The 72,089-nt window shown below is 35.0% G+C and overlaps 3 protein-coding genes across 6 annotated transcripts; 2 read left to right on the top strand and 1 right to left on the bottom strand.

Annotated features, from left to right (window-relative positions):
- Window positions 1–16,410: 16,410 nt before the first annotated feature.
- Window positions 16,411–42,188, bottom strand: LOC125674338 (mitogen-activated protein kinase kinase kinase 7-like). 3 transcript variants are annotated; one of them, XM_048911470.2, is made up of 18 exons: window positions 41,978–42,188; window positions 41,693–41,875; window positions 40,375–40,420; window positions 38,635–38,773; window positions 38,271–38,395; window positions 37,562–37,690; window positions 36,530–36,660; window positions 36,058–36,127; window positions 35,674–35,843; window positions 34,092–34,296; window positions 32,871–32,948; window positions 30,396–30,743; window positions 29,012–29,082; window positions 27,335–27,394; window positions 23,388–23,443; window positions 19,736–19,829; window positions 17,304–17,374; window positions 16,411–17,152 (listed from the first exon to the last, which is right to left on the bottom strand). In XM_048911470.2, the coding sequence occupies exons 1-18, from the start codon at window positions 42,041–42,043 to the stop codon at window positions 17,146–17,148; spliced, it is 2,049 nt and encodes a 682-aa protein (XP_048767427.2). In that variant the 5' UTR covers window positions 42,044–42,188; the 3' UTR covers window positions 16,411–17,145. The 3 variants fall into 3 exon arrangements, with proteins under 3 accessions (XP_048767427.2, XP_048767428.2, XP_048767429.1); XM_048911471.2 differs by lacking the exon at window positions 32,871–32,948; XM_048911472.2 differs by lacking the exons at window positions 30,396–30,743; window positions 32,871–32,948 and having other exon boundaries at window positions 41,978–42,170.
- Window positions 42,189–42,526: 338 nt separating this feature from the next.
- Window positions 42,527–61,710, top strand: LOC125674740 (PAX3- and PAX7-binding protein 1-like). Of its 2 annotated transcripts, none has more exons than XM_056160627.1 (19): window positions 42,527–42,803; window positions 44,997–45,178; window positions 45,386–45,488; window positions 45,569–45,698; window positions 45,798–45,913; window positions 48,243–48,322; window positions 48,715–48,893; window positions 52,390–52,579; window positions 54,099–54,216; window positions 54,654–54,729; window positions 54,837–54,949; window positions 55,414–55,613; window positions 56,271–56,418; window positions 56,605–56,723; window positions 57,219–57,295; window positions 57,806–57,872; window positions 57,979–58,125; window positions 60,032–60,186; window positions 60,931–61,710. In XM_056160627.1, exons 1-19 carry the CDS (start codon window positions 42,566–42,568, stop codon window positions 61,004–61,006), a joined length of 2,514 nt encoding a protein of 837 aa, XP_056016602.1. In that variant the 5' UTR covers window positions 42,527–42,565; the 3' UTR covers window positions 61,007–61,710. The 2 variants fall into 2 exon arrangements, with proteins under 2 accessions (XP_056016602.1, XP_056016601.1); XM_056160626.1 differs by having other exon boundaries at window positions 48,712–48,893.
- An 8,342-nt stretch (window positions 61,711–70,052) lies between these two features.
- Window positions 70,053–71,045, top strand: LOC125676850 (uncharacterized). The gene has a single exon (XM_048914712.2). It carries the CDS (start codon window positions 70,053–70,055, stop codon window positions 71,040–71,042), a length of 990 nt encoding a protein of 329 aa, XP_048770669.1. The 3' UTR covers window positions 71,043–71,045.
- The last annotated feature ends 1,044 nt before the right edge of the window (window positions 71,046–72,089 follow it).

Genomic DNA, 72,089 nt, shown 5'->3' with positions numbered 1-72,089 from the left:
ATAACTCTTCTTCTCAATAACAGCAGGACATAAGTAGTATGCAATTAATATCACCTGCATATGGTGTTTATATCTCTCAACTGATTCGATACGCAAAAGCATGTTCTGCGTATAGTCAGTTTTTAAATCGAGGCAAACTACTGACAAACAAGTTGATGGTACAGGGGTTTCAACAGTCTCGATTAAAGTCAGCATTTTGCAAATTCTATGGTCGTTATAACGATCTAGTTCGTCAATACAACCTATCATTGGGTCAAATGCTGTCTGACGTGTTTCATACCGATTGTTAGGATGTTCTTGGCACACTGATTTTGACTACTGATAACTCCGTTTACCTGATCAGGATATAGGGCACACGGCGGGTGTGACCGGTCGACAGGGGATGCTTACTCCCCCTAGGTACCTGATTCCACCTCTGGTGTGTCCAGGGGTTCGTGTTAGCCCAACTATCTATTTTGTATTGCTTATAGGAGTTATGAGATTGATCACTGTTCGTTATCTTCACCTTTCATCAGGTAGTGCAGATGCAAGTTTGTTTGAAGTGAGGTTCCGAGAGATAGGGTTGTGCCACTATACGGATGAAACTTTTACTTAGGAATATTTACTGTATAAAAACAAAGCATTTTTTTCTCTCAACAACCACAGGTCACGATTAGTCATATCAATATGCAAGCATTCCTGTCTGGTGCAGATTCATATCTTACCAAATCATGATCCCTAAGGGAGTTTTGCATAAAGTAGATTCAGGAAATTTGAATTTTAAAAAATATTTTCAAGAGTCGCAGAGTCACACTAAATCATATTAATATACAAACAATCCCAAACTGTGTGGATTCATTATTTTTCAAATTATGGACCCTGAAGTCAGGGTGGGACTAGAATTAGGGATCAAATTGTACATACTGCATGGATATAGACAAAAAGAAACTTTTAAAGATCCTTGTTCTCCTGAACAGCAAGACCATGTTGCATCCCTATGTTGTGTGTATTCAAGTTCAAATAACACTCAGGTGAGTGTTACCGTTACAAAGAAAATGAGTATGACGCCACCTTTTTAAGATGTCAGACATACCAAAACATAAGTATAGGTCAACATCAGAAAATTGCACATTCTAGTAAAACAGAATGATAAAAATAGATATTGCCACATTTTTAATGTCAGCAGTTTAGAAAAACTGCTTATTTATAGCTTTTTATAAATCAATTGTGGGTATTAGGGAAAAGTTTGTGTAATAGATATACAATGGTGGAAACACCAGCATAGTAACTGCCCTGGCATCATTTTCTTAAATTATAGATAATTGATTATCTATGGAAAATGTTAACTTTTCCACCATCAATAGTTTACCAAATTTTTATTCTATCCAGTGAATATAATTCCTCTTGAAGATATATTGCTATCATGCGCAAAGTTTAATTTAATAAAGTTTTTTTGCAAAATCCTATGACGTCACACGATGATCGATCCACCTTAATGTGAAATTTTTGTTTTTTCTCTCTAGGAAACAGCAATTTTACAGATATAAGGCTTATGGGTTAGCGTATACGATTTCTACTTCATCAATCATCATTTGAGTTCATTTCCCATTTAACATACAATGAAAAACAAATTCCAAAGTGTACATATATTGTCTAGTTTATAATTGATCCGAAGAGAACTGATTTACATGCTGAAATAAACCTGTGGAGATGTGAAATAATCGCTTATATCATGCTTTTAAAATTACATCTCTATGCATACCCATTTGATGTCGACGATTCAAAATTCTCTAGCCAGTGTGATGCTTTTAAAACATTAACATTAGTCATCACTCAGTATGGATTACATTCAACAGTGGTGCATTACATCTGTCTGATAAATAACAGATCCGAAGGTAGGACTTAATACAACACAAAATCGTCACCGTTTGAGATTTTGATATAACATATTGTATATACATGTATTGTCATTATCTGATTTCATAACACGCTGATTAAATCACGATTCCATATCATACAAATGTTCAATTTCTACTAAGGTAATGTCAATTGCTTTTTGTGCTATTGCAAACACTTTGTCCAATTTTCAACCTTAACTTCCTTGCTTACAAGATTATTTAATTTCCGAATTACGTTATAGGTGGTTCCCGTTATAGAACTCTTCTGCACAGTGAGACGCAGACAAAGCTATTTCTGCACACACGCTGTTGGTATAATGGTTATCGCGACATTCACTCAATCACGTGTTTTGTCTAAAGGAAGATGTGTTCAATAGAATTGTGTAGAAAGACAAATTTAGGAAGTTTATGAGTTTTAGGGGATAAAATATATCAGAAAAATATCCTTTAAAAATATCTTGACAATCATGTCAATGTGGAAATAAAATGATAATTGCAAAAATGATTATTGTTTTATTTCATCAATATATTTTTGGTGTATTCATAAACAGAAATCACTTTGCCTTAACTTTTATCGTCTTTATCCAGTCAACACACAAATAAGTATGCAATGTGCTCCCACACGCAAGCGTTCAAGGTTATACTAAACGTTCCTCCACTACAAAAGAGCTGATATCGCGGAAATTGCTATTCGATTTTTTTTCTGTTCAGAAATTGATGGGACCATCCCTAACCACGAGGGACGTCTTAGAACTGATTGATTTTAGTGTAAAAATTAAGAATTCTTATCTAATACATACCAAAAACGGATTCTCTTCTACTGAGTAACTCAATGGGGTATTCTTTTTTTCACTATCTCACGAATTTTGGCAGGGCTCGGTAACACGCATAATATTTTATCATAACGTGGAGATTTCTCAACAAATTGCCGTAAATCGCGAATTTGTATCAAAACAGACACATGTCCTTAGGGAATTCCTACAGTACATGTAGCAATTAGGGAATGCTACAGAGAAAATATATTATCTGGATAAATGAAACACGTTGTTCTCCGTCACACAATTGTACTATCAATACGACAAGGAGCATCGACGATGGTATGATGGAGAAATGACAAAAATATGCTATGTTGATGCTATAATGCGATGACAATACTACGATTCTCCATCGTAAGTACGTGTAGTGAGACATCGCTTATTACATAATCGTCAATACGCCTTGGCGTCGTCATCCCACCATTTTGCCATCGTCATCGCGCTATCTCGTCATCCTGCTGGAATGGACTTGTTGTTCGCTATCGCATTGTCGTATACACATATACAAAGTCATTTTTTCAATGACGATTAAACTAAGACGCGATAAACATGGCGATGGATCATCGCTGGCACACTGCCGTGATCCATTGTCGCATGCATCATTGGATCATCTATGGAGCGCCAAATTAACATAAATTCAAATTATTGAATACATCTTTAATTATATGAAGATATCATCAATCCAGTTATAGCGCGCAATAATTGAAGTAATGTGCGCATCACTTCAATTGATGCAAACGATAATTGATTTAATGCGCGCATTAATTCAATTGATGAGAGCAGTAATTGATTTGTTGTGCGCATTGCTCTCCTCAATTCAATTGATGTGCGCATTAATGTTGGGGTATTTTTGCTCGCACAATTTAAATTTGAAGCTCGGTATAATTGATTTGATGATCTTTTAAATTCAAGTGAAGATATCATTAGTTATTTACAACGCTTTTGTATAAGGAATTAATGCACGCATCAATTTTTTAAAGGCAACAATTCAATCAAAGATATCATTAAATCAGTTGTGGTTATGTTCAATTGAAGATATCTGTAATTATATACATGTAGTTGTTCTCTCTAAAAGAATTATTGCGCTCATCAGTTGAATTAATGATATCATTAATTCAATTAAAGAGAGCAATATTTCAATCATTGCGTGTATTAATTTAATTGTTGCGCGCTACAATTCAATTGAAGAGAGCATTAATTCAATCATTGCAAACATTATAATTGCATTGATGCACGCATCAATTGAATCATTGCTCCCTTCAACTGAATTGTTGCGCGCATCAATTCAATTGTTGATATCAACTTCCTCTGAAGAGAGCAACAATTCAATTATAGAGCGCATCAATTCACCAGGATAATTAATGCTATCAATAATTCAATTAATGTGCGCAATAATTCAATTAATGCTATCAATAATTCAATTAATGCTATCAATAATTCAATTAATGCGCGCAATAATTCAATTAATGCGCGCAATAATTCAGAATTGAAGATATCATTGTTTGAAAAGCTCATTCGTTGAATTGTTGCGCGCATCAAATGAATTGATGATATCTTCAAATAATTAAAGGTATCTTAAATTTACATTAATTTGGCGCTCCATAATCATCGTACCATTGTTCCATCGTATCACCGCATAATTGCCATTCCTTCATGGTGTCTTGGCTTCATCGTCATCGCGTCCTCATTATCGCGCCATCAACTTAGAAATCGATGATACGCTAGTAATAGTAAACTAATAGACCATATCTGAATTGCATGATAACCCAGAGTTAACTGGGGGTTATCGTTGTCCATAGTCACCAAATCCAACATACCTACTTTATTCATTTCCGAATGATTAAGAAACACACAATGCATATCATAAGACAATATTTTCAAAGTGTAACGAACTTAGAAGGACCTTCCTCAAACATTTGGCCTTCAGGATGTACACAACTTTCAACGTCAATGTGGAATTTACAAGACATTTTCAACTTTCATAGCAGCAAGATCGATATGAATATCTGTACAAAGTAATGAGAAAAGGTTAATTCCAATGAACATTTGAGATCTTTATTTCTAATATCAAGATACCCATAGTTCTATTTGTAAGATATGAAATTTGATATATGTTTTCTTCAGAGAAAACATTTACAACTTTACAACTTGACTTCAAGGATTTTAAAAAAAGAAACGTGGCAAATTTCTGGACTTTTTATCAACTTGTGAAAACTACGAATTGATAAGGTCCTTAAATGGGCATTAGAAATGTGAGAAAAACTTGATCAAATATGTAAGACGACGAACGAAAGGAGAGAACATCGAATCCAGTGTACGAGTACATGTATTATTGACTGTGTTGATGAATAAGTGTCTTACAAAAACAAAATAGATACCGATAAGAAAATATTTTAATGGCACTAATAGCTAGGTGTTATAAATCATAACAGTTGAGATGTTACTTTTATAAGTACAGTGGGGCTACATTAAGAAATCTTGTTTTCAATCGTTTTCTGCAAATACCCATAGAATTGAGTGAATATTAGGTTCATTATTGGTATATATTAGATTTCCATTGACGAGTCATGAGAATTTTTCTTCTCATCTCCGATTACTCACGGGGATATTAGTTCATTGACAGTCTACTCACTGGGAGCATCAATGACCGCTTGATCACGTGATGGCTTACAGAAATACACGTTTTTAATTCAAACGTGTTTGCCAGAAATTGCCATTAGGGATTCGGAAGTTAGAGAGTCACTGTATAATGCAGTTTACACCTACGATCTGTAGTTTATCTATTGAATCATTTGCACTAAAGACGGAAGAACACAGAATGAGACATAACAGTTTCTGAATAAGGTTTGTTTTTAGATATGGTATTTACGAGATCGCATCGTTGTAAATTCAATATAACCCTGTTGATTTCATATGCATGCAAATAACACGAGATGATCAACTGCAGCATGGTGTTTCATTGACATGCGAACTGGAACCTTTTCATCATTCTTTCTTACGATACTAATATCAGATAGGTGATTGGTAGAATACTGGTATTTGTTACGACTGTCATAGTGTTATCCATCATAGGCTATTTAAACTCCAATGGAAATAAAATAATCTACTACACAATTGATGAGTCCGTGTCTCTATCACGAAAGTGTTGCATTTATTTCTTCCTCGGAAGTTGTTCTATGGTGTGACTGCAATAATGGAGGTAATTTACCAGCGTGGTAATTTGTCCAGTAATTTCTAAACATTGCATCATTATCTCGGACGCTTGTTGTGACGGCGTATCAGGGGCCTAATCAACCTTCCGTTACAAAGAATAAGAACGCCCATCTGTTGTCGGGATATAGCGACGTCTTACAGGAAACTGTCATCTGTAGAAAGAAACATGGAAACTATTTCAAGATTACAACCTTTTTAAGATCCCGATTTCTGAGAAAGTATTCATTTTAAGTATTTTTTCTTAGCAAATGATTATTTAGGGGAGAAAATGTTAAACTTGCCTTGTTCATAGCGTGTTTGTATGTGTGTGCGTGCGTGTTTGTGTGCGTATGTGTTGGCACGTGCGCGCGTGTGTGTGTGTCTGTGTGTGCTTAAAACATATTACTGACGCTGATTATCTCTCCTTGGTCCTAAAGCTACGTATAATTCCCATCTTCGTCGTGTTCAAAACATTCATATAGCTTCATTTCCTGGTCGCAAGATATGGCATTTGAAACGTTGCAATATTTGATCTTTTGTATTGTATAATTTTTATTTACATTGTATAATTTTTCATTTGTATTGTATATTTTCAATTTTTATTGTATCCCCCCCCCCCTCATTTTTATTGGGTTTTTTTTTTCATTTGTACTGTATAATCTTTCATTCGTATTGCATAATTTTTCATTTGTATTGCATTAAATCAAATTAATTAATTATACAATAAATTCTCACAGATGAAACTTCACTAAATCAATTGATTGGCAACATTTTCCTCTTCGATATAGTATCTGTGACATTTATGGTGTGTAATTATTTGTTAGGGTAGTGTGTTAATCATTAGTAAGACAATGTCGCCTTCATTTCCCTCGAACGTTACACTACGTCCTATTGGTGTCTAATCAACGTTTGGCAAAATTTACATTTGATGGGTTTTCCTTGGTAGACTAACTGATTTTCTTTATTAACACAGTCTGTCAGATCTTAATTCTAAGTGTGTACAATGTTGTATAGATTTGTACAAACAATAATTATTCATGAATCAAAAAAGTACATAGGTACATAGATTTTATCCTTTTTCGTTGAATAATTTATTGAGTAATTTTACTGATATTTGTTATTTTCGTAGTTGCGTCAGATTAAAAAAAAAAACAATTATGACTGATAATGGAAGAAAATAAAGCAGCATCCCATTATAATGCATTTCAGGGAACTGTGTTTCTTGAAAAATCTGCGAAATTTGATGCCTTTGAACATTGGAAATACTTTCCTGAATTCAAACATCATACTTGTGTTTTCATTTCATTTGTTACATTGGCGTAAATGGCTTAATTACTAACTGTAATTACATGCCTATGATATTTAAAATTCTGTGCTGTTTATCTTAAAGTTTTTGGCTAATCCAGTCAAATTTGGTTACTAAGGGAACATTCGATAATTGCCGAGGCACTGTTGATACAATTAGTCTTCACTCTGTCGGGATAGGCGATTGAAATTCTGTCAATTTTGATATATAAATTATCAATGCCGATGGGATTCAATGGTGTTTTTCATTCTTCGCTTAACGTTGTTCTTATCAAGTTGCCAAACTTTGTTTTAGAAGGAAATCGATTTTGGTTAGTGCAGAAAGTTCGAGAGTTACGTTTTGAGAATCATCGCTACATTAAGGACACATATGAAAGGTGAAGATAACGAACAGTGATCAATCTCTTAACTCCTACAAGCAATGCAAAATAGAGAGTTGGGCAAACACGGACCCCTGGACATATCCTTTGCTGCTTATTAGTCTCAATTTATTTTTTGTTGGGGGGTTGGGGGTTAAGAAAACAGTCAGGTGGCTTAAGATCTCACAAATGCAAGTTTCTATATTTCTACTTTGCATACAATGTATAAATATTTTGATTGACGATATTTACTGTAAAGTTTTATTACTAACTCCTTTTTCTAAATATTGAGATCCGAAATATATACAAGAAGATAAATTTTTGATTAATTTGCGTTTGACTATCAGAGAGTTCAAACAGTGAATAAATTGCATGTGACAATCGCAAAAGCGTGGCCTTTTTACCGAAAATACAGTCCCAAATTAACTTGAATCCTTCATACTTCGCAATAGTAGGTCATAAATCCTTAAGTAATAATATGATGTATTTCCTATATCCTACTTATCTTTATAAAATGATTTTATATTAGAAACTCGCAGCTTTTTAAGTACATTAGAACACGCAAAAGGTATTCATAAAGTAAACCTGGAGTTCTATACATTGCATTATTAAGTTTAATTCTACTCGCTTATATGATTCTTCCACATGCAACCCTAAAATTCAAATTCCTTATTTCTTGAGCCTCATTAGGTCTAAAAGCCCTTGGAGACCTGCCTAGTCTACAATATTATGAATCGTCGGGGCAACCCAATAAGACATCATCAATTCTCCTAGGTGTTTTTATCCGGTATGGTTTCATCACATAATAAACTGAACGTAATTTGGAGCGGAAACAACTATCAGAGAGAGCTTAACTTCATTGCTAGCGTTGGTATTAAAAGGAATAATACAAAAACAAAGCTTGACCAAATGGCATTCAACAATCCTAATCTAAACAGTGAACAAGTAAGTAGACATTAGTTATAAATCATTAGTGTTGCTCCATGTATCTACAAAGTGTGGATTGTTGGGGATGTGTAGTTTGTAACACCTAGCAATAGATTTAAACTTTTAATTTGGTTGATGTTGACCGTTATTCTTCTGAGAGAAACTGTTAATAATAAACGCAATGCTACATCTATTTAGTAGGACCATCTCTCCGACATGTGTGCGAGACACACTGTCACCCATTCCGATGTTACAGACCAGGATGGGATAGAGCCCCATTGACGGCAAGTGTTGCAACATCACCAATCTTGCCAAGCAGCCCAACTGTAGCACACATATAAAGAATTAAAATTTCTCTTGAAGATTTTCCCAAAGCAGCGTAAATCGTAACGTTCTTTCGATTGAATTGGTAAGATGAGATGAGTAAGACGGAACAGTAGAGAGAAAAACTAGAACATACTTAGCATATTCAGATTTAAATGATGATACTTCACAGCAATAAGACAACATGGGACTTCTTTTGTTCAAATAAGACACTAGTAATATTATCAAACACCGACCCAGGAATCTCAACCATTTTCTACCCAGGATTCTGTGCGCTAAAAGAAACTTTTTTAAATATGCATCATTTATATATTGGACTAAATATTTCAGTCTATCATGAAATGCTTTTGGCGCAATGAAATTGATGTTTACGGTAAATTGTTTAAAATTTCTGTTTTCTGACCCTGAATTTGGAACTACTTCGTAGTACGCGTATGGATATAGGACATTCACACAGTAGTGAAAATGTGATGTTAAGTAAGAGCCTCTACAATACGATAAAACTTTGAAAATTAGAGACAAACAGCTGGATTTTTTTATGTTTTCTGTTCAATGGTGAAACTGTGCTTGTGAATCTGCTAGTCGGCTATGAAAAGAGACTGATTAATCACCTGTTGCCAGAACTTTTAAAGGGAAGGAAAAAAGAGAATGATTGTTTATATAGTGTTGTAAAATCATCACGTGATGCAGGAACTAACTTCCAGGAGTTGGCTGAGGTGTAGGCGAAGCTTTTGTAACACGCATTCTGGTGAGAGAATGTAATCTCAACTTCATAGTCTAGGTTTCTAGATTCTACTTCCGTTTACGACATTTGGACTTTCCTAAATCCATGTACAACTTTTGACTTCAGAAAATGTCAAAATTTCGTAAAGTTACGTTAAGGATTATAATTATTACTGCTACGAGATTATACACCTAAAAGGAAGTTGCATTCCTTTGATAAATGCAAGAAACATGTTTTCAAGTGTCTTTACTAGCAATTCATTCAATTCATTCTTGTTGTCACTTTAAGAATTTTAGATTCCCTCCGCAAGTTTATGCTTTTGATAATTTTAGGAAATTCTAAATCTATGCTAAAATTTCATTCTTCTGAGAAATTTATGAATTTTACATTCTTTTTACAATTTCAATCCTCAATTCACTTAAAGGTCTAAAATCCCTCTGCAATGTCATTATTTAGATCTTTTTAAGGGTTCTAAATTCCCTTTGCACTGTCATTATTCGGATCACTTTAAGGGTTCTAAAACTCCTCTGCAATGTCATTATTCAGATCACTTTAAGGGTTTTAAAACCCCTCTGTACTGTTATTATTCAGATGACTTTAAGGGTTCTAAAACCCCTCTGCAATGTCATTCAGATGACTTTATGGTGTGTATATCCCCTTTGCAAATTTACTCTAGTGAACTGTAGTGCAATGAAGGTCTTCGGAACATATTCAAATTCCTCTTGCAGTTACTAATCATTTCAGAAGTTCCCCTTTCTGCACTTTCAATCCACTAATCAACACAATCAAGATCTAGATTCCTTTGCATGTCAATCTGCTCATCACTACGATCTATGTCCGAGATTGTTACCCAAGAGATTTTTTCTCTAATTCCACTCTACTGATCAGTACATTAAGGTCTTTGAAAGTCGTAGTTTTCTTTTGAAATTTCATTCCTCAGTCCCTATGATGAGGACCTGAAATCATTTACTTTTAAAATTCCTAAATTCAGAAAAACCCGGCTTTTAATTGGAAACAGAATTTCATCTTTATTATGAATTCTGTCGAAGATTATGCCAGACGATGGGCTAAATGTGAAAAAGAAGAACATGATACCTTGTCAGAATGGGTTAAAAGTATAAGAGGAATATTAAAATCCCGGATAAGACATATTAAAACAAAAGTATGTACCATCTATCCTTTTGTGTTTAGTAAACGAGAAGTGATAAAAGAATCAGATAGGTTACACGAGGAATACGTTTTGGTTCTAGCTGACAAACCTTGTAACAACATTGTCTTCGTAAGGCTCATTATAACAACTATATTTCAACGAACCTGGCATTAATTCCACTTTTGGTAATAGTACTTATACTCCAACTGCCCTTTCAAAAGATGAAATTCCCCAAAATCCTGTTTCAGTTTTAGACACATTTAATATCCCAGTCAATAGGTCGAATGAATTTGAGTTACCGTACCTATACTGGATTCCTAAACTACATATTATGCCTCTTACAACTCTTACAAACACAGAAACATTGCTGGATTCAGTAAGTGTTCTAAAAAGCCCTTATCTTTGCTTCTCAACATCAAAACGTATGACTTTTCAATTCTTCACGATATCTTGGGATCAGTTATTCAAAAAAATACTTTCTTCAACACCACTCCGATTCTACACACAAATACTCTGATGTTGATATTAAAAAGACGCTGGAATTTCTCATTGACAATATATTCTCAGTCTTTGGTGACCAGGTCTTCCAACAGTCTGTTGGATTCCCATGGGCATGAATTTTGCTCCTTTGTCAGCTGACCTTTTATTTTTACATCCTTACTGGGTAGAATTTATTCAAAACTTCTACATGAGAGGACAAAACATCTTGCTGTGGCCTTCAACTCGACATTTAAATATCAACTACGTAATATCTATTTTCATTCACATGTCGATTCGATATGTCCCAGTGACCCTAAAAAGCACCAATCTTCCAAATCTGCTTCACACTTAGATATTGCGGTTAACGACATACTAACAACTCAACATTATGGCAAAAAACGGGATAACTTCAGCTTCTTCATTGTCAACTCCTCATATTTATGTACCAATATTCCATTATCACCTGCATATTGTGTTTATGTACCTCAACTGATTTGATAAGCATGATCTTGTTAAGCGTATGATCAATTTTTAAATCGAGGCAGGCTACTGACAAATAAGTTAATGTTACAGTGGTTTCAATAGTTTCCTTTTAAGGCAGCTTTTCACAAATTCTATGGTCGTTATAACGATCTAATTGACAAACACAATCTGTCATTCGGTGGATTGCTGTCTGGCATCTTTCATACCAATTGTTATGCCGTTGTTTACGCACTTATTTCAACTCGGGTAATTATTTTTACTTGATCAAGATATAGGGCTCACGTCGGGTGTGGCAGGTCGAAAGGGGATACTTACTCCTCCTTAGCACTTTTCCCCACCTCTGATGTGCCCAGTGGTCCGTTGATTGCCCAACTCTTAATTTTGTATTCTGTGTATGCGGGGGGGGGGGGGGGGGCATGAGATCGGTCACTGTTCGTTATCTTCACCTTTTCATCTACCTCTCAAAATGAGTACATGTATATAAGTTTCCTTTGTTTTGTAACTTGTCCAAAAACATGTACTCGAAGTCACAAGAATGCCAAAACGTTTGTGTGATCAAATATTTTTAGCATTTCTCTCTTGTTTATTTTTGCCATTATTCTCAACAAAATGATGGACGTTATAGAGACGTTGACATTCTCATCATGCATTGCATTTCGTCATTCAAAGTATGACAACTACCAATAAATATCACACTGGAGAAACACAAATAAAACCTACTATCATATTAACCCGATTTCGCAAACAAAGAAAACAACACTCATCTGTTCTACACAAACACAAAGTTGAAACTCATTACTTGAGAATGGAGTCGATTATTGAGCATTCCTGTACATATTCATTTTCTTCTTCAGTTTGCTGATATATTATGAAAACTAAATGCATATTTAGGAAAAGCAGAAAAGGATGTACCAAAATTGTGAATTTTGCAACCACAGGGTTTTGACTCTAGGATGGTCTAGTCATATCGTTTAATTCATAAATAATGATCGCGTTTTCGTGAGTGTTGCAGGATAACCTCTGATGTTGAGAAATATTGTTTTGGAGTATAAAAGCGGAGGCGTTACCCGAGGCTTTTACTAGTATATTCAAACAACATTTGAGACCAAAAACGTTATCTTGCAACATACACGAACACAAGAACTTTATTTCTATTCTACTCCGGCTAAGAAATATGATCGGTTTCCTATACAAATTTTCTGTAAAAAATTGTAAATTTGTGATATACTGATCACTAAAAATCCTTTTAGTAGTAATCTCACTGGACGTACGTAGTTTCTGTACCAAAACTTTCGATAATTTGACTTGTAAATATTCTAACGTTGTCTACGCTATCGAGGGTAACCTATGTGGCTTAATTTATATGGGAGAAACTAATGGTTCACTTAATAAAAGTATATCGGGGCACAGATTTCAAATAAATAATGGTGGTAACCAACGTCTTTACAAACATTTCAATTCACCGGACCACTCCATTTACTCCATGAAGGTCAGGAATTTGGAGAGAAAAAATAACATCACACAAACAAACCAACATTAAGAACCCCTTTTCGTAGACAATGCGAAGATCATTGGATCAGGACCCTAGATACTGCATTTCCATATGGATGCAATGATAATGTATATGATGTGGGAAATTTGACTAGTCCAAAAGGAAATAACGTGAATGTGATGGGACTCTTTCCCAATACTCAAAGACGGGAACACAGTCGTGGACATCGTTCACACAAAAGACCAAGTATAAATGATGTCACTTTGATATAACTTTCATCTTATGTCAACAGACAATTAGGTCCACATCATATTCGTACAAAACTTTACTCTGTTCCATTCGGAGTTTTACATACGTTAATCCAAGAATCCACAGCTAGTCTATACTTGGATTTTTCAACATCTGAATATAGACTGAACTTTATGATTATGGATGTTGCCAATCACAGGTTCTTTAAACCACCACGGGTCAAGGATGATATTACTTCTAAACCATGCCGCCAGTTCCTTGAGCTAAAATTTACAAACAAAGGAATAGATGCCGTCGACATAAGCAACATTCTTCGTCATAAGTCCAATCGTGAATTCCAACTTATTTCAAATTAAAGTCTACACCCTGTTTGCAACAAATATACTTCTACTATTGCATCGAAACTTTTTAATTATAAACAAACTTTGCAGTGCCTTGATATATATGATCTTATACTTAATCTACCAACGTGTTCTTGTACTTCATCTTCTTTCAACTATAGTCCAGCTGGACATGTCATTACTGGTGTTGTTGATGTAGTTGAAAATGAGGACCTCAAATCACTTATTCTAAATACTGAGAACCTCGGTCTTTCAATTGGCGACATAATTTCATCTGTATTGTGAATTCCGTTGACGAGTATGCCAGACGATGGGCTAAATATGAAAAAGAAGAACTTGATACATTGTTGGAATGGACTAAAAGTATAAGATGAATATCAAATCTTACATTAAACATATTAAAACAAAAGTACGTACCATCTATCTTCTGTGTTTAGTAAACCAGAAGTGATGAAGGAATTAGACAAGTTACATGAAGATAATGTTTTGGTTCCAGCTGACAAAGCTAGTAACAACATTGTCTTTGTTTGTAAGGCTCATCATCACAACTGTATTTTAAACGAATGTGGCATTAATTCTACTTTTGGTAATCGTACTTACACTCCAACTGCTCTTTCAAAAGACGAAATTCTTCAAAAACATGCTTCAGTTTTAGACACATTTAATATCCCAGTCAATGGGTCGAATGATTATGAGTTACCGTACCTATACTGGATTCCTAAACTACATAAAAATCCCTTACAAACAAAGATACATTGCTGGATCCAGTAAATGTTCTATCAAGCCCCTATCTTTGCTCCCCACGGAAATATAAACAGCTGTGAAGGATAAACTTACTGTGCGACTACAAATGCCAGAAGTGGTGTAAATCAAATGTGGATTCTAAAAAATTCTACAGAACTTTTAGTAAACTTGAAATCGTAAAACTTTTCTCAAATCAACAACATAAAAGCGTATGACTTTTCAACACTTTACACGACCATTCCTAGCGATAAATTAAAAACTATACTTTTTGACATCATAGACAATTGCTTCTTCAACAAAAATGGAAAACGCAAATATTCCTATCGAATGATCAGTCATCCAAAAAATTACTTTGTTGAACACCACTCTGATTCCACGCACAAGTACTCTGAAGTTGAAATAAAAAAAATATGCTGGAGTTCCTCATTGACAATGTCTTCGTGGTCTTTGGCGATCACGTCTTCCAACAGTCTGTTGGAATTCCCTGGGCACGAATTGCGCTCCTTTGTTAGCTGACCTGGGTGGGTTTTTTTTTTTTTTTACATCCTATGAAGCAGAATTTTTCAAAGAAATTCTTCGCGAGAAAAAATCTCATCATTTATTAACAATAACTTTCATTCGTATGTCAATTCGATATAAACTCGAAATAAGACACCACAGAGTCGTCTACTTCTGCTTCATACTTAGATATGCTATTGAAAGTAGATACTAACTGCAAACTAACAACTCAACTTTATGACAAACCGGAAGATTTCAGCTTCTCCATTGTCAACGGTCGACGGGGGTGCTTACTCCTCCGAGGCACCTAATCCCAACATCTGGTATGTCCAGGGTTCCGTGTTTGCCGAACTCTCTACTTTGTATTGCTTATAAGAGTTATGAGATTGATCACTGTTTGTTATCCTCACCTTTCATAGCTATGAATTAGGTCACTGTGATGTCATAGCAGTTTCCGAAACGGCATACATAGTTTTTTGCTGACCAAAAAAGGTGATATGGTAGGGGCATTCTAAATCTATTTTGAATTTTTTTTTCAAATATGTAGTTTGATGTTAACGGATTATACATGTATTAATTGCTTTGAATACAGTTCAAGATAAACTTGTCAGTGCATCGCCATGTTTACATGTCTATCGCACTTGGAATGCAGACGATTGGTTTATACTGAATGACAAATGTATGAATTTGTTTGACATCATATATGGATTGATTTTTATGATTATAAAATTGAATCATCAGTCACTGACTTTATCTCTTCATTAGCAACACTCGAAGTGCAAGAGAGATGTGTATCAATTTTCTCATAATCGGTTAATACGTATGAAAGTATATCGTAGAATAATGACCGCAGCATTCCTTTGATCTTTGCAATAACCGTGGTAGAATGTTACCAGGAACTGCTTAGATATATTAAAACTGGTGGCAAATAAAAATGGTGAGCATTTGGAGCACATCTTAAAATGATTAAACTGTGAATATTTATGAATAGTTTTATTGAGAACAATATTAATGCAATCGATAGAAATCTGTATATATATAAATCAATAAAAACACACGTTTTTTTTTCATGTGTACCGTGGATGCTGACATATCGGGACATGTTTTTGAAACACCCTGTACTAAGCTAATTACTGTATCCAGTACTAAATTGTACCTCTACAACATCGACTTCTTTACGTTACTTTGTTTGCAATTCGATACTACATGTTACAATGTACTGTAGCTATACCAATTACGAATCCCTAAACAGTCATCTGGTTTCCAATTCGCCTTCCAAGACAGCTCAAAATAGTCTACTTTCACATCCAACCCGACACCTTTATTTGGCGGGAACTCCTGAGACACAAGTTATCACGCAGTAGATAGTTTGTTGAACAGTAAGTTTGTTTTCTGTGTGAACAAGCTTAATGGTATCTTTTCATAAAGAGAAGGAAAAAAAAAGATTGGAAATTTTTAAATGCATTTATCACATGATTCTAGATTCATTCTAAGACTTATCATAAAATTTCAACGTTAATACATAATTTTCAATGTCTCAAAATACGATACACAACAATATCATATCGTAAAAATTTATTAAACATAACTACATTTCATTGCACATATATGACACTGAATTTCTTCAATGACAATTTTTGTATTTTGCATGTTAAAACAACATGTTTACAATTTTTTTTTTAAAAATGTATGTATAGTTGTAACATTTAAAAAAAATAGTGTCGTCAGTACTCCAGGCGTGTTATACTTAAACAAATTGTACAACAGGCGACGTATTTCTACTAATAACACAATTCACATACTGACCATGTATCGTGCCCTGTGTCGTGCATAGATCTGTACTACAGTTATTTCATTACACGAAAGATTTCTAAAATCTCTAATTTTAAAAAAATCACAAAAAATAAAAATAAAAATAAAGGGCGTTACATACAACAGAAAGCAACGGATTAGATTCGTTCGAAATAAGATTTAATTATCTGTAAATGCATTACAGTACCAAAGAATCGAACAATCGATAAAAATTTCAATACACCAAACAAAAGAGATGGAAACTTGCAAATCTGCTCCGCTGTCACAAAACATGCAACGTCATCAAGCATAAGACGATTTCTGCGGATGAATTCGAATTCCAGCACTCCCAAATTTTCAACACACTTGTTGAGAACTAACTTTCTTAGTTTTATCAGCGCCTGAAAGAACAATTAAGATGTTATTTAAAATGTTATGTTATTACTGTACAGTATGAGTTGATCGACACACCCACGTGACACGTCTCGTTCAATTTCGTATCTGCCGAAGTTTGTCGAATCAATACACGACATACAAAGCACCATCACTCACCTTTTCTGTTGTTCAACTCTTATTTGATCCACCTGTTGATTCAAATTTTTGTGTAGCATCGTTAAGCTTTCCTGTTAAAAACAAATGGTTAAATAGTTCTTAAAACAAAGCTGTATTATTTGAGTAGTGTTGACATCTACATATATGTAGGTCACGAGAAAGACTTTCAATAAATGTTTCACTTTTTCAACAGGATAATGAAATGACAATTGCAAACCACCAACTGACCACCATGTCATCGCTACATGTGCAGTTCATGAACAAAAGGAAATTAAAGAAGAATACGAAATCATGGAATATTCTACAAAGTATATTGAAAATTACCTCTTCAGAGAAGACAATTACTGTCAAATGAGTGTTGGTGGAATGAGAAATGACGTAATTGACCACCATGTCATATCTACACGTGTAGTTCATGGACAAAAGGAAATTAAAGAATAATAGGAAATCATGTAATGTTCTACAATGTCTATAGAAAAAGGAATTATGTATTATTGCGTGGACCCTGAGGTCCACGCAGAAAATATATAAGCGAGGTTAAACCGGATGCACTGGAGAAAACTGAGTGTGCGCATGCTCAATGGATATGCGGAGCGTAGCGGAGACAGTCGAGTATTGCCGATTGGGGAACTTATTGATCGGGATCGGGATTCAATACAAAACAATGAGCAGGTAACGGGTGGCTTCGCCCCCAATACATGTTCGCCCTCAGAGGTTTCGCCGCCTTGTCCCAAATATACATGTACCTATATTATTAATTAAAGGTGTCAAATTTTTGCATGTATGGATTTTGGCAGTTATTTATGATAAATCGCTAATGTTTTTTGCTGCATTTGTGCGTGTGTGCCATGGGGGAGGGTTTTTAATGTATCCAAATCGATCTATTCAGTGATATCATGTACCTATTTCATTATGTTTAGTTTTTAATAAAGTATATCTTCTTTGTTCAAAGTTTCAGGGAAAAGATAGAGATTGTTGGAATAAAATTTATTTTACTTACATAAATGAAGTTGTTATTTTCAAGATTTTTGAAGAAAAAAAATAATGTCCTTAAAATCGGAAATAATATCATTTGGTAATTGATCGGCTACTTATTATTGAATTTAATTAAAGTGCATCTGTTAAATTAAACATCGACTGATCAAACGTATACCTTGATTCATATTAAGTTCCTATTCGAAACACATGCCTATGGTCCACGTATTGTAGTCCTTTTTTAAAGGACAGCAACTTGTATTACCTCTTCAGAGACGAAGACAATTATAGTCAAATGAGGGTTGATGGAATGAGAAATGATGTAACAAGAAACTACAGGATTAAGATGGAGGGATAAGAACACATGATGAAGGATCACCTGGTTTAACATGCTCTGATATGATCAACAAAGATTCCTTTTAAGAATGGATATCAATAATATTCATTGAATTATAAACATTGGAAATGCGAATGGTACATTTCGCAACACACACGGACGTGACCTCTCCGTACTGGTTTGAATTCTCAGTACTGGGTCCCAACAGTGTCATGAATCCTTGCAGTTCCGATCGTCAGTCTGGCCTCTGCATGTTTTAATTACATATAATCCCGTGAGAGTTTTCTAAGAAGTTTCTGAATCTGTTTGTTAGGAATTGGTACGCTGTTATTAGCTATTTCTGTCATACAAGATCATATTTACTGCTAAAAACAATCAATAGACATTCTCACCATCCAGTGTGTTTTATAGGACGATGTTGATAGCTACTCAGTCCTACTATCCCAAGTTTTACAGATGTGGATTGCCCCACTTACTAAGTTACTATATAATACAATTCATTATGGTTTGAAGCTGTTGGGTGATGTCTTTTCAAATATACAAAGTCTATTATGTTACGGGTGGAGAGAATAACGCCCCTGCGATAGTTTCGCCCAACACATTTTAATCCACTGTTGTATGTAAGCAATATGACAATGGAATATAAACTGGATAACCAGAAATTCTAGATGAGAGAGAACACGATGATTTCTGTAAAGGAGATTAAAAAGCACAAGATTCTAGACAAGAGATAATAAAAGAAATGTATACCAAACTATTCAGGACACGAGATAAATTTTTTTTAGACATAACTTTCCAATGGCCTTCATATGACGATTCGGTCTAGGCGCTTGTCTGAAACATTTCGTAAATTAAGCTTTATCGAAAATAGTTCGGTTCTGAGTTGCAAACTAGCATTCCTTTGATCTAAATAATGGCCATCAAACACAGCCATTCATTACAAAAAATAGTAAAACAAAAAATCCGGGGACCTATTCATGAACACTGAAGTCAGTAAGATATCTTTTCTGTCAATGTTTTACAGGCAGTGTCACTTACGTTTTCTTCGCGTAGTTGCTTGAATTCTTCTGCCAAGCGAGTACTACACATCTGTCAATGTTTTACAGGCAGTGTCACTTACGTTTTCCTCGCGTAGTTGCTTGAATTCTTCTGCCAACCGAGTACTACACATCTGATTGTGTTCGTCCTGTTCAAATTCTTTTATCAAATCATTCCTGCAAAGAAAGATTGATAAAGAACCTTATATAGTAACATCTCTTTCTCTCTCTCTTTCGCTCCTTAAGTTTATTTTATTGCGATGCAATAATTCCTTTCATGTTACACTGCACAGTTTTGCAGGTTGAACCTGTAGTCGTTTCTTTCTGTCTTTCATTTAAATAACTTGTTTTTCTGTCTTCCATTACAATATCTATTCTGGCATGAAATCATTATCTTCATTCATTATTTCATATCTTAACAAATGATTAAGGAGCATCAAAGTAGTACATAAAGAAAAGACCCAATCAGAAAGGTCAATTTATTTGACGTTCATTTTATTTCTAAATGTTGCCCAAAAGTCTTAGTTACGGTCTAATAAATCATATATCTTCTCAACTATTGGATTGTACTCGCACAAAAAGACATTTATTTCCTTTCTCCGTGAGAAATATGCCTAAAGCAGATAAAATTACACAGGGCATTTGCTTCAAAGCCAATTTAGGATAATTTGAAAAGACGCTCAAATTGCTCTCCAAGAATTCACCTCACAATCACCATCTCCTAGCACAGTAATCACTGCCAAAAACAGTTGCTACGAAAATAAGATCTTTGATTCATCAAATTCTCGAAATGTTAGCATAACAATTCTATCCAACTTTTTATATTCTATTTTCAGACTGCTTTGTTGAGTTCTGCAACTCTGGTGTTTTTCAATAAAATAAAAACACATAACGCAAGGCCATCACGTGTTGGTTTGGCACTGAGATCTGAAACCAATCTCCCCGTTTCTATACCCCTGAGTCCTAAATGTAAAAGTCAAACAGTCAACTTTCACTATGTGAAGGAAAATAGTCTAACATGAACCGAAATGCTCAACCACATCACACAAATCAACCCAATTTGAACGAAACTAACTTTTTGCCTTTTTCTTAGATATAGGGTTCTCACATTTTTGATGCTTTTACTTTGTAGAGAAACCATAGTTGAGATATATCGCCATTCAAAGACGTGCTCATGGGAACCCAAACCGAATTATCACGAACAAATAGGCTGTCATTTGTCCATTAACATCACGGTTTTTTTTTCAATTGAGAACCTACTCCGACAAAGACATATAAGTTGTCTCGCAGTTGTAATCACTTTAGAGGTCCTCCCTTTATTTCGGGGTAAGATTAGTCGATCTTGGAGGAGGATGACGTCTATAAATGGACCAATTCAAACTTTACGTTGACGGGAATTATCGAAACTCAAAGCTGAACAAATTTTAAACTGAAGATTTGACGTCATCAATTAAAGACTAATAGCATACAGAATCTTAATTATAAAGTTGTTGGCATCTGACGAAAACGACCAACTGAATGATTTTAAACTTAAAAGTTGACGGCATCTATTACATGTAAAACATAACTGGACGTACTTAAACTTAAAAAGTTGACGGCATCAATTAAAAACTAATAGCTGAATGCAATAAAAAGTTGAAAGCACCTATTGAAAACTATAACTGAACGAGTATAAATTTAACAGTTGACGGCACCAATTAAAAACTAATAGATAAACGAATTTAAACGTAAAAGTTGATGGCACTTGTTGTAAAATAATATCTGAACGAATTTAAACTTAAAAGTTTTAGGCACCTATTAAAAACTCATAGCTGAACGAGCTAAAAGTTGACGACATCTATTGAAGACTAAAAAATGAACAAATCTTAAACGTACAAGTTGTTAACACGTATTGAAAATAATATCTGAACGATTTAAACTTAAAAGTTGTTGGCATCTATTGAAAATGGTAGAGTATAAATGGCACATCATATTTTCACATTTGTAGAATGTGTGTGATTCGCTTCATCCAACGAGTTAAAATGTTGACTAGAGATAATTTGGTCATCTTATCAATTAAACTCGAAAGATGTATACATGTATATTCAGTTAATTGATTTATTGTATATTGTTTAACGTCGCCCTCGAGAATCTTTCACTCATTTGGAGAAGTCACCATTGCTGGGTTAGAATAGGTCCTCAGTAATCCTTGCTTGTCGTATTAGGCGATTAAATGGGACGGTCCTTCGGATAAGACCGCAAAAACCGAGGTATCGTGTCACAGCAGGTGTGGCACGATAAAGATCCCTCAGTGCTCAAAGGTCAGAAGCGCTGAGCATAGGACTAAATTTTGCAGCCCTTCATCGGCAATGGTGATGTCCCAATATGAGTGAAAAATTATCGAGCGGGACGTTAAACAATATACAATCAACCAATCATTAACATTGATAAAATCTGAAAAAGTGTGACAAACAGAAACAGAAATAAAACAAAATACCCCTCTAGCTGAAAGAAATGAAATGAGACCAATAACGTCTCTAGTTAAAAGTAATGTTTGGAGGGAAAGAAACAAAAAAATCTCTTGATAAAAGAAATTAAATGACATCACCCCTCACCCACCCCTTAAGCATGCTAAGTTTCTAGTTGAAAGTAATGAAATGAAACAAAATTGATTGATTGAATATTATTTAACGACCTTCTCGAGCATATTTCACTCATATGGAGACGTCACCACTGCCGGTGAAGGGCTCCAAAATTTAGGTCTATGCTCAGCGTTTATGACCTTTGAGCAGGGAGGGATCTTTATCATACCCCACCTGCTGTGACACGGGACCTCGGTTTTTCGGTCTCATTCGAAGGACCGCCCCACTTAGTCGCCTTCTACGACAAACAAGGAGTACTCAGGACCTATTCTAACCCAGATATCCACGGGAGACCAAAACAAAAAAACCAACAACAAAAAACACGTCTCTAGTTGAATTGATGCAATGAGACCAAAACACAACAAAAATCAAAAACAAAAAAAAGTCCCTAATTGAAAATAATGAAATGTTCAAGAATATATAAAATTAAAAGCCAAATTCCGAATAAATAGGGTTATAATGCTCTGTGTATGGTTTATAGTATTTCCTCGGGTGAGTTGTGTTTGGGATCTGCATTCTGAGTGACTTCATGTTGGGAATATGCATTCCGATATAGGTGGAACTGTACATGTATGGCTAATGATATCTCAAATATTAAACATATGTACTTCGAATGTAGTAAAAAGGCTGCTATTTGAATAGCTGCAATGGCTGGTATAGATGGCTGTATTACCATAAGATGACATACCTACAATCCACACTTTGCAGCCACAGAAAACCAGTAATTTACCAAAAATAATCACACCTTGTGTACATTAAAGAAACGCCCCCAAGGCATTTAAAAGGGAGTCAACCCCTAATAAATTCTCATACACTTCCGCAGTACATAAAATAAATAAATGTAAACATAAAGGTCAGGAACAGATTCGAGCTTTCGCCTGTGATTTGCATCATCTGGAATTTGCAAACAATTTCTATATCACTTTCAGCAGTTCACCTTCCAACTTGGTAAGCACGGTGCATACGTAAACTGCAATGCATCCAACATGCATCATATACCTTTCATTACGTACATCATTTTTTTTTGAAAATACAAAATTTGAAATGACCAAATCTCTGTGTTAAATGTAAAGTATAAAGCTAACATTTTTATCCGATATACTTATATACGTACTTCCTTTGCACCAGCAGGGACAGTTCAGTTTGCACTTTCAAGTATTCTTCTGCCAACTGGAAAAATAAAGTATAAGTTTATTATAATAACGGAACTTTCCAACTCTAAGATGGAGATATTTATATATCAACTGTGTATTGGCGGTCAGCATTGCACACTCCCACACCCCCCAAAATTGTTTAGCAATCTTACTATATTCTCTTCAAATACAGAATTTGGAGGGGATGTAGAGAAAATATGCAATATACGAAAGTTAAAATTATAAATTCTGTATTAAAAATAGGAACCAGAGACGAAATGAAATCACTATTGTACTCCTAGACTCCGATAGATTTACAGTAACCTTCGTTTAATTAATATATGTATCTCTAGGGTCTATGAAAAATTCTACGTTATAAGCAGTGTACGCATTCCAGAAACGAATTCACCGTGCAGATTTCTACCATTTTAATTAAGATAAATGAATACACCTGTATAATAATTTTAAAAGATACCAATCGATTTGTATGTATATTGTTTTAAATCTAAATCGTCAATTTTTCAGTCATATATAGACGTTACCTGCTAGGTGTGGAACCTCAAATTCTGATCTATGATCTATGCATTACGCTATATAGCTAATTGAAAAAGGACGCTCGGTACATGAAGGTATTGTTGACAACTGATACAAAAACTTTCATTTCCTTTCTATTACACGCCAAATCTGCTATTGACATGACTATTTGTGTTCCGATGAGTGTTAATCTACTGGACATCGATTTGGCCATTTCATGGTTTGTCCGGAATCCCCGGTCTTGTCCAATAAATTATCAGGATTCCCTGAAGACCGATGCCACAATTATATCCTAATACTGCTTCACCATACAATTTTGAGGCTCGAGTATTTACAATTATAATAAATATTTGTCGGATTGGTGCGGCTCACTGGTTCGTTATAAGACGGTATTCAGCCCTGATGATGCCTTAAGCATATTTCTCCTCCGCTTAAGAAATAACTGCCAATGTACCGCTCTAATTGCTACTTTTGGAGAACAATAAGCCCACACTCACGAATCCCGTAAGCAGAGATCGATCTTGGGGGTGTTTTAGGATGAGAGAGAGAGCGAAAGAGAGGGGATAATTTGAACACATTTTTTGGCTCATCACTACAAATTTTCCTGAGGCTTGTCATTAACAATCTGCGGTCCTGGGATTTATGTGTCTCAGTCTGCTAATGTCATTTTCCACACCGTATTTAAAAATACTATTGCCTTTTGAATATATCTATTAGGGTGTTCATATATATATGCAGAACAATAAAGTTGAAGCAAAATATGTCTACACTTTTAACACTGACCGCTACCAAATAAATATTTGTAACTGGGCTATATCCAGGTAGACACTAAAAGAGCAAGATATAATAAGGGCATCACCCCCCCCCCCCCCCCCCTTAAGTTTCAATTCAAATTTCAAAATACAATATAGCTTAAAACTGTAAAACGTTGCTAAAAATTGTTCCAGATTATGCTTCTGTAGGAAAACTATAATCATGATCATGAATGTAAGTGAATAAAAACACAGGATCTCAACGATTTCAGCGAAGTTAAAACTTCCGAAGAGAATGGTATAATATTTGACTTTGGACATTTGATTATGTACCTTTTTATACCAAAGTTGCACCTAATACAAAATATACAAGTTTGAGAGGCAAGAAAGCATGCATTCTATATTTTCTAAATACATGTACATTGTAAATAAATTTTAAATATCAAAAACGCTTATTCGGTATATACATGTAAATATACGTACATAACAAGGATAACCCTTGGAAGCCTATTTCCAATGGGGTCCTTTGATGCAAATATGTTGCCGCTAGGGGTCATTTTGTAGGAGAAAACTGGAGTACCCGGAGAAAACCCACGTGCCCGAACGGACGACCACCAAACCCTCTCATATACAACCAATGCCGATCACGAGGATCGAACTCGGGTCGCATCAGTGTGAAGCGAAAGCGCTACCTCTGTGCTACCCGGATAACCACACAAACATATGCTACAATTTATGACAAACAATAAGAAAATTAGGATTTTTCATTAATTTTGTGACCTTCCTGTGAATAATCCATATGCTGAAATTGATCCTTAATTTGATACTGACATTATGTAGTTTACTAAATAATGATCTATAGCTTTATCCATGTTGACCTCTCAACATATAGGATCACATCCTTTCTTTTAAATGGACAAAGAATATATTGCTGCCGCAGCTGACATTTATCCATTTCGAAAGAAAGAGAGTATGGAGCTGTGTTATTCCTCTTTTAACATTGATTTATTATTAAACTCCTATATAACCCTGAACTGTGCTCTAACACGTGATTCAGGGGAAAGCTTAAGATATTTCAAAAAGAATCAACATTCAATCATTCTACAAATGGTCTTGATTTCAAGTTTGAGACTTAAGAACATTTACAGGCTCTGAAAGACGATCTGAGCTTAATGCATTTCGTTGCCATTTCTACTCAAAATGCCTCGGGGGAAATTCTCAGTTGAACCAAATTAAATTTATAACTTCTTCATCCTGCACGCCAGAGACTTAACGACAAAATTCGAAATGTTGGAAAGATTTAAAACGGAAATTCATTGCATTAAACTTGAATAACATTCATCTCTCAAAGGAGTTCCGTTCCAAGCCCGTTGCCGGTTATGTTCGTCAGGAGGATGTTATTGAACTTTATGCAGATATATGTCAACACAAAGATTTTACTACCAAAATTTAGATTTTACATCAATAACTCTAACTGACAATGGTCATTGAACGACATCAATCTAATTGACAGCTGAATTTCAAATCAATTCCAATACATTTTTATATATAGCGTTACATGCACTCTCTCAGGATCTCAAAATTCCGTTCTATTATAAGTCACGGACTATTCAAGAATAAGTAGTCTGTCATTTCGTAAATATGTTTGGCATTCATTAGGACTGTGCTAAAATATAAATATCGATAACGTTACGGTTAGCACAAAAGTGACGCATTTCAAAGTTTAGGCACAACCTAACATATCAAATAGCCTCGGCTACATTGAATTTGTGTTGTCCTATCAGTGTTCTACAGCCCTGTCACTCGTCAGCTGTCATAACTAACTGTATCGGTCGGTAAGAGGAAATAGTGTGATTCTGTGCGCTATACAGCTGGCTACGAGTGCAAGAATTTACTGAAACTGGAGCTGTGAACCTGAATCATCCAACTTTCCCCACCGGAATGGTAATGCCAGAAACTTGTCTGTAATTGACTTACAGACTTTAGAGTCCGGTCTATTGGGAATTACTCCAAAAAAGCTTTCCAGCCTTAATATTTTTTTTTTTATTTTATCTTACATGACTCCATATAAACTTCTATCCAAATTTATTCCAAATTGATTTCTGCGACAACGATACCAGCACATATACAGTTAGATACTTGCACTTGTCGTTTAACGTGTTCATATATATATCTCTAAGAATCAAGGTCAATGTGCAGACTTCATCAGGCTCCATAAACCAACACAACAAAGCCATTTCTGCCATCAGAATTTGGTTTAGTATGGTTCTTTCCCTGAGGCATGTTAATGAGTATTGATCTGTCACGTGTCGACATAAAACAGTTAACCCCACATTATACAAGTCCATCACTTCTGTGTCTTCCTAATGGACAATATCAATCTATACTCATCGCTGTTGGGGATAGTTGAGAGGGTACATGTTTAAGACAGAGATCAAATGGGTTGTTCATGTACAAGACTCAAGTAAAAAGTGTACGGACCATCTTTTATTGTAAATAAGTGTAAATTCTAAAATTCTAGGATCCCCTCTCCAGCAAACACACATCCAAAGCTCAATCTGCTGTTCTGTATGAAGTTTCAGGTAGCTGATACATTGTATATAACTTGGGGTATTTGTACTGAATTAAATCTTTTTCCCTACCTTGCAGTGCTGCTGAAATATCTCCATTGATTCTACACTGGTAGGGCATGGTGCCAACGGCTATAAAAAACACCCAAAAAAACAACCCAGTTAATGATATCGTAGATATAAGATGACTCATAGAATGAAGGACTTTTGCCTCCAGATTGAGAAGGGGGTGGGTGGGGGCACAACCATACTACTATAAGATTTCAATATGGCTAAATGATGTACAACATGTCTCAGAAAATTGTTATGGATCAAAAGTACAAGATATAAAATTAGAAACTTCAGAATTTTACTTTATTTAGCAATCAATACAGCTTTGGTGCACAATGACTGGACCAAAAAAAATTAACCTCTGTACTCAAAATTATGATCTATAATCTCAAGGGCATAATTGACTAAGCTAATGAAATGAAGAAACAAAATTAAAAAGGACAAGATATTTAGGAATGAATTTCTACTTTGTATTATGGGGGCATAAAGGCAATGAGAGCATGTGGTAAATCGGCAAAGCGGATTATGCAGAAATTTCCCCAGGCTCCAATTCAACATTTGTGACATGAATTTACTCTAAACAGTACGGCAACTACTGCATGACAGCAACAACTAATCCAGCAATCATTTTTATCTTAATAGGTACAAATGAATACAAATGAAAAAGATGTCAATGAGAAAACCAATAGACATTCCTTCTCATTAAAAATCTGTGTACCCTCTGTCAACTGCCAAGATTTCATTCTCATTTCTCTTCATTATCTTGTACATTGCATGTGTGTCTTCTGTAATCATTTTGCCTCAACCAAAAATTCATTACAAAATCTGCACATGGAAAAATAAGTTTAAACAGAGAGGTCATTTATTTAATTCACAACTGCCATTTTCAATTGTATTTTAAAGACACTAGACACACATCAAACATGGCTGCATGAGCTGATATATATATTTGGCTTAGTTTGGTTACAAGAACAAATATAAAATTCAAGTTATTCCTAAAATAAATAAATAAATAAATAAGGGACTTGCAAATTTTCTATGATGTTCAAAAGTTGAAATATATTACCCCTCTCTATATAACTCTATAATAATTGTCAAATAATTGTCAAAATTCATTCAAGAAACTATGGGATGGAGGAATTTGTTTGACGTACACATCTTTTATTGTAAATAATTTAGAGTTTTATGAGCTATGAAATCATTACACATTCAATCTTCACAAAAGAACACTGACGACAGAGCTACACTCAAAACCTTGCTAGCTGTGTGAAGTTGAACAATATACTTGTCTAGTCCTAACACAGGAAAAGTCACAGAGCAGTTAATTTTAATCACAGGTGTCAAATCAATGAAGGTGAGTTCAGTTACCACATCACCTATGTTCATATTTAATATCTACATTGCTTGGTGTCATTCTTTTCTTTTTGCTATCTATTTAATAGTCATATCAATTTTCACTTGTCTCCTAAATACTTCTTATATGCCTAAAAGGTAATGTAATCATTATCTGAGCAGTTTTCCTAAGACTAACAGCTGCTCTAGCCAGAGCACACCCCTGTATGTTCCATTTCAATATGTCTATTGTTATTTGGTAGCAACTGCCCACAGTAAAATATCCAAACTATCTAATGCCAAAATTGTTGTCTTTCAATACTTTTATTGCCATACTGTAAGGTTAAAAGGTCAGAGGTAATATACCTGAAGTTGATGATCCAAGGACTGAAGAACCAGACTCATTGCAAAAGCATCTGTGTTGGACAGACCAGTACCTGTTGATATGGAAAGAAACTAGTCAGTTTCATCTCTCTTGCTCTCTCTCTTGCCCATGAAAAAACCTGCTTAGTAAGGACTCGCCATGTCTGGGAGAGAATACTGCATAGTGGGTTTTTCCAGTGGAGTGATCATTTTGTCTTATTTTAAAGGTTTAGTATCATGTCGCCAAGTTTTTAATGGCTAAATTTGCAATCATAATATATATCTTTGCAAGAAAGATAACTATGTACAGCAGTTGTTGTTCTTTTTATGCTAAAGATACACATGTAGCACTCTTCAGCTTGGGAGGTAAATAAACCATGTTTTTTTCTGATGATAATAAAACATTTTACAAATATATTATCAACAATACACTGCTTATCAATTTTTGTGCTTTATGTCCCCCAAAATATATTCCACTAAAATTATGTGTAAATACATAAAACCCAAGAGCTAAGAAATTGCCAAACTTTACAACCGTGGGAAAAAAACCGCTATACGGTACATATATGCAAAAAACTGTACTACCTTTGTTTGAGTAAAGTTTGTTACTTTATGAGGTGACCTACAACACTCAATGAGGTGACTATTGTAATATACACACAAAGAATAGGGACACTTATAAAAATTTATCTAATGACTCCTCACTATTAATCTAACGTCTTGTGCCTAAACCTTTCACATTTTGTAGGTCACATTCATGGGTATGTTACTATAACGACAGAAATTTTGTCCACATAGTGCAGTAAGTCCTCACAAAACAGGTCAAATGATTTTAAATTGTCCTCACTTTACAGGTTTTATCAGAGCTCTCTCTCTCTCTCTCTCTCTCTCTCTCTCTCTCTCCAACAGCCTCTGCAAAGAGCCTCCTTAAATACATCAACCAAAAAATACCTGCATGTTGTACAAAATCACTCATATACAGTATGCAAGTAAAACAATTAAAATATTGATTACCCGGTAAACAAAATTCACCATCAAAAGAGCAATCTGACATCAATCAGAAAACATTAGCAGTACTACAGTGAAGATGCCTGGGGGGATTATTGGGTGATCTAAACTGACTACCAACAACATTCCAAAACTGTAGTAAAAGTTCATGCTTTCTCAAGCAAAATAAAGAAAAAAGGGGACAAGGTCAAAATCATCAATCATTACACAAATTTACAGATAAATGTGAAATGGGTTCTGAAAATCATCCACCGTTAAGTGTCCCCAAGAGGGAACAGTACCATTCTCAGTTGACTGGTATCTGTGATTTCCACAAACTGTACACACTGGAATGGGTAGATAAAAAAAAAAACGAATAAAAATTTGACACAAAACAAACCTGTGGTCTGTTGAAGGTCATTTGCTGTAGCATTTGACGGCTGCCGGTCATTACTAGGCAAGAGCGGAAGGATGCCCATCTCCGGTGTCCAGGACTGATGTCGGGGCCCCACGTTGGTAATGCGCTCTGACTCTGGTGGAGTGTGGGAGAAGGAACGTTGGGGAACTGTGTTTTCATGGTTAGGGGAATGCAGTGATCCAGGATAGGTGTTGACGTGGGGAATGTTGTTGCTAGGGGAGCCAACAAAGGGCTGATGGGAAGGGTTGACATTGACAAACACGGGAGAGCTGGACATTCCTAGTCTGATCTGAGTCACCTCATCTGATCCTCCGCGCCTGTGAGTTCGCCCTGTTAATGGGAGGGAGTGGATTTGTGGGGGGAGACCCAGATGTTTGAGAGCATTAATCCTATACATAGTGTATAATCTAGTATATATGTAACTTAATATAATACAGACCTTAGGGTTTGGGGGACATAGCTTGCCAAATCATCTTGTGATTAAATATATCATTTCTATCAATTAAAATGCATCCAATTATTTTGACTACTATTAATCTATAATATGAAAGTGTAAACAGTTCAAAGAGGAACTAAATTTTTTGTAATCAAAAGGATTAAATAGCATCTCAAACATCAGCAAAATAAAATCTGAAATTAACACAATCAAAGAAAAGTAACTCTCAATGCCAAAGTAAGCAGACAAATTCTACTGAACATGCAGCATGCACACAAACTACACAAAATGGCTATTACAATAAGAGGCTGATTTTACAAGTTTATCATGACCTCATATTTGAAATTCACATGTGTTGTTTCTATCAATCCCATGAGGTACTATAACACATATAGATAAGTCAATTAGGGAGTTACATTAAACTAATGTGTAAGGGCTGTTCCAGAAATGATCAAATGGGGGGGGGGGGGGGGGGGGGGGGGGGGGGGGTCGGGCGGCAAATGATATTTTTTTGTGTGGGTGGTCGTATTTTTTCATATTTTAATTGGTCCGTGGTTGGATTGTTAATAAAATATTTATTATGGGTAGTGGGTAGTTTCTATTGTTTTATTTTGTGCCACGTGGGTGTTGAGTTTTCAGAATATTTTTATTGTCGCTCTTGTCGTGTTGGTTACAAAACGTCGGAGGGAAAATTGAAAACGTGCTTTCGAAATGCTGCTTTCGAAATCGGAAATCGGAAGTAACATAGAACTATTCGAGTTGTCGCTCTTTGCAGCGCATAACTTTCCATTACGGCACTCTTCAAATTAGAGGCGCGTTTAGTGGGGTCCCTTTGGACGTGATGGCGGCGAACTCTGTTCTGTAGATTATTACAGTTTACAGTGCATCGATTTTGGGAATATTTTGAAACCAATAGGTATTCCGTTTTCTAATAAAAATAGGCAAACCTTAGTTGATTTATATGAGGGTACCGATGCGTTATATTTATCAGTCGGTGTTAATGGTGATATAGAGGCCTCCGGGCGCAGGCTCCATTAGAAGACGAACGATTCGTGGAAAAACATATCCATACCCATTTCATGATAATAGCATCGTTTGGACTCCCAATCTTTCCAACATTCCCGCCATAGATGCCTTTGATTGTTGATGTGACATCGTTTTTTCAGAACTACTGTGATACAATGTCGCACAGGCATTACCGTGTCATTGACTAGAATGTTTGTCCTGAAAACCTCGCGAGATTGTACCGTTTTCATTTTTAAAAATATTTTTGTGGTGGGTCTGGTTAGTTTTTTTTTTTTTATTAGATGGGTCATTGTAAAATGAGTTTATTAATTTGATGGGTCATGGGGTAATTTTTTATTTTTTTTTAATGGGTGCTTGGTATATACAAAAGGTGCCTCCCGACCCCCCCATGTATTTACTTCTGGAATAGCCATAAGTGAGGAGTCGGGATTTGTAAAATTCTGAATAAGAATTTTTTATTATGTGATTAGGATAAAAAGATACATTTATCACCAGGTGTAAAATTTCAATGCAATAATGTTCATGCATAATCCTCCACAATAATCTTTTGTATATTTTACATGTATGTGAATACAAACTATATTTATTTTCACTTTTTAACAAATGTGTGCAATAAACGTGCAGAGAATAAATTCTAAAAAATGCTTTCATGCCATATACACATTTTACTAATGTTTTATAATGTGCGTGTTTTTTAAAAGCTATTTGTAAGTTATATATTTTAAATACTATTTCCCTCAACCAACTCATGCATGTGAAAATGACAGCAGGATTTCATGATTTCATGTTTTTTTTTCCTGATACAGGCAACTTTAGATATTTAAGCTTGAAATTTTAATCCCGAGATGTTTATGCTACAACACTCATTCAAATACTTTGTATGAATTTTCTACTTTAAAAAAAAAAAATTTGAAATGCATTTCATAAATTAAAATGACGGTCTACTTTCTTGTCCTACACATAAGCGAGTTTGGAAATGGACAAAATTGTCTCACCTGTCAATGGCATGTTATGCATGGGGTTCCCACCAGAGAACAATATGTATGTACCATGTGATCCCGTTCTACGATGTCCTAACAGAACAATAACAACGTCAACTCAGGGGACATAACTCTTAGATTGCAACAAAGGGAAGACAATATCACATTCTATCATGGCTCGGCTTCATTCTCAACAAAATTGTACAGGCGACAATGCTTCCTCAAAAGTTTCACTAGAAAATTTATTTTAACATTGTAAAGAAAGAATTACATGCACTGTTCTCTACTGTGTGTGGTTATTTTTAATTATTAAATCAAGATTCATTGACATTTACTATCAGAGGTAAATATATTTATGTTTGTATTCATATAATGTCTGTTTTTATTCCGTGTACAATAAAATACACAAATCCTCCTATATTATGTGCTCCTTATCAAGATGTTTCCATGCCATTTATACATCAACATCTTACATGCATTTACTTCTCGCAATACTATTTTTCATTTTAGCACAATCAAGATAGATTAGTTTAATAAAGCACAAACCATAGTTATTTAATAAATCACATCAAAATAACAAAAATAGAACAAATCTTGGAGAAGAATGATATAGAGTTGAATCAAAATGCACAAATGGGGCACAAAACACCATAATTTGATATTTTCTTGATTCATTTCCAATGATAAACCTGTGCTCCAAAAAATATCAGGTTGAACAGAACATAAATATATTTTGAAGACACCATGAACTTTTTAAACTTTTTTTTTATTTGAACAGGTTTCATATTCAAGACCTCTACAGAGTTTATCTTGGACATTTTCATCTCTGAGTAAAAGATGTGCTCTTGATATTGGGTCTGTTTACGAACATCAGCCTACTTCATATTGATTTTAAAAGTTATGAAACCTGCAAAATATTGATTAAGAAATGAATGGGCTCAACATGAGGTTTGAACACATTGTGTTTGAGTGAATGATTCCTAAAATTGTTTTGCACAATGGTGAATTTCTTGGTTAATCATTTGTATATATACATATAAATATATACAGTACATGTAACTGCAAAGAGTACATGATCTAAAGCTGTTATTCTGTGTACAAATGCAGAAAATTTGCCATTAGACTAGAACACAAAGCATTTATGATATACTGGTAAAATGTTGAGTAATGATTTGATGCCTGTATAATGAGTATAAATTGACGATATACTTTTGAAAAGAACTGTAGGTGACTAACCTTTGTGAGACCCTGTACTGCTGCCACTTCCATTACTTCCTTGAGTAAGTATATCCCCCTCGCTGAGGCGAGTCAGGTCTGCAGAGTAACGCTTATACTGTTCAACAGGCGTGCCAGCCCTTCCATGACCTTCGGCTAAACTCTCTCGGCTCGCTGCTAAGGAAGCCGGCGCACTCATCTGACCTCTACTCACATCATTTAGATACTGTTAAAATACAAAAGTAAATTTAGTTTCTCACAACAGCACTTACATACATATTAAGAAAAATTACATTGCCTTTTTAAGGAGGAATAACACATCAGAGAAATCTGAAATGGATGAAAAGTGGGGGATATGTACAATAATATTTTAAAATTGAAAACTTTCAAATTCACTTCATTTAGTCAAAAAATGCGGATTTTGTAGAAAGTAATCTGGAAAAAAAAACTTTGCCTGACTTGAACTCACAATCTAAAGATTAGCAGTCAACATGTTAACCTACTGAGCTACCAAATTTATAAATAATAGACAAATATTGCTGATATTTATATTTGCATTCATGATTCTAAAGGAAGTCAGCCATTATGGCAATGTATCATACCTCCTTAAAGCTGTATGGTACAATGTTCATCTGGGTTTTTTCAAGCTGTACAGAATTACTTTAATGCAGCTAAATTAGTTTTTAAAGTTATTAACTTTCCCTTAATTACATGTTTGAAAAGATTTGCATGTACAAGAAAACAGTGAGAAGATTATTAAAACACTAAATATAGTGGGAACCTATAAATACATTTGCCGCTGGTCGACCATGAGAACTCCTGCACATGCGTATCATATTCAATTCAACTAGTGAAGCATGGAGTCCGGTATATAGATAGGTCATATCCAGTTAATTCTGCTATCTCAACTTATTTTCTTCTTTCATTGTTCAAACATACATGTACATGTATGATCTGTTCTTTTAGGACTGGTGTCATTTCTCGCTGCTTCGAAGTCATGTTTTGTTTTAGTCTGTTGGGTGTCGAAAAATAGTCCAACGCGCATGAGGTTCCAAACATGATGTACGTAACTCAGATGCAACTGTCTAAATTTAGGTTTTATTTCTCTTAAATTTATGGCATGGTAATGTAGTATTTTGTTACAGCTTTACACAGATAAGACCACCAATGAGTCTGAACTGGACACACGACTGTCACTTGATATGTCTTCTGAAAATGCATTAGAAATTGACGAGTGACAGCTGTTTGTAAACAACGATTTAAAACAAAATAATTCTGGTTAAAACCCAAGTGCAATAATTCAAGTGTTTTTAAAAGGTGGCCAAAATTTGAACCATACAACTTTAAGGTTCACTAACACAATATGATTCATAATATCAAATGGTATAATTAAACTGTTTCTTTAGCCGGACATTTTGTATTATAAATGCATCTAACTAAATGATGATGATATCAAAGAAGTGGCCACCAAGAGTTCTCATTATTTTTCATATTCATAACATGTTGAATTGTATGCTGTTAATTAAAGTGAATGTATAATCACAAGACTTTTCCAACAGAACTTGGGATCTTTCTTACACCTCTATTTTACAGAATCTCAAACCTCAACCACTGGTGGTGGATTTCCTCTGGGTGGGATAGGAGGGGGGTCTCCCTGAGAGTAAGGATCTGGGTTGATCAGGGTGTCAGATCGAGATTCTGACGCAGGAGCAGACGTGTTGTATGTAGAGGGAGGTGAACTGAAGGCCATACTGTTACGACGAGAGCTGAATGCTATAAAAAAAATAATAAACAACTGTAGCAATACTGTAAACAAAAATAGCATCTGTAGCAATTTTGTTAATAATAACAACTGAACACAATGCTGTAAACAAAAATATAAAAAAAAAAATAATTTCTGCTCTTTCAGACATGGATAAAAGAAAGAATATATTTTTATATCTACTGCTGAGAAGGTGAGTATACATGTATGTACATTATGACTTACTCCAGTCTGGTGAATCAGAGGACTCACTGCAGGGCGGATACTCCAGAGGTTTTTCTGCTCCACTGAAAAACTAAGATGACATACACACATTAGCAGACATCCAATAAGTCAAAATATGGAACATTCAGATGTATAAAAAGCACCTTTACCTTTTCTAGTACAGTTTAAAAAAAAAAACAATAGCTAAGAGAGAATGTAAAATTAAAATTTTCATCAAATGCATCCATTTTTGCAAGACTTAGGCTTAAAAGATGTTAATCATTTGGCTATCACAGATCCATGCACACAGTGTAGGGACAATTTTATTCAAATTTTGATTTTTAAATATTTTAGATGTGGTTTCATATTTTCCGAGGGGGAAATCTGTCATTGGTTTCGTTTTTTTTCAAAAGTTTAATTCTACAAAACTTTTGATGTGTTTCATAATTTTCCATGGATAAAATATTATCGATTCCCCGTCAACACTAAATACCTGAAACATGTACATCATAATTCTGCAGACTTCAGCCATAGCGGGTCTCTCAGCTGGGTTTCCATGCCAACATCTGGTCATTAGAATCTCGAGAGGTTTGGGAAGATTCCTTATAAGGGGTGGTCTGGTACCTGAATGAAATCACAAATATGTTGGTTTATGAACCTTCCGTAGACAGAGTTTCACTGTCGAGTACAACAGTTTTTAAACAGTACTACAAAATAACAGTACGGAAATATGTGTACTACAGTGTACCCATGAACTCTGATCCTTTTAAAATACTAAGAGGAGGTGAACTAGTCCATTGTTCAATTTGAAAACATTGTAAATATTTCTTTCTCAAACCACAGAAATTAAATTGCATGAAATTAAGACATTCCATAGAATTGTTTCTTTATAACAAATTTAAAACAAATATCTTGATTTTACAAATCTAAATGAATTTTCTGCAAATAATTATCAATATAATTAGCATAATGATCATTTTAGAGTGGCTATTATTAGCAACAAAAGTTGCATACCATATTCACACAAAGATTAGTGGCTGACGATACTGGTACCCTCCCCCCACTTTACAATATGATTCACATCATGATGCATCGATGATGAAATATTTGATAAGATAATTTACATTATCGTCATAAGTTCTGTAATTAAACAAACATATTGAAACAAATGAGCATTTAGAAAAGGCAAACCCCTGCCAATCTCCTTAAATTCTCTGTGAAACATGATCACCCAAGCCCAGAATCGATCACATTTGCCATTGCTTAACTTAAGTGATCAACATAACTAGGCACTCTACCACACTGAGTTAGCTCTCTAACAAGGCTGTATATGTTCTCTGTATACTTTATTCTTCAGTTGCATCTGTTCTCATGTATAGACCACTTTCCAAAATGTAATCAGTTCTTGCCTACAGGTAAACCTGTCTTTTGTGAAAATTTGAATAAACACACTTGCAGATTGATTTACACAACTGTACCAAACATCACACATCAAATTTGTGAGATGATTTAAAAGTTTATGTACCATTGTGAACAGCCCACATGATCCTGAAGGCAGGGCCACCTATTTCATCAAATGGCTTCCTCCTGGTAATGACTTCCCAGAAAATGATCCCCCAGCTGAAGACATCACACTTTTCACTGTAATTACTGCCTGTAAACAATAGTAAATAATTACTGCCTGTAAACAATAGTAAATAATTACTGCCTGTAAACAAACAGTTAAATAATTCCTGCCTGAAAATTACTGCCTGTAAACAAAATGCTAAATAATTACTGCCTATAAACAAACTCTTAAATAATTACTGCCTATAAACAAACAGTCAAATAATTACTGCCTGTAAACAGTTAAATAATTACTGCCAGTAAACAGTCAAATGATTACTGTCTGTAAACAAACAGTCCAATAATTACTGCCTGTAAACAAACAGTTAAATAATTGCTGTCTGTAAACAAACAGTTAACGGATTACTGCCTGTAAACAGTCAAATACTTACTGCCTGTACACAAACAGTCCAATAATTACTGCCTGTAAACAATGGTCAAGTAATTACTGATTGTAAGAAACAGTCATTTGAAGAAATAGCTATTATGAAAATTGTAAAATCTTCACAGAAAATAATTTTACCTACCTATAGCTACAATTACCTACCTAAACTTTTGACATAGAGTAAGTAACGACAAAGCAGATCAAAGATCTTTTTAAAGGTGACCTAATCTTTTCAGACACCAACCTTCAAAGACTTCAGGAGCCATCCAGGCTGCACTTCCTTTGTTGTTTGTCATGTGTGTCTGTATGTCACAGGCTGTTCCAAAATCACAGATTTTTAGAACTGTCCCTCCCATGATCAACAACAGGCTGAAAAAGAAGTATGACTTCATGCATGTAGGGAACTTGGTAGCACTCGGTACAGTACAGAATTCAGAGTCTATATGATCATTAGGATTTAATCTGTAAACTAAAGTATACCTAAAAATTCCTGTTCATGTCTGACAAAACTTGAATTATTTTTATGTCTCTGTCTTTAGAAATAATGAAATAACTCTCAAACTTCTAACTTTAAGTTCCAAATTCATGCAGTTAATTCTATGACTTACTTTGGGGGCTTTAAATCCCTGTGTATGAGAGCTTTTGGTTTCATTCCATGAAGATATTCCACCCCCTTTGCACACTGCAGAGCCCAGCTCATTGCATGGGCAGCTGTGTACGTGGGCTGTGGACCCGCTCCATGCAACACTACAAACATACAATTTAATCAAAATTTGTTAATTTACCACATAATCTATAAAAAATATACTGGTGTTTAGTTAAGAAATGAATATCATTTTTGAAAATACAGGAGAGGATGAACTGAGACACTTCGCAGTGGCATACTTAATGAAGCATGTAACCATCGCAATTCATATCCTCCTGTACTTTCAAAAAGGAAAGTTATTTCTTATATTTACAGTCTACTTTCATTTCTGTCCGAATTCCCAGTCATTAGAATAGACATACTATATCTATCAAAATTCAAGATTCATTTGCACATTGTTCATAATCTTCTTGAGAAATTGTCTATGATTACAATTTGTAAAGATCACAAATGCAAAAACATTGGAAATATGTAAATATATCAACATGAACTTTACACAATGCTCTCAATCCCCTGTATATGGGGTTGACTAAAGGCCCAGTATTTACAATGATAAAAAGCCACATTTTCCCCCAATATGAATATGTGTTTCCTAATTACAAAATTGTGTCAATACTGATTCTAAAATGATCTAAAGATATGCTCAAGATTCAGTTTAATATCCCTTGAATTAAATTGGAGAATAGTTCTGAACCATGTTGATACTATCATATTCCTTTCATAATGCTGATATCTCAAATAAACTATAATTTTGTTTTAATTTCTTTAGTTAATAATAATTTATGCAGGTCCCAGTTAATCTTAAAGGGAAAGGCAACCCTAACTTGTTGCTTTTATGAATAAAGTATTACTTGCTGATATCGTAAATGACAGTCTTTAACAACAAAAATCCTTGCTTAACGATTAAATCATTATTAATCCATCATATAATTTAAATTACCCGCCGCTATGAGAGCAGCCATTGAAGTTTAATTTATGATGTCACATCGTCGGTTCCGGTTTATTTCATCAGCAGCACTGTAAACATGACAAGACAAGAACAGTTAAGTTTGGAGCCGTATAAATTTAAGCCCGTTCTTTTGCAAGATGAAATTAAGATGTTCAGTTGAGTAGCAGACCAGGAAGATGATGTATGTTTCTTCATATAAATGTCTCGAACCTCAACTTGTCATTATGCAAATGATGGATCCACAGTTTACGTAGTCTTTTCTTGGTTGGAAATTTTGAAATAACTTTTTTCACATCTCCCTTTCACATTAGTGTAATTGACAGGAAGGTATCAACCTATTTATTCGTAAACTTTATCACATGCACATCTTACCTTAGAATCTCATCAAAACCGGAACAGACGGTGTGACGCCAAAATTATTGATTTTTGTGGTCTTGAATACAAAAGAGTTCCACATTATGGCAGCCTCTATAGATAGCGGGAATTTCAATTTTTAACGTTTTCAAATTAGTACTGAAGCATATCTAGGCCGTATATCAACAGTATAGTATGACAAATTTTTATCACATAATTTATCCTATCATTTTATCCTGTAAAAATCTTTTGGGTTGCCTTTCCCTTTAATGTTGCTACTTTTCCCAATTCAGATAGCCCCAGTCTCAGTCCAAAACAAATGAATGAGTCTGAGTCCTGAATTATATATTGCTTGGCAAGCAGTTATGTCGTAATTGCCTGTACATTCATTAGCCTTACCATTGTACAAAGATCCACCCTCTGCATATTCCATAACAAGGCACACCTAAATATACAGTATATTACTTTAGTAAATTTGATAAAGTATAATGAGGATTAAATTTATTTCTTTTTGCATGTATTACTGCTCTTATTGTAGTAAATCCTGTAGAAATAATGCAAACCCCCCTCCCCCTTTTTCAGCATTCAACCCGATTTACCTTGCGTACATATTTAAATCCAAACATATTTAATTTAAAAATTGGAAGTAGTACAATACCAGAAATGCTATTTTAAAAAATCAATACTGGACATTTGGTTCTGAATTATACACAATTTTATCAGACCAACCCATTTTTTTAACGGAAATGTTTGACAGGCTGACAAATTTTTGCTTAGCCTGAGCTGTGTTCACCTTTGAAGTATCACCATCAACATATTAGAATAAATTTATTTACATCATAAAAGTGATCATTTCCTAATCTCGGCTGAGATTCGGCTTGGCTGAATATTTGGATTGACACCTTCACCGAATCTCGGAGCAGTCCTTCATAATTCAAGTCTGGAAATTTACTTTCAGCTTCGGCCGGTTTTAGCTATTAATGTTCACTTAGATGAGACTGCTGTTCGCTTCAAATAAGTTACTTGACTATTAAACCAAATCTGTATCACTATTAATGCTGCATTACTTACCATGTAAGTATGTAAATTCCAAAAAATAAACTATTACTAAATTTTCCGTTTAAATGATGAGTTCCATGGCGCATTATTTTAACTCCCAAAATTAAAGAGTTCCAATAGTTTGTTTTTTGAATTAGCGATATACAAGATGGTATGTGGAGATACAATGTATCAATAACTAAATAATACAGACTATAGGAACTATTCAATTTCAGGAGATAGAATATTGTGCCATGGAAGTCATCATTTAAACGGAAAATTTAGTGACTCTTTTCATTTTTGGATTTTCATACCTAAACGGTAAGCAACGCAAAATTAATAGTGATAGAAAGTTAGTTTAACAGTCAAATCACTTATTTCAAGCGAACAGTAGTGTCACCCAAGTGCACATTAATCATTGTTAATTGCTAGAACTAGCCGAAGCTGAGAGTAAATTTCAAGACATGAATTATGAAGGACTGATCCGAGATTCGGTGAAGGCGTCAGTCCAAATATTCAGCCAAGCCGAATATCAGCCGAGATTAATCATTTCCATGCCCCCAAAAAAAGTATTTACATGGTTTTTATCTTAGATGCAAAAGTCTTAAAAAGTTATCATTAGCTGATGACTCCAACTACCTAAGTTAACCAGTCCAAGATACAATTTTGGATGACTTACTGTTGGGGGTTCCTTGCATGCTCCATACAGCCTAACAATGTTTGGGTGACCAACTCGTGACAGCTGTTTCAGCTCTGTAGCAAACGCCTTTCTCTCCGACTCTGTCTCAATCAATTTGACAGCAACTTCCTTCCCTCGCCATTTAGCGCGACTTACAACTCCAAAAGCACCTTTTCCAACAACCTAAAATCAATAGAAATGCTGTTTAAGTACCTTGACATGAACAAATAATACGATCAGAGAAAATTCTAAACATTTTACTGATAAATGCCTTGCTGCATATACCTCATGACACTGAAGTTCGTGAAACTTGATCTCCTCCACAAACCCATGTGGTTGTGGAGTGTCCATGTTAGTTGTTTTTCACCCCCTTTCGTTCATTATAACGCAAGCACACACAAACCATTGACCGGGACTTTTACGATAGGAAGAACCTGCTTCGACTGTTTTTATTTTCGGATCTCGTTTCAATCTCGTCAGCAAAATAAAAATTATCAGAAAAATATATTTTTAAGTATTTCATTGTATATGTAATGTAGATCCTTCAATACAGTCAATTAAATGGGAAATTATATAGTATGATACAATATAAAAATTATATTGCGATTTTATTTAAAATCTAAACATACGGTAAAAACGGATTGTAATGTTATTCTCTCCAGACATGCAAATCATCTGTTATTTCGTTTTTATAACTTTACATGATAATGTGAAACCCGTTTTGCTCTTCTTAGTAAAGAAAAGAATTTTCTTTTTTCTAAAATAATTCTTAAAAAGGTTACATTTATTAAATGTCTTTCCAGGGGGTCGGCAACTTTTATCCGATTTCTATTATTCGTTCGATTTACATCGACTTCGTTTGAGAGGAAAAACATGTCGACCTCATTCAGAAAACCTCGAAGAAATTTTCGCAAGAAAATAACTGTTGACAGTGAATCGGAGGATGAAAAGCAGGAGGTGATCGATGTTGACAATGATCAGAATGATAACAAACCTCAAATTTTCAGCGATGAAAAGAAGCAGAAGAAAAAGAAAAAAGACAAAGAATCACAGGAAATGGGAATGCATCGTACTAGCAGCGTTCTCAGCTTCAACGAAGATCAAGAAGAAGGTACAGTCACACTAAAAAAAGAGTTATGTGGACTCGGCTCACCAAAATAATTGTTAACCATGTAACGTGTCAGTTGCTTCTGGTGATTTATTTTTTCTTTAAATTTATTTTGTGAATTACCACAGAAGTTTGAAATTTTATCAATAAAGTCAATAAAATTCACTTGATTGACCAAGCCATGAGCTATGCGTTAGCATAGCGAACAGGAATGAAACGCCGTTTTGGAGAAATCTCGAGTTTCGCTTTGAACCGCCGCGCAATGAATATAACTCGTAAGTATTTATCACTAACAACATTTGCCTACTTAAATTTGCCTCCTAACCCCTCTCTAATGCTGTCAGTATCCACTTTATTCTAGGGCTGGGACGATTCAGGGTTAGCTCGATTCGGTTCGGTTTCGATTCAGAACAGCACGGTTCGGTTATTTTCGATTCGGTTCATGTTAGGTCCAATTTATCTAATGACACCACAAAAATTAACAATTTTAATGAGTAGCATATTTGATTTGATTTAATTCAAGTTATATAACTATATGTTGTCATTTGTAAACATCATATCTATTCATAATGGCATTTTATAACTGATAGAAAAAAGAAAACACTGACAGTCTATCAAAATTTGTTATATTAATGTGCTGCATAAGTTTTGGATTATTAAACAAATCTATAGTGAATCTAAAATGTATATGATATTGTTTTCATTGATATGCAAAAATTCAACAATTCTATCAATTGAGAGTCTTTGAAAATATCTCCTTTATTGATTTACTTCTCTCATGTTAACTGTCAAATCTGTGTCATTACCTACGATGTTGATTTCAATCCACCACTGACAGAAATGCTATATGTCATGTAAAGATAAACTGCAATGATCTTACGGACCATATTCTGTTGGTATCTGAGTGGTGAAAATGCTAACTCTTAACACAGTAGTGATTTAAATCTGCGTTGCATAAAAAACCACATGTTTTCAACATCACTCGGACGCCATATTTGTTGTTTTGGTGTAAGTAAAATCTAAACCAAACCGAAATCCGGAATTTGTAATCGGTGCATCGAATCGAATGGTATGAATCGCGGTGCACCGAAATTTTCGGTGCACCGCACAGCCCTACTTTATTCGGTTCCGTGTAAACATTGACTTTACCGAGGACCCATTGTAATACATCACATTCACTCCGGGCCTGACATTTTAGTATTCCTTATAATTTAATGTTAAAAAAAATAAAATAAAATGCTATTAATCCTTCCACATATTTTTTGAATCAAATGAAATAAATCACAACATATAAAGTCCTCAGTCATATCAATATATTATATTTTGAGGCCAGAAACTATGTTCAGAGTTTAAAAACAAAGGGCGATAATTGTGTAGAAAGTTGCATGTGCGGGAAATCATTGGATTACAAAAATGTCAGGCCCGGAGTGAATGTGACGTATTACAATGAGTCCTCGGTAAAGTCAATGTTTACACGGAACCGAATAAAGTGGATACTGACAGCATTAGAGAGGGGTTAGGAGGCAAATTTAAGTAGGCAAATGTTGTTAGTGATAAATACTTACGAGTTATATTCATTGCGCGGCGGTTCAAAGCGAAACTCGAGATTTCTCCAAAATGGCGTTTCATTCCTGTTCGCTATGCTAACGCATAGCTCATGGCTTGGTCAATCAAGTGAATTTTATTGACTTTATTGATAAAATTTCAAACTGCTGTGGAATTACATTGATTTATAAGTTGTGCATTCTGAATGAAGATGAGTGCTATTGGCAATATGTGTCACATATCATTGTTCTGTATTTCACTACATAATGTATCTCTAGGGAGGGGGTAATCTTCATATCAATTTATATATTGAAAATTCAAAATACCAGTAGAATTGCGGAGTATCGATACTTTTAGTTTGTACTGCTCTATTCTAAGATAATGTGAACAACCATTTCTTTTAAACTGTCTAGTCCATTTTATCTAGTATGCATTGTCACCTACTAGATTGCCATTGTTTATAACTGTAGAAAAAAAAACATTTAGCAAATGGTCGTATGGAACCACTTTTCAGGTGTATAAAATTTCCCAATTTTATGTAAATGTAGCTAATGTTCCCAACTTCTAAGGACTCCGTCCCATTGCCAAAAGTGTTAGAAAAATCACTCTTTTTTTCTTTTTTTTACTAACTTTCATGTCATTTTATTATAGGTGAGGTCTTTAAGGTGAAGAAGTCAAGTCATAGCAAACGAATAGCTAGACAACTAAAGATGCAATCTAAATTAGCCCGAGAGGAGGAGGAAAAGCATCAGAAAAAAGAGGAAACGCCCCCTCGCAAGGCATCCCCAGTTCGCCGAGAGGAACCACGTGAAGAAAGGGATGAAGAAATCAGGGTAAAACATTTTTATTGATTATTCAGCCATGAGTAAATGTAAGATGAATCTTGTATCACTGAAACTGTATTGGATCAACTTAGCTGTCATGAATTGAAGTGTCAAATTTCACACGTGAGAGTTCATAGGCCAAAAGCGTTTAATGTGTAGATTCATGAGCTCCATCCAATCAGTATTTTAAGGATAAAGTATCTGTTTTATTGACAGAGATTACGAGCTGAGTTTCAGTCCCTGAATGGTGAGGATGCTGAGGAAAATGAGAGTGAGGAGGAGACTGAGGGTGGCATTCCACTGAAGAAGATGATGAAAAGTAAGACTTGCGTAACAATAAATACATTTTATATGGAGTGTAGTGGAAAACATTTGAAATTACGTGAGATTGTTTTACAGAGGGAGAGATCCCAGATGCTACCATGATCCACATGATCAGAAAAAAACGACAGCAAGCAAGAGATATTGGGGACTTCATACCACTGGATGACACAGATCGGGTGGAAAACAGTAAATCTCGGCTGGTCAGGTTAGTGTAAAGCAAAGCTAGCACTCCTTTTCTTGGAAGAATCTTACATATATCATAAGTTACATTTTCAAAGTAATGAGTGTTTTTATCTGTAATCAGGGATGATGACAATGATAAATCTGATGATGAAGATGATGAGAGGATAGACTTCTCGGTGAACACACAGGCGAGAGAACGTATCAAAATTCAGAATGACTTCTTGGCAGCAGAGCATGGTAATTATTTATGTTTTGAAATGTTAATGTTGAATAATAGATGATCCTATCTTACAAATGTTGCTTTTGACCTAAATGTTTTTGACCCAGATTCAAGGTCTTATTGATAAGATGAAGGTTACTTCGCAGTAACGATCATGTCTGAGTCTTGTCAGAGCCTTAACTTTATAACAAAGCTACACTAAATGCTCAAACTTGACACTATGACTTGATATTAAGGATGTCTTAGTCAGTAAAAAAAATTGTGCATACTGATAATTTATCAATTTGAAGTGAGAGTTACATTCTTTGAAATACACCCATGCTTTAGTACACCCACGCTTTAATACACCCAAGACTTAATACATCCACAATTTAATACACCCACGCTTTTGATCCTCTAATGTACTCATTGTCCTTACTCTGAATTCACTCAACTAAAGAAAATTACATGTATCTCAGTTCCCTTCCATCATTATATTACTCGTATCCAACGTACGCAACTGTCTATCTGCAGACACAGTGGAATTGTTTTTTTGTTGTTTAGGTTTTTTTTTTTGGAAATGAAAACTATGACTGTATAAAGTGTATCAAAAGCAGAGTTAACAGTTATGTTCTCCATAATTGTGTATATGTGAGGGTTTTTAGAATGGCATAATTTAGCATTTAATTTGAAATAAATAGTGTCATGCATGTTGTCTTAATTAATGGTCGTAATGGATGTTTACATTGGGGTTTACCTAACACGACCTCCACAGGTAACTGAGCATTATTCTGTGGGAATTTACACCTAGGTGATCCTGATCATGCTGTTACACGTATATTCACTCAGGGTGTCTAACGTGTTTATCCCATACAATGCCTTTACATGACAAATTTATTTCATTTTAAAACATAACGTTAAAGTCAAATTCAATATGCCTTGACGTAGTTTGTATTATGCGTATGACTATCTGATTGTTGGTAAAGGTCACATAAATACGTGAGTAAGTTATACTGAACAATATACGTATAGACATTGCACAAAGGAACATCACCGTAACAGTGGTTTAAAAAGTTTAAATAATTGAAGATTCTTCGACTAAAGCTATCAAAAAATTTTGTTCAGTTTGATATCCCTACTTGATATTGTGTCGTTGATTCAACCCGAAGTTATTTGGACAAAGTCACAAGGCAAAAATTAAAAAATAATTTGTGTCAAGGCAATAACTTTGTAAGAAAGCAACACAAGATGCTATTTCACATATTTGGTACAAGAATGGTGTATATGTATGTTCTTGGCTATCCATAATCCAGAGCCAAGGTCTGTTGCAAAAGTTAATGGGTTACTGAGAGTTTGAAATTTTGTGCCTGTTTTTGCAACATAGACACATGGGTTTATTCATGAAATGACAGTTGCTCATGACAGGGATGTTTGTCCTATTTTTATGTCCCCATAATCGGAGATTCAGGGACATACAATTTTTGGTCTGTCTGCAAAAACGGTCATACTTTTGAATGGATGGTGATAAGGGCTTCATATTTCACATGTGTATTCCTTGTGACAAGACCTTTCTTAAAGGAGCAAAATTGTTGTCCTTGTGACTTTGACCTTGGAGTTTGACCTACTTTGAAAAAACTTTAACCTTAGTCATAACTTTTGAATGGTTAGTGCTAGGGCTTTCATATTTCACCTGTGTATTCCTTGTGACAAGATCTTTCTCTGACTATCAGAATTACTTTGCTGCCAAAGGGGCCATCAGTGTTTCACAAACACATTTTGTTTGCCCAAGGTCACGTTATCTGGTCACGGTCACTGGGAAGAAGTACTAAATATTAAATAGTCAAAACTATGTCTTTAGAACAGATACATGTAGGCCTTAGACGATCATAGTTTACACAAAAGGTGCTTGTGGGTTAGTTTTGGCATGTGTGTGTTATAATCTTAGACCAAGGTCATATGGACAAGGTTAAGGCCACCAAAAAAAAGGCTAAAAAAATTCTTGACCATATTTTTGTACCTAAAACACTTTACACATAATTGACATAAGAGTTGCTTTTCACTTTTTTGTCCTGATCTTCGGTCAAGGTCCATGTACATTGTAACCATCAAGGTTATGGTCAAGGGAAATTTTATGAATGTTGTACATACAAACCTGTAGTAGTTTAAATATTACAGGTTGAATGAGTAGAGATATTAGTCCCATAGGGTCACATGTTATTAACATAGATTCAGTTATTTTGAAGAAATCACAGTGAAAGTATTTTAAAGAAGTTGCAATTGCAGAAATTCTGATATATATATATATATTTTTAATTGGATAACAATTTCCTTGAATTATATCCATTGATGTTGATTTAAATTTAACAGGATCAGACAACGAAGACAGCGACCAGGAGAGAGAATGGGAGGAACAGCAGATTAAGAAAGGTGTCAGCCTAGGTTCAGAGGTAAGGGTGCAATATCAAATTTAAGAGATTAGTGATTGCTTCTTTAAAATTAAGGGTAAATTTTTTATTAATGAAATTCACAAAATATGTTTTCCAAAATATTAATTCTTGGATCTTTTAGCAGCAGAGTAATGATTGGCAGAATTCTGACTTAATGGTTTAAATCAATAGTGTGTTGACCCAATTTTACAAATACTTCCAAATACATACACTGTAGTAGCTTAGAGGATATAAAAAAGTAGCTGAAGTGTTTCATAATGAAGACATCAGATTACTGACAAATAAGTTGATGCTTTCATGGTAATGTATCTTTACGTGACTCTGGCTAAAATTGTGGACTCATGGCAATGCAGCTGTACATATCTCTGACCAAAAATTGTTGACTTCAGCAGCAGACAGATGGAGTAGCTTCAACAGGACCTTCACATAATGACCACTACAATGACCACTACAATGGATACCAAGAGGTGGTCATGGAAAAGAAAACCTTTACACCATTCCAGAGTCTGACTCAGTCTGGAGACTGCAAAGTTATAAGTATGGAGATTATCAGAAGGCGGCTCCAAGACAGGTTTGTTGTGACTATAACTACTGGACTTTGGCCTTGATTTTCCATTTTATAGTACAGAGGGTCCTAGAGTTGACAACATCAGAATCAGCCACAGGCAGTTCTAACCAGGATAATGTGCTCTATGTGGTCATCGGTTTGTGATCAAAGAAATTCAAACTGCAGATAATGTTCCAGATAAAATCTTGTATATGTACTCTTTTAGCAAGATTCATATATCATTGGTTTTGATGGTGAAGCAAGAGCACTAATTAATTATTGCATTAATTAGCAGTGATTGGGAAGGCCCCGCGCCATAGTCCCACTCAGGTGAAAATTGGCGCATTAAATTACCTAATCCATGCGCCAAAGTGCGCATTCATTATCGATTGTAACTTACGTTTTCTTTTCTCTAGAATGAATTGAGTACGACTTACTTATTTTTTGTACTTTCATTTTTAATTCCTATGTATTCTGATACATCGAATCTCATTGGTTGCAGCAATACAAATCAAAATAGATAACCAATAAACTATTTCCTCTTACATCACGTCTTCTCATGCTTAAGCTTCGGAAGTTCAAGGACAGATATAGAATCGACAGAAAGTGAAGAAAAAACAACAAATAATTAAAAAAAACAATGAGAAACCATCTTCAAATACCAATGCCGAGAAAAGCAATGATACCATTGAGAAAGGGACATTGAAACAAAGTAGAAACATTTTCAAGAGCGGTGGAAAAGATCGTGGTCATGGTTCAGAGTTTCAATAAAAACAATAATGTTCCACTGCACATTTGCTATTTATTGAAAATGGTCATTCAAAATATGTTGATGGCCCATTAAATCTGAAAATGGTCCATTGAAAACTTGAACCATGGGGCCATACTCCCATAGGCCATTTTGGCCTTCCCAATCACTGAATTAGTATCATACATAGAATTGCTAAATTTTGATTTAGCCAAATTTAAGCTGCTGTTCATCCAATAATTATTGTCCGATTTCAGTAAGACTTGGTAGTAATCTAAACCAAGACATTGAAACATACATTTTCTATTGGTTTAGTGTCAATGTTGGTGTTTTTGCATATGGTTTAAATAATTAGAATTTGAGAGGGGGGTGATACTTTTTCGGACTTTTTAGCTTACCGGAACTGAAACCTCAAATGAGCTTTTCTGATCACCTGTATGTCTGTCTGTCAGCACTTTCAATGACATGCAATAACTTGAGTTTCCATGGGAAGATTTTCATGAATGCTATTCATAATACAGTAAAACTCGAATATAGCGAACACGGATATAGTGAAATTAGGGCTATAGCGAAGTCAAATAGATTTCCCTGGCAAATTCTTTATATATTCTATAATATAAAAATCTGCGTCTATAACGAACACGGATATAGCGAATTTACGGATATAACGAAGTAAATTCCTATTCCCCTTGAATTAAAAATGAACGTAAAAATCACCTTTTATAACGAATTTATTTTTTTCATTTTAAACTCTTGGTGATTTTTTAAAACAATCATTTTCCATTGACATAAAGGATTCACACTTATTACAAAATTTCTGTTTGTAATTTTTCAAAAAAGGTTGTTAATGCAAAACAATACTTACACATACGTTTAGGAAATATATTGTCGGTATTGTTATAACCCCCCCCCCCCCCCCGCAACAAGTTGGGGGGGGTATACTGGAATCGGGTTGTTCGCCTGTCCGTCCGTCTGTAGATGCAATGGTTTCCGGGCTCTAAAGCATTATCCTTTCCACCTACCATCACCATATCATACATATGGACTACCCATGGGATGAAGATGTTCCCTATCGATTTTGGGGTCAAAAGGTCAAAGGTCACGCACACTGGAGATCGAAGTAGCAATATGGTTTCTGGGCTCTAAAGCGTTATCCTTTCCACCTACAGTCACCATATCATACATATGGACTACCCATGGAATGAAGATGTTCCCTATCAATTTTAAGGTCAAAGGTCACATGCACTGGACTTCGAAATAGCAATATGGTTTCCGGGCTCTAAAGCGTTATCCTTTCCACCTACAGTCACCATATCATACATATGGACTACCCATGGGATGAAGATGTTCCCTATCAATTTTGGGGTCAAAAGTTCAAAGGTCACGCGCACTGGACATCGAAGTAGCAATATGGTTTCCGGGCTCTAAAGCATTATCCTTTCCACCTACAGTCACCATATCATACATATGGACTACCCATGGGATGAAGATGTTCCCTATCGATTTTGGGGTCAAAAGGTCACGCGCACTGGACATCGAAGTAGTAATATGGTTTCCGGGCTCTAAAGCGTTATCCTTTCCACCTACAGTCACCATATCATACATATGGACTACCCATGGGATGAAGATGTTCCCTATCGATTTTGGGGTCAAAAGGTCAAGCACACTGGACATCGAAGTAGCAATATGGTTTCCGGGATCTAAAGCGTTATCCTTTCCACCTACAGTCACCATATCATGCATATGGACTACCCATGGGATGAAGATGTTCCCTATCGATTTTGGGGTCAAAAGGTCTAAGGTCACGCACACTGGACATCGAAGTAGCAATATGGTTCGGTTTGTCATGCCATTTGTTTTTTACACTCAGAAAAGAGGTAGTTTATACCTATTACCAACACCCTTTGGGAGATTGGGGTAAACGGGGGGGTATGTACCTCTTGTTTACTATTCTCGTTAATTGAATTTGAAGTTTGATTATATTTATTTTATCGTACACTCCTTTATTTGTATACATCAACAAGTAAATGACAATTGCAATAGACTGTACATGTATTGCGCAAAATTGTGTTGACATTTCTCTCTCGACATGTTTTTGCATGACTTAATAATCCATCAAGATAAATTAGCATATATAAATCAATGTGTATACATCTTGTATAAAAATATTTCTTCTCGAAAATATATAGGCTTCATTTCTCTTAAAGACAATACAAACGCAAGTATATCGATTGCTGCTTTCTTATAGAACTGATATACATATAGAACAAATCAGTTTTGTAATGAATTCATTATATTTGAATTATGAATTCGCTTTAAACGTATAGCGAATTACGCTTATAGCGAATTTTTATAGAGGGTCCCGAGAAATTCGCTATATCCGAGTTTTACTGTAATTGGTTTTCAGATTTATTGGCACTGTCTATACAGAGTTATGGGACTTGAAATTCTTTATTATTGATAAGAGCACATGATAACTGAGATTACTTCAAATGATTTTCATAGAATATAACCCAGATTCCTATAGTAATCACTCTGTCTGTCCGTCCGTCAACACTGTCAATGGCACGCAATAACTTAAGTTTCCTTTGCAATACTTTCATAAATTTTATGCACAATACTTGGATAAGGCAGAGAAAGACTCATTTCAATTTTCAGATTTATTGCAGGGCCCTTTCTGACATGTCAGTTTGTGGTAATTGCTAGTTTATCTGAATTATTACCGTGTGGTAAATGTTGCTTGTGTTTAATAGAAATGCCTCTCTTTTTCAGGTTAAATTCTATGGACGAAGTTCACCGTAGCCATACTCAAGAGAGAGACTCATTAGTCAGTGATATTAGTGACACTGAGAAAAGCATTGAAACCTGTCAGGAGAAAGTAGCAGGCTTGGAAGGGCGTTACCGCTTCTTCCAAGAAATGAGGGGGTATGTGAGAGACTTGGTTGATTGTCTCAGTGAGAAGGTGGGTGTTTCCATTGTTTGGGAGGAAATTTTGTGTGATACTCATGGGGTGGGAACATGAAACATACTTATAGATTACTTAGATAGTACTATATACCTTTGATTAACTTTGTGGAGGGGAGGGGGAGATAAAATCCTTTCCTGTTTATTTAATCAAGGAAGAAATATTGCATTGTGATTTGGAGTAAAACTCTTGCTGGAAAGATAGTGACCATTTTCGGAATCATTTACAAATAAATGTTTTGTAGATAAATTGCTGTCTCTAACCATCGTCTAAAATTTTAGGGGCTCTTCGTGAGTTTATAATAGTAAAATGAAAACCAAGTGGGAAGAATAGTGCTTATTTAAACAAAAGCTGTGAAGAAACACTGTACATACTGTACATATACTATATATCATGATATACATGTATTTTGTATCCAAACATATGGAACACCAAAAACTAATTTTTAGCTGAAAATGTTATTTTTATTTTTTTAAAAATTGAAATTTACACAGAGCAGACAGAGTAGGGGCCATGCGGGGTTGGGAAATGTATTTGTGTGTCACCTAATGGCTCAGGCAAACAATTTGAAAATATTTTTATATCAATCAAAGGAAAAATGTTTATACTACATTCTTATTTTTATTAGCAAATGATTTCAGGACACATGTACTGTACATTTGATGCTCTATTTAATGTAAACTGATCAGAAGCTTTGTTTGATTTTGTAGCATACATGTAAACTTGAGATATACATGTATTGTATGTGATATTGATGTTGAAACTGTGAATATATTTCTCTACTGCTCAAAGCATTTAGACTCTGACAGTACCTTGTTTTAGTCAGTGTATTGAACAGTGAAATATGCACAGTTTGATGTTAAATGATTCTTAAATTTCAAAAGTTTACAGTTTTTCGGAAGTACATGTATAATATGTTTCTTATATTTGATTTTGAACATAAAACATGAATTTCACTACACTTTGAAAGAGTTTTTCAAATCAGCACAGTGTCAAGGATCACAACCCCCTTGGCATGCGGAAGACCGTTTTCCTGATTTTTGAAAGAGTAGGGAAACTCAAACACAACCAAACATACATGTATTTCAGTTAATTAACCAACTTTACACAAAATGGCTGAAATATAGCCAAAACGGCGTAAAACCGCAATCAATCAAATCAGCTTGAATAGATTTCATTATGAAAGATATTATGTGTAATAAGTGCATGTGTCAAAAGGCAGAAAATATGCAGTTTTTGATAAAAATTTCTAAACATTTCTAAACATTTATTTCAATTTGAACAAAAGACTGGCAGATTTGAAATTGGATCTGCAGGTCACTAACCCAACACTTTATCCACTGAGCTACGATGAAAGACAAACAAATCAATTTTAGGAAACATTTAAATCGCCATCATGTAACGTGTTGTCATATAAAGTATAAGTCTTGATGTAATGAGCTACCTTAAATGTAGATGAGAATGAGAGACCCTATGCTCTTCAGATGCTAACTTGCTATCCCACATTTGTCCACAGGTACCAGAAATCAATAACCTGGAGCAGAGAATGCTTAACCTGTGGAAGAACCAGGCGCGGAAATTTCTGTCTCGTCGACAGCAGGACGTCCGCGACCAGTGTCAGGAGTACATGACAAGTCGGTATCTTTGAACCGAATTGAAGAAATACACATATACATTTGTATTTCTTATTCATTGGCAGTGATAAGTAATGTGGAATTTTAAAGTAGCATATGGCTTTCAATTTTGAAATTTCTTCATTCTTTCCCCACATACAGTATTTAATCAATTACACAAACGCTCTATCAAAAGTTGTTTATTGATATGATATAAAACCAAGGTATTGTGTATTAAATGTACCACATTTCTCAAAATTAAAGTAGTTTGATTTTGTCCTTTTCTTAAACGTTTTCATTAGAAATAGGAAAAGGTAGGTACAATGCCCTTTAGTTTTTGGTATATGTATTGAAAGATGAGAAAGAAACACCCTACCCTCTTGAGTGAGTGTATTTACAAGCATTAGTACTGATATAGGGTTAGAGTGTGATGTTTCAGAACTTTTGGGTCCTTTCAGGTAATGTCAGTGTGAATAGGGAGTCTCCTGAATTTCAAGAGAGACAGAGGAGGGCCGCAGAAAGGGAAGCTCGAAGGTAATCCTAAACACCGGGTCAAATAAAGTTAAAGATCCCAAAATACGTCGGAAATGCCAAAGAGCAAGTGAAATGGAAGTGTAAATTGGTTCATTTTCTGTTTGCAGGTCTCGACGAAGGCGAGCAAGGGAGATGAAAGACATAGTGGGACACCATGACGGGTTGTCATCCGACGACGAAGAAAATCATTCAGAAATAGCAAAATATAACCTGGAAAAAGGTGGCACATTTACCCACAATTCCCTGTGCTGGCCGATGACATTTAATGTTCTCTATGTAGATATGATTTAGCCCATTATCTGATTAACTATGTGAGATGAGCACCTTTTTGAGTGATACCCATATACTGGGGATATCTTTGAATGATAATCCTGTTGTACACTGTGACAGTACCCCACAACGATGAAATGACAGCGGGTGCTCCACCCACTAGAAGTGCATTCTGTACTTGTCACTTTAGTGCTTCAGAATTTGAACATCTGCGTGACAAGATTAGAGTATGATAATCCATGTGATATAGCTATTTCTATACTTCTGATTATGTGAATATGATATTGTATCATACTAAAAATGTCAATTTTTCAATTTCAATTTTGTATGCCTGTGAAGTATTGAATATTACATCTACTTGTGAATGATTCTGTAGAGTGTTTAGTATAATCCAACACCCTTGTATTTCTGTAGAATCGGTTTTGGGAGCCCAGGAACAGGTGTTTGAGGACGTCGTGGAGGATTTCAGCGAAGTGGAGAGTGTCCGAGAAAAGTTTGAGGACTGGAAACAGACGTACAGAGAGACGTACCAGGACGCCTACATCGGGCTGTGTCTCCCGAAACTTCTTAATCCATACATACGGCTCAGTCTCATAAACTGGAACCCACTAGAGGTCAGGTTACAATGAAACTTATCAATTCTCAGTCTCGTAAACTGGAAATACTAGAGGTCAGGTTATAATGGAACTTATCAATTCTCAGTCTCGTAAACTGGAAATACTAGAGATCAGGTTATAATGGAACTTATCAATTCTCAGTCTCGTAAACTGGAAATACTAGAGGTCAGGTTATAATGGAACTTATCAATTCTCAGTCTCGTAAACTGGAAATACTAGAGATCAGGTTATAATGGAACTTATCAATTCTCAGTCTCAAAAACTGGAAATACTAGAGATCAGGTTATAATGGAACTTATCAATTCTCAGTCTCAAAAACTGGAAATACTAGAGGTCAGGTTATAATGGAACTTATCAATTCTCAGTCTCGTAAACTGGAAATACTAGAGGTCAGGTTATAATGGAACTTATCAATTCACAGTCTCGTAAACTGGAAATACTAGAGATCAGGTTATAATGGAACTTATCAATTCTCAGTCTCGTAAACTGGAAATACTAGAGGTCAGGTTATAATGGAACTTATCAATTCTCAGTCTCGTAAACTGGAAATACTAGAGGTCAGGTTATAATGGAGCTTATCAATTTGTTGTACAAAGGATTCAGTATAAGAAAATTGTCAAAGAGACTATATGAGTGTTGTGTTTTGTGTTACAGGCTAACTGTGCAGACTTTGAGGACATGAAATGGTTTGATACCTTAGTATTTTATGGATTCAGACTTCAGGACACAGTGTTTAAAGGCGATGATGATATTGGACTACTTCCATCCATTGTGGAAAAAGTTCTATTACCTAAATTAACTGGTATGGGGGATGCATGAGATTGATATTACACAAGATTTTGCGTATCAAAAAAGATTTTTAAAATATCGATTCTAATAGAGACTACTTTTCCCCCATTCAGAGTTGTAGAGAAATATTCTTCAACGTCAGATTTGGATAGCATATTATTGTAATTTCAATAAAGTGGGAATTGTATATTGATTTTAGTCACAGCGGAATCGATCTGGGACCCATTGTCGACAACGCAAACCTCCAGGTTGGTGAACGTCATCTCCAAACTTAGTCGAGACTATCCCTGTATCCAAGCTAACAACAAAGCCACACAGGTATCAATTCAAGGGGGGAGGGGTTGTTGTTGGTGGTGTCTCGAGAGGTATTAAATCAGTATTGAAATAAATTTGACCGTGTTAAGTTTTTTGTAGTTTGAAAAAAAATTGTTATGTTTTATGGGTCTTGTGTGAATGTTTCCAGTAATTATTAGTGAAAGTTAACTTTACAATTTGAAATTGTGTAACAATTTAAAAATTAAGACCCCATATCATTTTAACTATTCAAGATAGAGACCATTTGGCAAATTGAAAGGTTAAATCACAGCTATGTGACTGATAAAAGTCAAGGTCATTCACTTAGATCAAGGTCAAATTTTCCACAATGGAACATGCATGCCGCCTTGCTTTGTTCGTAATGTTTCACAATCACGTCTTGATATTTCATAATTTTAACGTGTTCATAACTGTGAATTACAGTATGTTGCTGTTAACTGTGCTCAAAGAAAAATTATTTTATGTAGTGTTCAAATTTTTTTTTGATTTTTGTTTCAGTATTTGTTAAATGCCATTGTGAAAAGAATAAGAACAACATTAGAAGATGATGTGTTTATGCCTCTGTATCCAAAAGCGTAAGTTACAAGAACAGCAATTATAGTATCTTTGTGTTGTAAGTGTAAGTTACAAGAACAACAATTACAGTATCTTTGTGTTATAAGCATAAGTTACAAGAACAACAATTACAGTATCTTTGTGTTGTAAATGAAGATGTAATTCAACAAAATAAATTCATTACAAATTTTATGTTTTAAAAATCTTCAAACCGCATGGACTGCACTCCACTCTACAGTACAGGCACCAGTAATGTGCAGGAAATGCTGGTTGTTTTATTCAAGTGCTGCAAATTAAGTCATAAGAATAGACTTGTTCTAGAATGTTATTGTAATCTATATTTTTGTCCTGAGAAGATCTCCATAATTATTTAGTGATTTGTTTTAAAGCTACACCTACATGTGCACCTGCTATTTTCAATCTGTCACAGTATAACAGGTCCGATTTTTTTTCAAGGTTTTGTAAAGTGTTTAGAATTTTATAGATTTATATATATATACATGTATATACACCTGGTATATTCTTTACAGGGTGATAGATAACAGATCTACCAATGCTTCAGTGTTTTTTCACAGACAACTGTGGGTCTGCATAAAGGTAACAGACAATTCAATTTGTTCAATTTACTGTACATGTACATGTATATGTGTTCTTGAATAAGACTTGTCATCTGGTACATTTTAACAACTGTTTTGATTTGTAGTTGCTAGGGAACATCCTGAGTTGGCATGGTATTCTGTCCAATCAGATGCTGCGTAGTTTATCATTGGATGGACTGCTCAACAGATATATCATTCTGGGACTCTGTAATTCAGGTGTGAACAAAGAGACCATCCAGAAGTGTCAATCTGTAAGTGAAATCCTACAAAAATATGAAACAGGGGGGAAGAATAGATAACATAACAGCCAGAAGTGTCAATCTGTCAGTGAATTCCCAGGGATGGAAATTGAGGGGAAATACTCGCTAAATGCGAGTTAAAAATTGAAATTGCGTTTGAAAAATCACAATTGATCGCATCTTTTTGCGAGTGAAAAAAAAAACCCGATCTTTTTTCCAGATTTCCTTGGTTTATTGGCTGTACTTTGAAGTTTACAACATTTTTGTCTTGTGCATAGAAACGCTTTACAGAACAAATATACAAGTATTGAAAAAGTAAATGTGGATCAAATAAATAACTACGGCCAAGGTCATTTCAGTCAGTGATGTAGAAGATGGCCTACTTCATGCACACTTTGGGCGTCTCAAAGACGTCTGATTTAAATAGTAAGCATGTTGATCTCGTCCATGTTTACATGAAACAACACACGAAAGTGTTAGTGTCACGCTTCATGCAGTGTCCTTCTGTAGTGTATAGTCAAACACTTAAGAGTTTGCGGGGTTTTTTTTCAACTAGAATTTTTTAGATGAAATTTCCAAAAGTTTTGAACATATAGTTTGAATTGCCGCAAACAGTTTTCAAACCACATGATGTTGTAAATAGGTGGTAGATCTCTGGACACCGAGTTCGCCGCACATATGTACTCTGACCCTCATCATGCACCAATGATAATGTATGGTGTCTGATAATTCATTAAATTTTAAATGAAAGAATTCTCAATATTATTTTTATTATTGCACTTTAAAGAAGATTTTAAAAGATTTTCCCTATATTTTGATATAGATACATGTTTGTTTTCTTAAATTCCTGTAAAACAGCAATCGATTGAAAAATGCTAGTAAAAGCTCAATTTTGCTAGTTGGAAAATAATCCACTAGCTAAAATTTCTAGTAGTGAAAAAAGTTAATTTCGATCCCTGATTCCTACAAAAATACAACAGCATGAAACAGGGGGGAAGAATAGATAACATAACAGCCAGAAGTGTCAATCTGTCAGTGAATTCCTACAAAATACAACAGTATGAAACAGGGGGAAGAATAGATAACATTAATTAACAGCCAGAAGTCTCAATCTGTCCGTGAATTCCTACAAAAATACTACTGCATGAAACGGGGGGGGGGGAGAATAGATAACATAACAGCCAGAAGTGTCAATCTGTAAGTAAGATTCTATGTCTATGTAATTGAATATTATTGGGCATTTTAGATTTTGGTATGACTGTCTGCAAAAACTTTAACGGTGACCATCTTTTGAATGGATGTTGATAAAGCTTTTATATTTCACATGTATGTGTTGTCCTTGTGACAAGACCTCTCTTTAGTTAGCAAAGTTTTGACCCCATGATCTTGTAGTTTGTTCTACTTTTGTAAAACTTTAACCTTAGCCATAACTTTTCAACGGTTAGTGCTAGGGTTTTCATATTTCGCATGTGTATTCATTGTGACAAGGCTTTCCTTTGTTTACCAACATTTTTTACCTCTTGCCCTTGGGGGTTGATTTACTTTTGAAAAACTTTAACCTATGCCATTGTCAACTTTGCTGCTATATGAGGGCACAAACACTTTTTGATGTATGAAATAAAAACACAGCCTGAAAATTAAGGGTTTTATTTTCCAACTTGACCTTGAGACCATGAGGGTTATTCTTCAACAATGAAGTGCGTGTCATTATCTACATGCATGTTTTACTTCAGTGATGTTTATAGCCTGTACAAAGTACAATTGAGTCATTGCACATAAACCTCTTAATGCAGCAGTGGTTTTTTGAAGTCAAAGGGTTTATTTAAAATCAAAGGACAACAGGATAATATGTAAATAAATCATTCGCTCAAAGATCATGCTTATCATTTCAATGTTCACCTTGTCATGTATATTTCAGATCATCTCCACATTCCCCAAAGAATGGTTCACCGATTTGGACGAGGACAAGACAATGCCTCAGCTGGAGAATGTGAGCAGGTTCCTGGTGTCGGCAGCCAAGACTGTGTACCAGGAGGGACAGAGTAAAAACGACTATGACAAGAGAGACTCCAGGTACTGGGCACAGGACAAACTAGTGTGTTACTGACGTGCAATTATTTTGTAGCACATTCAAAATAAAGCACAGCTGAAATTCATTTGTCACTATCGTGTAATTCCAAGATCAATGTTGAACTGTGTTGATGATTATACATCCAAAATTCGATCACGTACAATCACTCCAAAATCCCTAAAATATGAACACCAGAAATGCATGTACGAGTTCATATTCAGTGTTTAGGACTTTTAATGTATAGTGCTTTTGTTGGTGGGAGGGGTGTAAATTTGGTGAATTTAGTAGACAATATGTCAACAATTTATGTGATTTTGAATTTAACAATTCAGTCGATATCTGTTTTAATGAAAGTGAAAGGATTCAAACTTGGTAATTTTTAATCTTTCGCAATTTTTAATATAATTTGCTAAAGTAGACTAAAGTTAGCACCTACATCCCCCAATAAATGCTACACTGTAGATAGTTTGATTGAATTGATTAAATTTTTTTAAAATATTGATTTGTAACTACCCATTGAAGAGATTTAAAATTTGGTGCAGTGGGAGCTGATGTATTATTTGGTATTCTCATGATTTTTGCTCTATGAGTGTGGATAGATAGAAATTTTCATATTTTAGCGCAACTATAGATAAGCGCTCTTCCTTCACCGCTACAATTTGAATCCCGCTGAAATAAGTCCCTGCTCAGTATTAGATGACTTTTTCATTGTACATGCATTAAGTCCCTGTCTGGTTTTTTTGTAGGGAGTTCATCAAACAGATCAGTAAAATGTTGGTCAACATCCACGCAATGGAGTATGCTGTCAATCTCCCTATGTGAGCTAGAACACTTAGTACCCAGTCATGGCTGTACAGTTGTAACTGATAATTTAGAACCAGTTTTCTGTCTGAGTGAAAAATGTGCAACAGAATGGATCCCATTGGTTGTTGATTTAAATCCTGCCAGTGAAGAACTTTAACCGTGGTTTTGATCCAGTTGTGTTTGCCAGTGAATAACCTTTGGTTGTTGGTTTAGATCTAAAAGCTGACTGTGATTGATTGACTTTGGTTGATTGTGGATGAATGGCTGTTGGGTAAGATCTTGACTCTGACTGCGAATTAATGACAGAAGCTGTTGGTTTAGATCCAGGTTCTGACGACAGGGGGAATAACTTTGGCTGTTGGTTCCAGATGCTGACTGCAGGTGAATATTTAGGTCCGGGTCTTAGATGACAGAAGAGGATTGTAACAATGACACTGTTGTACAAACCCTCCAGGCTCCATGTCAATAAGGAGAAACCATGATATTTTATAATCAGAAATATCAAAGTTATTATGGACGAAAATTAACTTAAATTTGATACATGTGACCGGTTTCCTGTTTTCACATATCCTCTTTTGATATTGGATCCATTGAATATATCAAAGTGCTAGACATCAAATGTTTAGTGAGAATGAGACCTTGGTAGATATACGATTTATTGTTGTGTTGTTAACTTGTAAATCAGTTCTACAATAAAATGTGAAACATGATGTAAAAAGAAATTAATGAATTGGATTTTTTTATTGAAGAAAGTGAATTAATTAACAGCTAAAATATTATTGCAGAGCTTATAAATCTGCAGCCCAACACTGATATCAAATTATCTTTGTGCAATACACCACATATATTGATGCTGAAATCGCCCTTGGAAAAGGTTCAGGAGGTATGACCTTTATAATAAATCGCACGCAAATCATAAGCAATCGTAACAGCAGAGGAAACTCGGAACTCAAAATTCCCCCTATGTACCATATACATATATGATTGTTCAGTCTCCCGACCCATGGAAATTTGACAATCTTGCTCACCTTTTCGTTGTATGCCAGTAGGATGCTAAACAAGCGAGGTCATGTTAGCTTAATGGTCGGGGCCATATTTCATGTGATTAAAAATATATCTCTGATTTGCCTAGATGTGGCAAGAAATTATCATTAAGACTCAGTTTTAGTGAGTAGTAGATGCTGTCAATGCGTCATCATTTGTATGTGAACAGCTGTATAAAATATGTACTTGATCCTAGTGATCGAGTAGGTGTAAGAGTTACGATATATCTACTTCTTGAATATGTTATTAAGATTTCAAAACTCCAGGTATATGTAATTGTATATCGTTTGAATTAGAAAAAGCTTAATCAGTTGGGCATAAGGAGGTATGATACACTAGAGAAATTTGATGTGGAGGATAATTACAGGACTATTTTGAAATTTAGTAAAAAAAAAAAAAAAATGCAGTAAGAAAGCAGTATGAAGAGAGAAAATTAAAACCCCTGCTGGACTCGAATCCGCGACATGCTAACCCACTGAGCTACTCGGCTAGGCGATGGGTTTTTTTTTTTTAATGAATAGACAAATATGGCTGATATTTATACTTTTATCCATGTTTTAAACGGAAGTCAGTCATTATGACGATGCAGAGTACCTCCTTAAGAGGTAGGAGAACTACGCTGACCTCTCACGTCTAAACAAAACGTAGTCCCTGTATCAGTAGTTTTAGGATGTAGTAACTTTGAAGCTGTATTTCCTATGAGAATATGTTATAGAATTTCCATTTCATAACAAAGATATCGATCTAAATACAATATTATTACATTAACAACAACAACCAACCCCCCATGGGCATATCGGTCTGTGGACCCAGTGTTTTCGCTCAATATCTGAGATCCTCTTGCTTGACAAACATCAAAATTGAAACATTGGTACATGTACATATGTAGCATCAGAAGATTAGATGACCTTTATTTATTTTGAAGTTACAAGGTCAAACTACTCGGGCCATGAGAAAATATTTTCCACTCAATATCTTGAGAATCCTCTGCTTGGTGTAGACATCAAACATGGTACTCCCTTTAGCAGTAGATCGCCCTTATTGGTTTAACGTAAGAGCTAAACTACAGGTACTCCGGGCATAATGAAATATTGTGTTTTCTGGAGAATTTAGTACACTATTCTTCCATATTTCTCTAATTAAGATTTGTAATTAGGTTTCACAACTTGCATATTTATTTACTCCATATATGAAAACAATTATTAATATAATTTAAAACTACTATATAAACATTAAAACTATAGTGTTTGAGCAAAGGAAAATTTTCTATCATGTGCTTAGAAATTTTTTTAAATATCTTGTTTCACATAATTTTGTTATTACAATTTTATTGTACGACATTCACAAAGCCAATTTGTTCTACTGAAGGCGTTCAGCAATGAATATTGATTAAACCATACCTAACCAGATAAATATACAAATGTTTTATAATGCAGTACTAAACACTTTTAAGAACGGATAATTTCATGCAAAAGTTCACAGTGACGTCAGCATAGTGTGTAATGTAGTCTAGTTATGAGGAGAGTAGCATTAGTACCCATTCAATTCGTGAAATTAGAATTCACCTTTTTGATTTGTATTTCCAATTATGCTACATGTATGTTAATGAATGGAAGGCTGATTACAGTAGATAACCCCCCGCGCATCCACCTACACACACGCACTGTGTTTGTCAAAATCTTCTATACTTCCCTACAGTCAAATTAATACTAATGCATGATTAGAATGAATTGTGGTTTGGCTGTATGTTCGAGTTCATCATCAGCTTTTAAGCACAACCGCCCAAGATGCGATGACTGTGTAGTAAATTCATTAATTCGGTTTACACATTCTTTTTTTTTTATATACAGAACGCCTATTCTTTATAAGTCTGGAGTCTAAATTTTGTATGAAATTTGGCCAGTAATTAAAAATTTTGATTATTTATATGAATGTAAATTTTGTTTTCTATTGTCTTTTGGTTTTGCTTGTCACATCGCCCGACGAAACGTTTGTTGATATTCATCATTTCAAATAAAGTCTGTAAGACTTTTTTTGTGTGTAGAGCATATATAAAAATCAAATCTATTAATCTGCATTTTCGATGCTTAAAAATGCACATTCTGCCACTAATGTGATCCCCAGTTCTAAATTGATCACAAATTTACACAGCGAACCATCCATCTCACAAATAAAGATTTTTTTGTTTAAAAATTGAAAAATAAACAAATCTGCAGACAAGGCAAACATGGATGCGCACTTGGTACTTTATCAAGCATAAGATGCACAGTTTAATATTATGTGGATGCTTTCCATCATCACACATATTGATCTGCTGTTTGTTTAATTGGTGAATTGAGGAACGCGCTTAAACTAATAAACATTATACTGACGGCAGACACACAGGTAAGATTCTTGGAGGAGAAATGAAAAGGAGGATGGGGGGGGGGGGGGGGTCGCCAAATTTTATTAATTTTTTCCACGACCATGCATAGGAAGCAATCGAAGGAGGACTAAATGTCTTTGGATATACTTTTGTAGATCAAAAATAGGCCAAAGTATGAAGAGGTGGAGTGTTCATACAGGCCTGCATGTTGATGGTTTTTTGTTGTTGTTTTTTTTTTGGTGAAAATGCACTTAAGTTCGTTCTGATAGGAGCTGGGTTTTTTAGTGTGTTTTTTTTTCGTTCCGGGTTCTACTACGTGAATTGTGATCCGAACCCATGACCCGATGGACTTTCATAACCCCGGGGTTATAGGTCAGTCCACACGTGTATTGAGAAGTCACACACAAAATTCCTGTTTTTAAATAATACATCTGATAGTTTATATATTTTATTTATCATTTTTCAGAGTATGTTTTACTTTTTATTATTCTAAAAAAAGCAACAGTTGATAAAATACAATGCAATAATTATATACTTTAATCCTGATCTCGATAAAAAAAAATTAAATCTGAATTTATCACATTCGGATTGAATTCCATGACGGAAGTTAAATGCGTGTAAAATCTGGTATCAGTATAATGATAGGTAGGCCTGTGTCTTGTCTGGTATCAGTATAATGATAGGTAGGCCTGTGTCTTGTCTGGTATCAGTATAATGATAGGTAGGCCTGTGTCTTGTCTGGTATCAGTATAATGATAGGTAGGCCTGTGTCTTGTCTGGTATCAGTATAATGATAGGTAGGCCTGTGTCTTGTCTGGTATCAGTATAATGATAGGTAGGCCTGTGTCTTGTCTGGTATCAGTATAATGATAGGTAGGCCTGTGTCTTGTCTGGTATCAGTATAATGATAGGTAGGCCTGTGTCTTGTCTGGTATCAGTATAATGATAGGTAGGCCTGTGTCTTGTCTGGTATCAGTATAATGATAGGTAGGCCTGTGTCTTGTCTGGTATCAGTATAATGATAGGTAGGCCTGTGTCTTGTCTGGTATCAGTATAATGATAGGTAGGCCTGTGTCTTGTCTGGTATCAGTATAATGATAGGTAGGCCTGTGTCTTGTCTGGTATCAGTATAATGATAGGTAGGCCTGTGTCTTGTCTGGTATCAGTATAATGATAGGTAGGCCTGTGTCTTGGCTGGTATCAGTATAATGATAGGTAGGCCTGTGTCTTGGCTGGTATCAGTATAATGATAGGTAGGCCTGTGTCTTGTCTGGTATCAGTATAATGATAGGTAGGCCTGTGTCTTGGCTGGTATCAGTATAATGATAGGTAGGCCTGTGTCTTGGCTGGTATCAGTATATTGATAGGTAGGCCTGTGTCTTGTCTGGTATCAGTATAATGATAGGTAGGCCTGTGTCTTGTCTGATATCAGTATAATGATAAGTAGGCCTGTGTCTTGTCTGGTATCAGTATAATGATAGGTAGGCCTGTGTCTTGTCTGGTATCAGTATAATGATAGGTAGGCCTGTGTCTTGTCTGGTATCAGTATAATGATAGGAAGGCCTGTGTCTTGTCTGGTATCAGTATAATGATAGGTAGGCCTGTGTCTTGTCTGGTATCAGTATAATGATAGGTAGGCCTGTGTCTTGGCTGGTATCAGTATATTGATAGGTAGGCCTGTGTCTTGTCTGGTATCAGTATAATGATAGGTAGGCCTGTGTCTTGTCTGGTATCAGTATAATGATAGGTAGGCCTGTGTCTTGTCTGATATCAGTATAATGATAAGTAGGCCTGTGTCTTGTCTGTTATCAGTATAATGATAGGTAGGCCTGTGTCTTGTCTGGTATCAGTATAATGATAGGTAGGCCTGTGTCTTGTCTGGTATCAGTATAATGATATGAAGGCCTGTGTCTTGTCTGGTATCAGTATAATGATAGGTAGGCCTGTGTCTTATCTGGTATCAGTATAATGATAGGTAGGCCTGTGTCTTGTCTGGTATCAGTATAATGATAGGTAGGCCTGTGTCTTGTCTGGTATCAGTATAATGATAGGTAGGCCTGTGTCTTGTCTGGTATCAGTATAATGATAGGAAGGCCTGTGTCTTGTCTGGTATCAGTATATTGATAGGTAGGCCTGTGTCTTGTCTGGTATCAGTATAATGATAGGTAGGCCTGTGTCTTGTCTGATATCAGTATAATGATAAGTAGGCCTGTGTCTTGTCTGTTATCAGTATAATGATAGGTAGGCCTGTGTCTTGTCTGGTATCAGTATAATGATAGGTAGGCCTGTGTCTTGTCTGGTATCAGTATAATGATAGGAAGGCCTGTGTCTTGTCTGGTATCAGTATAATGATAGGTAGGCCTGTGTCTTGTCTGGTATCAGTATAATGATAGGTAGGCCTGTGTCTTGGCTGGTATCAGTATATTGATAGGTAGGCCTGTGTCTTGTCTGGTATCAGTATAATGATAGGTAGGCCTGTGTCTTGTCTGATATCAGTATAATGATAAGTAGGCCTGTGTCTTGTCTGTTATCAGTATAATGATAGGTAGGCCTGTGTCTTGTCTGGTATCAGTATAATGATAGGTAGGCCTGTGTCTTGTCTGGTATCAGTATAATGATAGGAAGGCCTGTGTCTTGTCTGGTATCAGTATAATGATAGGTAGGCCTGTGTCTTATCTGGTATCAGTATAATGATAGGTAGGCCTGTGTCTTGTCTGATATCAGTATAATGATAGGTAGGCCTGTGTCTTGTCTGGTATCAGTATAATGATAGGTAGGCCTGTGTCTTGTCTGGTATCAGTATAATGATAGGTAGGCCTGTGTCTTGTCTGGTATCAGTATAATGATAGGTAGGCCTGTGTCTTGTCTGGTATCAGTATAATGATAGGTAGGCCTGTGTCTTATCTGGTATCAGTATAATGATAGGTAGGCCTGTGTCTTGTCTGGTATCAGTATAATGATAGGTAGGCCTGTGTCTTGTCTGGTATCAGTATAATGATAGGTAGGCCTGTGTCTTGTCTGGTATCAGTATAATGATAGGTAGGCCTGTGTCTTGTCTGGTATCAGTATAATGATAGGTAGGCCTGTGTCTTGTCTGGTATCAGTATAATGATAGGTAGGCCTGTGTCTTGGCTTTGTCTTTAACATGTATGCATTGTCTAGGCTGTTTGTATTATGATAGTATACAAACAATGTAAGAAATGGGTATTTTGTAGAATTGATAAAACCGATTGTGCAGAAATTTCTTCCAAAATACTATAGGAATCAACACATGCATGTCTCATATTTTCATATATTTAAACTTCTATGTTAGATTTTATGGAGACACAAACAGCTTTGATATATACATGTATATGTACATGCATTTGTATCCGGTTTCTGTCGATTTCCCGGTGGGCCGCCTGTCCTTATCCTCAGAGCACCCTGTTTTGGACCCGGTGGTGTGTTTTCCGGTTTTGGTTTGACATGTTGTTGTTCGGGGTCAGATATTCAGTTATTATCGAGATACTGTCTTATAAATCTTAACGTATAACCCCATTAAACGTGATTAATTCACAAGCTGTTACAACAAAATTCATATTGACAGAAAAACAATTTACCGTACAAGGCAACGACACTTTAGAATAACCGGGATTAACAAAGCTATCGATGTAAGTAGTATATTATCCAGTATATCAATTATTGTAACTTCTTTTTTCTTTTCTTATTGGCCCATGTAATTAAGTGCATGTTTGGTTGAAATGATATAGCAAACTTGTGATTCGAACACGATCCGTTCACCGGGACCATGTCATACAGAATTTGTTTTGACAGCAATATTCAACAGTTCAAGTCCACTTCTTTAAGCTTGAGTTACTTTAGGTGCTAGTTAGAATTCTTGTGTATACATTCAAATTCAATTTTGCTTAATTTTTTTCTCTCATTTTATAGACTGTTTCGATAGACTACAACTCACTGTGCATCTTTATATCACACTACATAATATTAATGCTATCAACAATCACGATAAAAAAAAAACAAAAAAACCCAGCCATGTCTGCTAATGGCAATGCTTGTAATTCAATTCAACTGTCACGTGTTATCAGAACAACAAATGAGAAAAAGATGAGCATTTCATAATCAAGTAATGATTATACAATACTTCTGCATAATTGAATTTTTTAAAAGTAGTTTGCAGAACTGTAGCTCTCGGAGATCTGTCCCAATATTTTCTTATAGAGCTACAGTTCTGCAGCTAGATCCGTATGCAATCGGAACTCCTCGAATGTCTCGCGCACTCAACATAGATCTCGGATGTAATACGATGGCATCCATGAGCGAATTTGATGCATTGTCGTAATTGACAATGCATCAAATTCGCTCATGGATGCCATCGTATTACATCCGAGATCTATGTTGAGTGCGCGAGACATTCGAGGAGTTCCGATTGGATCCGTATGCGCAAATAACGGTTAAATTCCGAATATACGTTGATGCTGCAAATGTATGGAAATAGTGTTGGGTGACACATGCAGGCAATCCTTTATTTTAATTCAAAATTTTACAATTTTCAGAGAAAGGGGTTAAAAATATCCTACGACAATTTTCTTAGGTGTGCGTTATACTCATATTTCTGATTTCACGAATTGATAGTTTTCGGATACCCTTGGTGCACTAACACTAATGCACATGGTGCGTTGTGTCGTCACTGAGAAAGCTTATATTCGAAATGAAAGACGCATACATTTTCTTGCTTTTAAGATGAAGGTTGTATCCCGAACTACCAGTAAATGAAGGTTAGGAAACCACAGTGTATCGGACTAGTAAATGACTTTTAAAACATCGATTAATATACTAGATTAATATACTAGATTGATATACTAGATTAATATACTAGATTAATATACGAGATTAATATACTAGATTAATATACTAGATTGATATACTAGATTAATATACTAGATTAATATACGAGATTAATATACTAGATTAATATACTAGATTAATATACTAGATTAATATACGAGATTAATATACTAGATTAATATACTAGATTAATATACGAGATTAATATACTAGATTAATATACTAGATTGATATACTAGATTAATATACTAGATTAATATACTAGATTAATATACTAGATTGATATGCTAGATTGATATACTAGATTAATATACGAGATTAATATACGAGATTAATATACTAGATTAATATACGAGATTGATATACGAGATTGATATACGAGATTGATATACTAGATTGATATACTAGATTGATATACTAGATTGATATACTAGATTGACATACTAGATTAATATACTAGATTAATATACGAGATTAATATACGAGATTAATATACTAGATTGATATACTAGATTGATATACTAGATTGATATACGAGATTAATATACGAGATTAATATACGAGATTAATATACTATGTGCTGTGATTTATGCGTATGTATTTGTATCAGTAGTAACAGTTAATACAGAGTTACGTCATGACTAGTTAGCCGGGTGTCCTTAGGGCCTACAGGTAAATATACGTTAAGGCAACATCTTACACAACAGAAGCACAAGCAGAAAGTATGCATGTCCTAGACTCTTCCTAGTTTATCTAATCATTTCAGCGAAATTGAATTTCAGTAATAGTTTGTTCTTTCCAGATTTCGAAATGCCTTGGACTAAGCTGACATCATCAGTGAACAGAGCGGAACATACCTCGGACGATTTCTTTGGGCGACCGCTTCTTATTGCTTGGGCCGCGTTGTGTCTTGTGATTTCATTTTATATATACTATTCTGGCATCGTTATGGAGGCGTCCTATTCCAGAAAGTTTGCATGGAACTTCTCAGTGACCGTAGCTCTATTTCTGTATGTTTTCATAGGAAAACTAGCAAGTTATTTGTTTGGCACTACATCCAGGAACTCCACGGCGTTCATCTTCAAACAATTTGACTCCATTTCTCTAGGACTTGCCGCATTGGGGATGACTCTAACAAACTACCATTACGACCAGTCCGGGTATTTTAGTGAGATTTATTTACAAACGGCAGCAAAAATCCTGGCAGCGAAGTTAGTTATTGCGTTTTACTGCACTTCTGCTTTCAGTTCGATATTTCAATATACATCATGGTTAGAGATTACATGCGCAGTTACCCTGTATGTTCTCGCTAATGCACCTGTTGTCTACAAACTTTGTAATTATGTCTCATATGAAGAGTATTTTGTCAGTGCGATTCTTGTGTTTTTGTGCAGTTTAACTCTACTGGTATACATATCTAATATCTTTAACAAAAAATCTGGTTTTCGACAAGGATGCCCTCTTTGCGATGTGCTGTTATTTATGACCATGACAGCGCACGTGTATGCTACAGTTGATGACTTCTGTCTGAGATGGAAAAGTAAGTTGTTTGATTTCAATGTCGAAAACAAATTTGTGACTGTATGGGACACGTGTGCATTATCTTCTTGGGTAATTATGGCCATATTTTGGTTTACAGCATTTTCTCAAACCATATTTGCACCTAGGATAAAAGGTGTGCAATTCAATCCGAAAATGTCGTCGTTTTTCGGAATACTTTTATATCATCTGAAGAGATTTCTATGCAGCAATATATATGTACATATTCATTACGCTACAAATGAAATAATAAATGTATGAAAATCGAGTGTTTATATATTTTTTTGAATGTTTTTTTTTTTTTTTTTTTTTGGTGGATTCGATGTTTTAGCTGAAAAAAGTTTACGTTTGAAGAAGCATATCCCTGTGTTTTCAAAGCGTATGTAACTGAAAATGTAGTGATATCCCCTAAGTATTGGGTTCTATATACCCAGTACGTCAAACAGATTGAGGATTATTTACTTTCTAATAGCCCCCATCTCAACTTCTCCATCTTGTACAACACAAAAATAAAGAGTTATGATCTGTAAAGGATTTGTCCAGTTGTACAAATTAATGCAACTGCTACAAGATTTGGTCAGAAATTGGTTACAACTTTTATAGAATTTAAGATAGGTTAACTTTCGAATATAATGTATGAACATTAACCAGACAATTTTGTTTCAAGCAAAAATTTTCCGGATACTGATGAAGCATCCGGATAACTGACTCGCACATGTCAGATCTCTTAAAAAAAAAAAAAAAAAAAAAAAAAAGCGAATACGCTTCGTTCGTCTGTGTGTATATATTATAAAATGATCACATTATATCATTAATCATTTACTAGTACTTTATCAAATAGATTAAGTAAACCATGATCATGGTAATATCATTTCAAAATGTCCACGCATGATTTATTTCAAAGCACTTTTAAACATTGAAATATGTATATCCATGTACGTGTCCTTGTAGATTTTAGTACTACAAATAGATACATATAATACATAAATGTTCCGTAAGTTAGATATAATACAAAAATGTTCCGTAGGTTAGATATTATACAAAACTGTTCTGTAAGTTAGATATAAAGCAAAAATGTTCCTTAAGTTAGATATAATACAAAAAATGTTCCGTAAGTTAGATATAATACAAAAATGTTCTGTAAGTTAGATATAATACAAAAATGTTCTGTAAGTTAGATATAAAGAAAAAATGTTCCTTAAGTTAGATATAATACAAAAATGTTCCGTAAGTTAGATATAATACAAAAATGATCTGTAAGTTAGATATAATATAAAAATGTTTTGTAAGTTAGCTATAATACAAAAA

This window comes from Ostrea edulis, chromosome 3 (genome assembly GCF_947568905.1).
Source record: "Ostrea edulis chromosome 3, xbOstEdul1.1, whole genome shotgun sequence".
NCBI lineage: Eukaryota > Metazoa > Mollusca > Bivalvia > Ostreida > Ostreidae > Ostrea > Ostrea edulis.
This window is presented reverse-complemented; position numbering and strand designations above follow the sequence as displayed.

Excerpts from the sequence above, each read along its gene's own strand:
- LOC125674338 (XM_048911470.2), bottom strand. The coding sequence starts at position 42,043 with ATGGACACTCCACAACCACATGGGTTTGTGGAGGAGATCAAGTTTCAC. Across the intron at positions 36,128-36,529 it reads TTATGATGTACATGTTTCAG|TTTTTCAGTGGAGCAGAAAA; the intron begins GTATTTAGTGTT and ends ATGTCATCTTAG. Across the intron at positions 19,830-23,387 it reads TCCCTGCTGGTGCAAAGGAA|GAATGATTTGATAAAAGAAT; the intron begins GTACGTATATAA and ends CTTTCTTTGCAG.
- LOC125674740 (XM_056160626.1), top strand. The coding sequence starts at position 42,566 with ATGTCGACCTCATTCAGAAAACCTCGAAGAAATTTTCGCAAGAAAATA. Across the intron at positions 45,914-48,242 it reads CTTCTTGGCAGCAGAGCATG|GATCAGACAACGAAGACAGC; the intron begins GTAATTATTTAT and ends TAAATTTAACAG. Across the intron at positions 52,580-54,098 it reads TTGATTGTCTCAGTGAGAAG|GTACCAGAAATCAATAACCT; the intron begins GTGGGTGTTTCC and ends ATTTGTCCACAG.
- LOC125676850 (XM_048914712.2), top strand. The coding sequence starts at position 70,053 with ATGCCTTGGACTAAGCTGACATCATCAGTGAACAGAGCGGAACATACC.